At 42.9% G+C, this 61776-nt stretch overlaps 1 protein-coding gene across 1 annotated transcript; it reads left to right on the top strand.

The window, feature by feature from the left end:
* The first annotated feature begins 14334 nt into the window (after positions 1-14334).
* TRMT9B (tRNA methyltransferase 9B (putative)) lies at positions 14335-35326 on the top strand. Its single transcript, XM_007446086.1, has 4 exons — positions 14335-14542; positions 20860-21014; positions 28575-28748; positions 34293-35326. Exons 2-4 carry the CDS (start codon positions 20861-20863, stop codon positions 35324-35326), a joined length of 1362 nt encoding a protein of 453 aa, XP_007446148.1. The 5' UTR covers positions 14335-14542; position 20860.
* Positions 35327-61776: the final 26450 nt, after the last annotated feature.

Raw genomic sequence — 61776 nt, 5'->3', positions numbered from 1 at the left:
GGAAAGAGAAGAGTTCACTGCCCTGACCTGGTCTTCTTTGAGCTTTGCAATGTATTCCAATGTGTTAGATGTTTCATGCAGCTGTCAATATTAACACTGCTCCACAGATTAGGGTCTTAAAAATATCCAGCCAAGTTTAAAAAGTATTAGCTACAGAAAATTATAATTTCATTTGGACCTGGAAATAGGAATTGGCACCAAAGCTTTTTATTTGACTGTCAGTCACTTCACACTTTCCCAGGCTCAGTCTGGGTGGAGTGATAGGCTTGGGGACTGTGATAAAAAGACATTCGAGTCTGGGATAGACTGTCGATGCTTGAAAGTTATTTTGTGCTCTTGGGATGTTAAAGCACATTTCTATTTGAAGAATCAGAGTCTTAAAAGAGGAAGGGCACTTTAGAAATGATCTCTACTGCTTTATATCTAAGTTGAAGTCACATATACCAAGAAAAGCTAAGAGACTTGCCCAAGGTCACATGGCCAGTGACGACCTGGGCCTACGTCATCTCCCGATAACAGTATTTTTTCATCACATCAAAATGCCCCGAGTTCTCCTTTTGAAGTTTTATTTGTGAAGTTTAACATATTGATGTTTTGATTTTTAAACTGTGTATTTTATTGATTGAATAAATGTAAAGGAAGAACACACTCGTGTTTGTCTTCCCTACTCTCACACTACTTTGCTTCTGGTCCCCAGATGTGGAGGTTTCCCATACGTCTGACAGTTCTGCCACACCAGCCGAGTGTCCTACAATTTAACTCAATCCTGACATCATCCACCTGGAGATAGACTTGGACACCACAAGTCAAGGGCTCAGTCCCACAAGATTGCTACCCTCCTGCCACACACACACACACACACACACACACACACACACACACACACACACACACACACACACACACACACACACACACACACACACACACACACACACACACACACACACACACACACACACACACACACACACACACACACACACATACACACACACATCAGATGCCAATGGTAAGTCCAGGTTGTCACCTGTGCTCTGACTGGTTAACAAATCGGGAGTTCCCATGACCCCCTACTCAGATTAGATTAATTTGTTAGAGAAGCTCACAGAACTCAGGAAAATCTTTTACTTACTAGGTTACTGGCTTGTTTTTAAAAGATGTAACTCAGGAAGAGCCAGATGGAAGAGATGCACAGGGCAAGGTCTGGACCTTTCAAGGCCCCAAGCTTCTGCCCCCTTGGAGTCTGAGGTGTGACACCCTCCTGACATGTGGCTATGTTCTTGTCCACCAACATGGAAGCTCTCCAAATCCTATCCTTTTGGGTTTTTAATGAAGGAATGATTGATTAAATCCTTGGCCCTTGGTGTTTGAACTCTCTGGAGATCTGGGGGATAGGCCTGTAGGTCCAACCCTCCAATCACGTGGTTGGTCCCCCTGGCAACCAGCCCCTTCCTTAGGGGCTTTCCAAAGGTCACCTCTGTAACAGAAACTCAGGTGTGGTTGAAAGGGGCTGGTTATTTATTAATAACAGAAGACACTCATTTCGCCTTTATGCTCTTGGAGCTATTTCAGGAACTGAGAAAAAACTAAATATTATAACAAAAGATGCCCCTGTGGCTCTCATATAGGAAATGATAAGGGTTTTAGGAGCTCTATGCCAGGAACAGTGGAGGAAGACCAAATATATATTTATTATAAATTGCAATATCACACTAACTGACTACTTATGGATAACATGCGCTAATGAACAAGAAAAATATGGAGAAACCCCCACTGACTAAAATTATTAAACAAGAAAATGGGGGGGAAAGCACAAAATGGATATTGCTAAGAATTTCAGAAAGAGAGCTTTGCAAACTTCAGCTACATATTTTCCCCTTGGATATATTTGCACGCGGTTATAACTTTTATATATTGTAAGCACATTTTCATGACTAGAATTATTTTGGTTTTTTATGTTCAAATTAAATATTTCCTATTCATTTACCCAATCAAGATGATACAGGTGCCTGCTGTATGCCAGGCTGTGTTCACAGTCCTGGGTGTATAGGTCAGTGAACCAAAAACACCTGGTTCCATGGTGTTTACAAACCAGGCAATAAACAGGCAATAAACAACTATAGCAGGTTGTTGAAATGAAACAGTTTCTTGTTTTCATTTCTTGCACGGAAGTGCAGGAATACAGTAGTATTAGTCAACATCCCATCAGGAAAACAGAAACCCCACTAGTTATGTTAACAGAGGGAATTTAATATAAGGAGTTGGTTAAACAGGTATTAGAGGACTGAAAGTCATAGAGGGAACAAGTAACGTAGGAATTGTCATCCTGTGCTGGGGGATCCAAGAGAACAGAATGGGCTTTTCAGAACCTAGAAGCTTAGAGGAGGGGCCCCTGGAGCTGGGAACCAGCCCTCAGAAACTCAGAGAGGACCCATGGAGTTAGGACCCAGACTCTGGGAAGAGAGTGCTGGCTAGCTAGTGCTGTTACCTTGAGAGCTCAGACGGGGGGCCCTGAGGGGCTGGGAACAGATCTCTTGGCAGGAGTGCTGCCTGGCTTGGAGGTATCTCTCAGGGGTGGGCAAAGGGCTGGTGCTGGGAGAGTGGAATAGAACTGGGAACTGATTGCTCCCGGAAGCAAATGGTGCTGTGGGGTGCAGGACTGTTGCCAGGTTACACTGGCAGGAACAGGAAGCAACCAGAAAGGGGCTGGTCCCTCCTCCTTCCTCTCACCTACTGGACTCGCTTTGGTGTGGTGTGCTCTGTGTGCAGAGCCACTTGGCAAGAAATATTGTCTGCAGAGCCCCATGCCCACAACACAAGTTGTGGAGAAAGGGGGTGCAGGGACCACACTTCACGACAGGCAGGGTCCCAAAGACGTTAGGGGGCAGTTACTGTCATGGGCTGAAACTACTTGCTACGATACCCAAGCAGGACTTGCAGGAGAAAGGGCAGAAATCTGTTAAAATTTACCATTTTAACCATTTTTAAGTGCACAGAGCAGTGGCATTAAGTACGTTCACATTGTTGGGCAACCAACTTCAAGAATTATTTTCCTCTTCCTAAGCTGAAACTTCCCAAACAGTAACTCCCCCGCTCCTCCCTCAAATTCCCCAGCACCCCTCAACCTTGACCACCACTCCACTCTGTTTCTGTGAATTTGACTACTCTAGAAACCTCACATAAGTGGACCATCCAATATTTGTCCTTTTGTGTCTGGCTTACATCACTTGACATAATGTCTTCAAGGTTCATCCATGTTGTAGTGCGCATCAGACTTTCATTCCTTTTAAGGCTGGATAATATGAAATCTGGTTTTGTGACCCTTAGGCCAACATCCATGTTGAAGGACTTGAACACTGGGGAGATGACTGATTTAGAGAGATTGTTTCTGGCGTGCTGTGGATAATCCCTTTCCCTGCTAACACACACACACACACACACACACACACACACACACACACACACGGCATCTTGGGGGAAGAGAGGGAAATGTTTGTTCCATCCTCGAGTCAAGTGGCAGGGCCCCTAGGAAACGTGACAAGGGATGATGAAGCACCCTGGGGTAGCAGCTGGGAGCAATATTCTCCCCAGGCCTGAAGGGGAAAGGGAAAAAGACTAGTTACTTGGCAAGAACTTTGATCTCTGGAAAGAGCAGCCCAGCAGAAGTTGTGGCCATCAGGAGAGAAACAAGGCCACTGTTAAACCCAGGCCCTTGTGGGAGGGAGTTGGCATAATAAATAAGTTCTCCTCTGTCTCCTCCCAAATCCTGCTTCTGCCCTTCATTGGCCCAAATCAGATGGAAGCCTGAGGGTAAAGCAGAGCCTCCTGGAGATGGTGTTGCTAACAGAAGTGAGGTAGGCAAAGCAAGAAAATACAAATCCAGATTGAATGTTTACCCCATCTAATTCCGCTCTAGTTGCTCCCCCTCCATGATGAAAAGTGGCGCCAGACAATCAACCTGCTATCAGGCAAATAGCTGGTTCCCTTGGAGCTTTGTATCCCATCGTGGGCTCAGGGTTTACTACCTCTGCTGGTCGACTGAGCACTCGGTCACAGGGGTAGCAAGATCAGCCTGGAAAAAGGATCATATTATTGAGCACATATTTAGCCTCCAGCCTTGTAAACATGGCAGCCCAAGGAGTTCATGCACCCAAAGAGTCAAAGCTCTCGAGTAGTGGAGAAGGAGGTTGTGCTGGCCATCTTACATTCTTTTTTTTTTTTTTTAAGATGTTGGGGGTAGGAGTTTATTTATTTATTTTTGCTGTGTTGGGTCTTCGTTTCTGTGCGAGGGCTCTCTCTAGTCGCGGCAAGTGGGGGCCACTTTTCATCGCGGTGCGTGGGCCTCTCACTATCGCGGCCTCTCTTGTTGCAGAGCACAGGCTCCAGACGCGCAGGCTCAGTAGCTGTGGCTCACGGGCCTAGTTGCTCCGCGGCATGTGGGATCCTCCCAGACCAGGGCTCGAACCCGTGTCCCCTGCATTAGCAGGCAGATTCTCAACCACTGCGCCACCAGGGAAGCCCGGCCATCTTATATTCTTGAGTTAAAGATTCTCACACAGTGAGCCATTCTGAGAAGTCCATCCATACGATTCTTCCCCAAACTGTGTTTCTCTGTTACTAACATGCCAATCCGGCAGCCACTACATGGCGTAAAGCACGTCATCTTGCCAGACCTTAGCTGATCTTTGGCCAAGCAACGTACGGCATCTCAATTCTGGCTGGGCCACCAATTGAGTCCAGACTCTGAGGTACCTGATGGGCAAGCTCCTCGGAACCCCTCACTTTGGGCAGGTTGGCACAGTGAATCCAGAACCTCTGGTAAGGGCGCCCATATTGGTAAATCTGGTACAATCTAAAATTATATTTCCCTCTTTTTGGCAGTCTCCCTCAGAATCCACACGTGTGGACATTTACCCCAGCTCTTTGTTTTCTACCTTCAACGTCTGTAATTCTCCTGGTGTGTAAGCCTTCGGGGTTTGACTTCGTCTCCCTGGGCCATGCAGCAAAGTGACTGGGTACAGACCTGGGGACAGTGAGAGGTGGAGGGAATGTTGGTGTGGAGAGGGCCAACCTATGTCCCTCTTACAAGAAACCCTCTCTGGTGGGGGAACTGTAGGGCCTACAAGGAAATAAGGAGGTGCTGGATCCATTAATTCTCAGTCCTGTTTTCAGGGCCCAGTCTATCCCCCCAAGAAATGTCCTAACTTTCTCATAAAATACTTGGTGACTCTGTGAATGCAAGTAATTTGGCAACCCACAAGCTCTAACTTGGAGTTTAATTTTCAGCTGCTTTAGCCCTACAGCTTCAAGAGATAAGAGAATCAGGCTTAAGAATGAAGTAATTTGAGTTTGTTTTACTCTTTCTTAAGCTCTCTGAATGTCTTATCTCCCTTCTGGAATTCCTTATCTTCTTCTGTACTGTTCTCAGGGATGCAGAGTTGGTCCCCACAGCCTTGCCTCTTTAGGCGCCTCATTCCTATGACCACAGGTGATTAACTGATTTAGCCTTTTGCTACTGTAAGCCATTAGCTGCCAGATTCCCATTCTGAAACATTAATGGTGGTTTTCAGAATCTTTGTATCTCTCTGAACGGACTGGACTGTAACAACTACTGATATTTAAAAAAAAAATTAGTCGAGGGCTTCCCTGATGGCACAGTGGTTAAGAATCCACCTGCCAATGCAGGGGACACGGGTTCGAGCCCTGGTCCGGGAAGATCCCACACGTCATGGAACAACTAAGTCCATGCGCCACAACTACTGAGCCTGCGCTCTAGAGCCCATGAGTCACAAATACTGAAGCCCGTGTGCCACAACTACTGAAGTCCAAGCCCGCATGTCTAGAGCCCACACTCCACAACAAAGACAAGCCACCACAATGAGAAGCCCATGCACCGCAACGAAGAGTTGCCCCCGCTCGCTGCAACTAGAGAGGGCCCTGCACAGCAACAAAGACCCAACACAGCCAAAAACAAATAAATTAAATAAATTTTAAAAATAGTTGAAGTTTTTAATTGCAAGCAGCAGAAATTAATCCTAGACATCTTAAGTAGAGAAGAAAAATTTCTGGAATACACTGGGGACTGCACGAAATCAAGAGAGTCTAGGCTGGAAAATGGGCACAAACCAAGACCATCTGAAAAAGACATTGCCAAGTTCCCAATGGATCCTCCAGGGGAGGGTCTGTCCTTGCCTCCTCCAGCCTCTGGAGGATCCAGGAGTTCCTTGGCTTGTAAGCATAGCTCCGACTTCTAGCCTCCAGAATTGTGAGAAAGTAGGTTTCTGTTGTTTAAGCCACCCAGTCTGTGGTACTTTGTTATGACAGCCCTACCAAACTAATACACCATCCCACCAGGTGAGGGAAGTGGGAAAACCTCCCTGCTTCAGTGGCCATGGAGAAAGGCAAGGCCCTGCATCTCACCAGTACTGCACACTAGAGGCTGTCCCTAATCACAAATACAGCTGGATGTGAGGCAGTCCAAAGACACAAGGCAATGGCCACCAAAATGCTAGTACTAATGTGTTTCTGTATACTACAGAGTAGACACAAGGGAGCACAAGGCGGTGAATCCTAGCTGGGGTCAGGAAATATGACCCAAGCTGAACCTTCAAAGAGAACTGTATCTGGCAGGTGGGCTAGAGAAGAAAGGTAGTTCCAGGCAGAGGGAAGAGATGAGCAAAAAGCACGAAGACCTCAAATGTCTAAACCGTTCAGAGAATCGCAAGTCACAAAGGTGACACCAGGTAAGGAGCTTGTGCCTGAGTGTGAATCAGCTAAGTTGCTAAGCTGACGGCCTTTTTGGGGATCGGCACTGTAGGGCACAGGGCATGGAGCCGGGGGGGTGGGACATCACAAGGGACAATGCTGGGGGTGGGCTGGGGTCAGACTGTGGAGGGCTTTATGACCTGTTGAGATATTTGGACTTTCTCTTTAAGTCCGAAGAGGGGGAGCAAGACATGACTGTGACAGTGCTGCAGAGGGTGAACTTCAGGACACAGAGCTGTGAAGGCAGGGAGATTGGTGGCTTGGGAAACCACTGTATTAATCTGCTCTCCTAAACCCAGTTCTTTTTTTTTTTTTTTTTTTGGCTGCGCCACACGACTTACAGGATCTTAGTTCCCCAACCAAGGATTGAACCCGTGCCCCGGCAGAGAAAGTGCCGAGTTCTAACCACCGAACTGCCAGGGAGTTCCCTAAACCCAGTTGTCTATTCCAGTGTTGGTTTGTGACAGTGCTTTCATCAATCTGTAGTAAAATGATAAATTTTTCATAAAGCTGAATTTTATTTAATTTTAAAGGACTTCTTCAGTTCAGAGTTATGACCTCCCAACATCTGTGGGGATAAACTGTTTATTCATCGACGCAATCATGGTGTCAGTGAATAACAGGTTTTTAAAAAAATATAGGTGTGTGCTAGCCTCCAAGTGAAGGAGCAGCTGGTCCCTCTGGTTCTCCAAATGTCTCTTTGAGATTTTCCGGGTCCATGAAATCCACAAGAGTGTGAACTGCTGGATTACTAGGGGAGGGCTTAAGCTCAGGCTGAGGCAGTGGGGAAGGAGACGGGGAGACGCATAAGGGGAATAAGACGGAGGTGGAATCTATAGGACAACATACTTGACAGTCCAGATTTTACTGTACTTTGCACATGGACTCTCTTCCTGAACGTCAGATATACAATCAGATTTTTTTTCAATAATATCCCATGAGTGCCTCTTTTGGGTCAATTGTATTATAAACGTATTTTATAAAATACACCAATACACAATTCACTCTCACATTTCTCCCCTTAATTCCATTCTTAGAATAACCATCACACGATTTATAGTTTTACGGTTGACTACATGGGCTTCCCGCAAAAGCTCCTTCGTGAACAATCATTTGACAAGAAGATTCTAAAATGACCATGAGATTCCTTGTCCTGCAACCTGCCGAAAGCTTCTTCCCTCAGGGGGAAGGGGACGGGTATTGTGCTGCTTGTCTTCTGGCTTTGCCTTTCCTGATATCAGAACCATCTTCCCAGCTCCTGTTCCGGGAACCTATTGCCTCGACTTTAACACAGACTGAGAGCCGGTTTCATCAAATTGACATGAGCAGCAAATGCCAGGGCGGGGAGCTGGGGGTTATATTCCCATTCGACTTAAATCTCACATCTGACTTTCTTGTTCTTCTCTGGCATTCTCTAATCTACACAATCAAGATGAACTGTGATAGGGTCACAATGAATACGGCCCAGCCGGGCCGGCAGAGAAGCAGCCTTGGATAATAGATCTCATAATCAATATTGTGCTTCCTCATTTCCTACTTTTTTGTATTCTCCACCCGGAACAACCCCCCGCCCCTCACACAGACACACAGTCCTCGCCTAGATGTTGCCGCCTTCATTTCCTTTATTTAGATTCTGGAGATACTATTCTACTCTGACATGAAGTCAATTTAGACACACAGTCTTCGAACATTTTCAAGAAAACCAAGTATTCTTTGGGACAATTTGCTCTGTCCCCTAAAAGAAACCCCCTCATTTTTTCCACATTCTTTCCACATATATTTACTCCAGGGTAACCTTTCAGTCCCTGTTGGGATTACAGAGAGGGTCCTATTCTCCCAGTGCTACATATTTTGTTATTTGAAAGCCCTGAGTTTGTTCTGCTCATAGGATTTCAATTAGAAATGCCAGCTGCCCTGCTCCTACCATTTCTACTATAATCTCTGGTGTATCATTAAGTGGTTCTGTGTAGCACAGGCAATACTAATTAGAACAGCACCCTGGTTTACATGCCTCGTTATTTACAGGGAGTAACACTCAGAGTTAAAGGATCACCCCAAATTATATTTATTTTATTTTTATGGCTGCGACTGGTCTTAGCTGCAGCACGCAGGATCTTCATTGAGGCATGTGGGATCTTCTGTTGCAGTGTGTGGGCTTCTCTCTACTTGTGGCGTGTGGGTTTTTCTCTCTCTAGTTGAGGCGCACAAGCTCAGTAGTTGTGGCATGCGAGCTCAGTAGTTGCGGCATGCAGGCTTAGTTGCCTCGCGGCATGTGGAATCTTAGTTCCCCGACCAGCGATGGAACCCATGTCCCCTGCAATAGAAGGTGGATTCTTTACCACTGGACCACCAGGTAAGACCCCACCCCAAATTATCAACGCTGACACTGCTTGCTACCTTTGCTGCTCTATCAATAAATCATATGCTTGCTCCCTACGGTGTCATTCAACCGTCATTCGGTGTCACTCTCGTATTCACCTGTAGCTTCTGGAGAGTGAGCGCCACCCATCTCTGTTCTTCTCAGAGCTACCAAAAGCAGAAGTTGCCTGGTAGTTTCTCAGTCGGTATTTCTTGGATTAAGTCTAATTACTCTAGAACCCTAATAGCACATGGCTAACCTCTCCTCTAACATGTATTGGGGCTGACTATTGGTGATTCATGGTCTCCTAACCTCATTTTTTTTCTTGCTCTGCACAATCTCTTGATTTAATTCACTCCCTTTCTGTGGTGGGCTGGGTTTTAAATTATAAATGCTAACTGCCTCCGGGTGAAAAAGAGTTTTTAATAAACACCTTATTACCTCTTCACCAGACCAGCCCAACAACTTTAATTTTTCAATTTTGCAGAGATTTTTCCATGTAAATAGAAATGATCGTTAACTGGTTCCTTGCCTTTGCCTCTTGGGTCCATCCCCTGGACCAGGCTGGTGCTCAGGAGATTCTGTTTTTTAAGCTATTTGAGTCAGACCAAACTGTATTTGGTTGTGTCTGAACACTATATGCCTTCTCTCTTTGGGAATAAATGGTAAAAGTTAAAAAAAAATGTCACTGCCAAGTCCTAGGATAATGATGATTTTTAAATGATTTCTAGTCCAGCCTGCTCCCCTGAGCTTCATTATCCATCTTACTTGGTTGTCCTTCAGATACCACAAAAACAATACGTCCAAACCTGAACCCTCCCTCGGATGTATTCCCTCTGACAGTGAACTGCAGCACCATCTAAAGGGCCTTCTTTTTTATTCCTTTCTGCCTTTCTTCACATATTTTTACCACAGACACCGATTGAGTGCTGTGTAAATTGCGATACTCAACGAGGATGCAGTGATCATGAGATCCACTGTCCCTATCTGGAAAATGTTGCCATCAATTACAGAACATAAGGAATATATACAAACAGCCCAGGCCATACTATAAAATATAATGTGTTACTGATGACTATGGCAATTCCGTTACAACACCTTGTCCTTCTTATAGCCGCTTTCCTGTAGATGCAAACATCTTCAGTAACCTTCTCTGGCTGTATTCACATGCATTCCAAAGGAAGCGTCTGTCACAGTTTATATACGGTCGTTACCGAAGTTTCCTTTTGTTTGCCTTTCATTCTCACTCTCTCTCCCTCTACTTTAGGATGGAGGTGGCAGATCTTACAGGATCAGCCTTATCAGTATCACCGCTTCCTCTTCAGTGTGTTCTTTGCCTTAACTCTTCATCAGTCACCAAGTCCTATTAATGTGATGCTCTCTCCTTAGTATCTCTTGTACTTTCCCCCTCCTAAGTGTCCTTGATATCATTCTTTGTCTAAAGTATTTAACTAGGTTCTTTCTCTGTGAACCTGTCCAGGAAAATACTAGTCTACACTCTTGCCATAGATTTCTGGAAACCAGATCAGATTTTGTCATTTCTCTCATTGACATAATTCTATGGCTCGCCATTATGTCCAGGATAAAATCTAACTCCTTAGAAAGCTAAACTAGGTCCTATGTGGTCTGACTCCTACATACTCTTACAGCATCACCCGTCCTTCCTTCCTCCCTCCCTCCCTGTCGACTTGTTAAGTTCAGGGACACATGTGCACAGGTTTGAAGACAAAGGAAACTTGCCAGTGGAGATGGAGGGAATACAGAGAGCCTCAAAGTCCCTCTGTGATGGGGAAAGAATGTGCTCACAGGACAAAGGGTGACTTTAAGGAAAAAAGGAGGATGCTTTGCTCTGGGACAGCAAGGAAGGACAGGCTGATAAAGGATTTTGGTCAACCAGAGCCTTGGGCTGTGTGATCAGAGAATGTTGAACTGGATGGAACTTTCAACATAACTAAATCCCACCATCTGATTTTCCAGAAGTGGAAGCAGGGTTAGAGAGGCTATGACTGCCCTGAGGTTTCAAACTGCAGCAACAAATGGGCTAGAAGTCACATTAGGGTGACAGCGGTCACCTGGAGGGGCTTAAGTTTTTCTCTCCAATAAAACAGCACATGAATGCTGCAGTGATAGCCATTTCTCTCTGAGTTTACCTCCATCAGGTGCTCTGGTGTGACTTTCATTCACACTTCTGACTCTTCTAGGGCTGGGACCCACTTCGCTGTCAGCCAGGAGTGTCATTTCCACTTTCTCTGTCGTTATTCCCTAAAGCTGTGAGTAGCCATTGGGTTGCATGAATAATTGTGCATTTAAGCAGGTAGGTCTGCACAATTCTAGTGTTTCCATGTATTATCTTGCTTAATCCTCACTGCAAACCCAAAAGGTTGGAGGCATTATTATCCCATTTTACAGATAAGGAAAACAGATCATGACTAGGTTAAACTGTCTGCGTTCCCATCAGATAAATCCCATAAAGCATTTAGAACAGAGCCCAGCATGTGGTAAGCACTCAGAGTCTGTTAGCTGTTGTTGTTTTTAACATTATACTAGAGGTCATTTTATGTAGCAGGTGGGAGCACAGACTCTGGACAGATTCTCAGAGTAAAACCACCATTGACACTAAGGGTGTGATCTCAGGGAAATTGTTACTTAACCTCAGTTTTCATATCTGTAAAATAGACATAATAATAGTAAAGAAATTACAACCATGCGCAATGCATAGTAAGTACTAAGCATCATTACTTCTAGATGTCTGTTTCTTATTCTTTCCTAGTTTAAAACTGTGCCTAAAATAAACTATCCATACGCGTCAGATTAATATTAATTAAGATTAATACCGTCCAAGCCTGGGTGGCCAGACACCATGAGCAGAGTGGTGAAGACCTGACAGCTTTGTTTCCTTATGGGGTCTCTAGAATTCAGCAGCATTAGCCCTCCATTTTTACTTGGTTATTCATTCAACCAACATTTGTTGAATACCTACTAGGTACCAACAGAGGAAAGCCACCCTCTTGACTTGGAGGTGCTTCTAGTCTTTTCAAGGAGACAGATAGAGAAATCATTTCAATAAAATGTGCTGGAGTGGAGACTCCACCCCGACACCGAGAGAAAGAGATGACATCTGAGCTGGGTGCTGAAGGATGAAAGAGGGGGAGAGGGCAGGAATACATTCCAGGCAGGGGCAACGCTGGGCAGCCTGGAGGAGCCTGGCTTGGTGAGGAAGCAGGGAGGGAGGAAGGAGGAGGTGTTCTGTTAGGAAAGGTGTGGCAGGAGAAGCGGGACCTGTGAGATGGAGAAGCGTCTTGCATACGCTTCTAGAAAATCTGAACGTCACCCTACAGGCAATGGGAAGCTTGCAGGGCTTTTAAGGAAGGGAGCGATAGAATCAGATCCGACTTTTTTTTTTTCCCGGTACGCGGGCATCTCACTGTTGTGGCCTCTCCCGTTGCGGAGCACAGGCTCCGGATGCGCAGGCTGAGCGGCCATGGCTCACGGGCCCAGCCGCTCCGCGGCATGTGGGATCCTCCCGGACCGGGGCACAAACCCGTGTCCCCTGCATCAGCAGGCGGTCTCTCAACCACTGCGCCACCAGGGAAGCCCAGGAATGCATTTTTTAATACTAAATACTCCAGAGATGTATGGCTGATAAAGTAAAAGGACTCATTTGAATTCAACTTTTTAAAAGATAGATACTCTACCCTATTTTGTCTTGGCCCAGCAACTTCTTGGAAAAGATAACATGATTCGTTTTCAAGAGAGGAAAATTTGGATCATAATTTAGAAAACTTATAGAAAGTCAATTATCATTATAGGTGTTTGGGGGCTATGATTCGGGGATATAGAAGAAAAGTTCCCCACCCCTGCTTTCACCCGAGTAGCTCACACATGCCTGCTGCACTATCTGAAATTCTTTTCATTTGCTACACTTTGTGACTAAGGCTTGGAACACTCTGTCCTCAGTGGCATATCTGAGAGGGTGAATGCATTTGGGCACTAATGCCTGAAGGAAAGGTGCTTAGACAGCCAGGGTGGCTGGTGACAAAGCAGCCCTTAGGTCAGGGCAGGAAGGGTGAATCCCAGGGGACAGCCTTTAGCTTTGCCACTAGCATGGAGGCTCAGACGACAACATCATCTCCTTTATGATTAAGGCAGGCTCTAAAATTGCAAAAGGAAAGATGAGATCTTTTGGCTAGTAGTTCTTTCAAGACTCTTCCTAAATGTTCTTCCTAAAAAGCCAAGCTTCGTGGCTCTCAGTGGTACAGATCGTATACCTGCATATGACGTGTGAGAGATAACACATTAAAATGTATATGCATATTCTGAAGACCAGAGAGAAGCTTTCCAAAGCACACCCAAATCAGTGCTTCTTAAAGAGAGACCAAGAGTGGGGTGGATGGGGAGCTCGGGGGAGTTCGGGGATCATCCTGGGAATCACTGTGTGTAATAAAGGGGTACAGTTCGTGGCACTGAGGTGCACACACGAAGGATGTGAAGACCGAGGAAAATGGTTGAGAACTATGATCAAGATTAAAGTCCACGTGCCTCATTTACAGGTAAGGAATCAGGGCCCCAGGTGTTACAGGATGGGCTTTTCCTACCGCACCAGACATCTCTTCAGACCTCATTTTACATCCTAAGACCTCTCCATTACAAACTGCTTTCTGTCGTACAAGGTCCTTTTTTTTTTTTTTTTTTTTAAAGTAAATCAGAGTCTTTTGATGAGCTTCATGACAGACCTGCTCTATTATGAAAAAAGAAAAAAATAAATGTGAACAACGAAGAGTAACTAGGAATACTTGTCAAAGTGACACGGAAATAGCTGATAATATGAGCAAATATTGAACAGTTAAATTGTACTGGAATGACTTAATAACATTTAGTCATATCTCTTAAATAGTTACATTTAATTAAACCACTGGATTCAAAGTGCTTGTAACTTTTTGAGGAACAAGATGACTCTCAGTGCTTGTAACTTTTTAAGGAACAAGATGAAATCATCCAATTTAATTTTGGGAGTAAGTACTGTATGTTTTACAGAAAGATGAGGAATTGATTCAGAAACTACTCATAGTTCTGGCATGTTTCATATATTAACAGTTCTTTCTAATCCCTTCTTCTCTGGGTAATTTATGCATATGTCAAGAGGTCAACCTGGGCTGTAGCTGGTTCAATATTTTTATTATGTAAAATGAACTTTAGTATTTGTTTTTTTCCTAATAGGTCCTGTATTCCCTTCAAAGGCTCATACAGAGTGGTTTGTCGTGTGAAGGGCCTCGCTATTTGATTCCACTCCTACTACTTTGCATTTACATTACACATTGAGAAAATTATGAACAACAACTATCACTCTCTGAGGGTGGAAACTGCCATGAATCACAAAGACAAGAAGTAATTTTCTGTAATTACAAGATGACTCAGGTTAGTAGCTTTCAGCCATCACAGCAATTCACATAATATGAGCATATTCGGGAAACCTAATTAGTCCCAATTCCTTTAATTTAAAATTTATGACAATGTGATATAAGGTAAGCTGGAGTTTATTGTGTTTTATTAGAGAACAAAATGTGTTTCTAGGACTCGAGCATATTGTGGAATGATAGTTTTTATCATTCAAAAGTTTGCGGTATAATTTGTACTTGCAAATAATATGTAGGTGTTACATTTGAAGTATCATATATTAAAAGGTTTAAAAAAAACCTATGTGTTTTATAATGAAGTCTTTTTATAATGTAAGTAAAGTCTTTGAACTGTCCAGACCATTTTGTATTTTCACTTTAGAATTATAGTTTGAATCTATCTTTGAGATTTAAAGCAGTTCTATTCTTTTTTTAAATATTGCGTCTTCTGTGGCATTTATAACAAGAGAACAGCTTACAGTTATTTATATTTGTTTTTAGTTATAAAAATGTGACTATTGTGTGTCTAGGGTGTATCTCTGAAACAGGCCTCTGCAAGGGAAGGAAATAATGAAACACAAAACACAACCGGGAAAGCTCAGTCTTAGCCCTGCTTCCTGGGTGCCTCTTGACTCCTACCAGGGGACTAATGATTTATGACCGAATATCTGAGGACCAGTTTATCTGGAGTAAAGCACCGTTGTCTTGCATAGGGAGCTAAGGAAACAGCTCACTGATTCATTAGTTCTACAGTTAATTATTGAGTGAAGGCACTATGATATATATAAAAGAAAGATCAAATTTCAGTTCTGCCCTCCAGGAGCTTCTAATCTAGTTGGGAACATATACAAAGTTGAGAGTTCAAGATAGTATCAGGAGAAATGCTCTAAGAGTGATAGTGATAATAAATATGCAGTATATAGAAATACAGAGAGAAATTATGATTTTTATAGATAGCTATCCATAAAGTCTTTATGGAGGAGAAAGAGGCTGAGCTATACTTTGAAGGTAAGATTTTGGAAGGGAAGCATTTCAGATGAGAAAGAACAGCCTGCTGGCTTCAGCAAAGACCTGAACGACGAGCTATAAACAAGCCCCACTCAGGGAAAGGTGAGTAGAGGTCTTTGGGTAGAGCTGAGAATTTGAGCTGTGGCAGTTATAGGACGTGGCTGGAAAGCTAGACTGGGACCAGGTCATGGAGGTTTTTGAATGCCAGACGGAGGAGTGAAAGCTTCATCTCATAGAGGTCTCCTGAAGGGTTTTCAACAGAGAGGGGAGATTATCAAATGCACATTATAGGAAAATTATCCAGCATCGGCATGAACTAGAGATTCTAAACTGCTTTTCCTGGGTTCATGGAGGGGAATTACAAGTTACAGCCATCAGGCTAAGAATAGCACATATGCAACGTGGTCTTTGCAGTTGCCTTTTACTATAGGAGTGTATGGTGTCTCCACCAAGTGAATAGTGATTGAAAAGGAGTATTGCAACCTCCCAGCATTATGGATATATTAGAGGTGACAGGTGTGAGAAGTGGGAGGAAGGCAAGGGGGAAAGAGAGACCGACTAGAAAGCTGTAAGAACAGCTCAGATACTAGGTTGTGGCAGCACAGAAAAGAAAGACGGAGAGGTGGCAAAGATGGCAGCACTATGACAACAGCTCTGATCTTCTCTTGGTCTAGCATTGGTTCCAACAGGACATTGCGTCCCACTATGTTCTGTTGCCAGAGGACTCTAACAAGAGTCCTTTCATCTATGTGTGGCAAGTCCTCTTGGGACTCTGGTGGCCACAGCGCATCTCTTCCACTGTGACACCCCCTGACGTCCATGTCGTGATCGTGAAGATGCATTTAAGTCTGAAATAAAGTGCTTTGCCTGCAAACATCAAAACAAACGAGGAGGGATTTGTTGGGAGTATACTAAGTAGCTGATAGAACAGAAGAGCTGCAAACCAAACCTCAGGAAACGTAAGACTTAGGAGAAACTGGAGGATATTTCCTTTAGTGATCTGACTTCAACTACCTCTTGTCAGTTTCCCAGGGGAGAGAGAATGATTGTCCTAGATTAGGTCATGTGTCCACCCCTGTCCTATGTGACTGGCAGGCTCCAGCATCACTCCAAGTCCAAAGAGAGGTGCAGTTCCTCAAAGGAAGAGTGGGTAAGCAGAAAATTTTTAAAGTATTTAATCTCTGAAATGTCTGGGATTGTAAATAATGGTCATAAATGCTTGGGCTCAGGCTTGGGGAGAGATTAAGTATTCCCTCGAATCTTAGATCTCCAAAATTATTTTTCACTACTACCTTTGACGGATTCTCTTCTTTTTCAAACGAATGTCTTACTGTTAAATACACACACACACACACACACACACGTTGACAGAAACCGCTTCCAGCAATACCTTGATGCCTTCACACTTTCAGGCCCACAGATATTAGTGTCCTTTCTCCCTGCCTCTCTCCTTTCCTTCCTTGGCTCACAATCTTAAGTTTAAAAAAGTGGGATATAGAACCGTATTCTGTTTTCTCCCATCTACAGTAAAAAGTATTAGTATTTATAAAGAAAAAACAGGACAAACTCACATAGTAACAAGTTATCTTCTAACAGAATATGATTGATAGTTTTTACTTTTTCATTATCTAGATAGATAATCAACATCCTTTATGATGAGCTGTTTGTTCCCTTATTTTTGGCTTAAAACATGCACACTGTCCATCCACAAAGAGGAGTCACTCAGGGACCTGGGCTGTTGCTTCCAGGATCGCAGGGACACACACTGGCTCGTAGAGCTTCTGCCCAGAAGTGATTCACATCTTTTCTGATCACATGTAATGGTCAAAGCAAGTCCCATGGCTTTGCCTGAATCAAGCTGGGTAGACAAGTGTTATCCTAGTTACATGCCCAGAACAGGAAAACCAAACATCTGTGACCTGTTACTGACCACCCTGTTGCTAGAAGCAAGAATGCTGACGTTTCTCTCTTTGCTCCTCTCTCCATGGAAAACACACCAAGCCACTGACCTCTCCTATTAACTTCCTATCACGTTCTCTCCTCTTTTCTGCTTTCCAAGGAACCACTTTCCATTGCACTTAAAGTCCAAAATAGTTTTTCAAGCTTTTGGTGCATTACGTTCTATGACTTCTCTGTCCTTTTCAAATTACTTTCTCTTCTTTCATGACTCACCAACAAGGCATCAGCTCCAAGGCCTGGAATTTGTCAGCACACAGATTAAGAAGCCTGGCTAAACCAAACCCTACCTGCCTAGCTCCAGCTTGAACCCTATGTTACTACTTTAGTACTAGTCTTACTAGCTTAGTCATATTACCGGATTCACAAGGAATTTGCATATGTGTATACTGCAGGAAATTTAAATCCACAGACTGTTGAAAATGTCATATTAGATGGCCCCAACTCTACAAATCAATTTCATGGTCAGCTATATATTCTGCAGAATATAATCTTAAGTGTAAAATAAACAAAATGGATTTATATTGTTCACACACTTTATAATAGCTCTTTGAGGTTACTGTTTATAGTAGAAGGAGGGCAACTTGGGGGAAAGACTTAGAGAAAGGTCTCCATGGGGTGCTGTTTCAGATACTACAGATTCTGAGCTTGTAGTTGGATCCAGATGGAGGGGAATCAAGTTTATGTTGATTGCCACTTAACACTGGCAAGTGCAATAAAATATTAAAATTTATTTGTTTTACGGTTCTCAAGACTGTATTGCCTGATTGATTCCTTGAGGGGGGGAAAGTTTTAAACAGACTTAAGTCTACTGAGATTTTGATTAAAGAGAAAAGCGCTCAGTGTTTGGGTTTTTCTCATGTGTAGGCAGTTGTAGCCAGCCATATGTTTACTTTGTAAATTCTAGTTGAGGGTGCAATACAAGCTGTTTCAATTTGGGTGGAAGTTTTGTCAGACATCACAAATGAGATTTGTACTCTGTCAGGAGTTTGCCAGATTTTTTGCAGGGACTGTGGGCAGGTCCATGGTAATTAGGGATAACCTACTGCTAGTTTGTTTTAAGAGTAAATCCTGAAAAGCTCTTCCTCACAGTTGAGGGAATGATGGAATTAGAATATTATCATTTGGTGATAGTATTACTCAGCCATAAAAAAAGAAAGAAATTCTGCCATTTGCAGCAACATGGACGGGCCTAGAGAATATTATGCTTAGTGACATAAGTCAGAAAGAGAAAGATAAACACCGTATGATTTCACTTACATGTGGAATCTAAAAAATAAAACAAATGAATGGATGTAACAAAACAGAAACAGACTCACAGATATAGAGAGCAAACTAGTGGTTACCAGTGGGGGGAAGGGGAGGGGCAAAAGAGGGTTATGGAATTAAGAGATATAAGCTACTACGTATAAAATAGATAAGCGACAAGTTTACATTGTACAGCACAGGGAAATACAGTCATTACTTTGTAATAACTTTAAATGGAGTATAATTTATAAAAAATATTGAATCACTATGTTGTACATCTGAAGCTAATACAATATTTTAAATCAACTATACTTCGGTTAGAAAGAGGCATCAATGGATTGGATGCTAAAAGTGGTGAGTGAGATGATGAGAAATAGGATATTTACATGGTCTCAAAGTATCTCTCATATTTTTTTTTTCTCATATTTCTTAAATAGAAAGCCAGGGAGGGGTGGCGGAGGGGTAGGCACTTTACAGTGGAGTAACTAATCAGATGCCATCTTACCCAAGTGCTTCCTACTTCCTAGACTGGGAGTAGTGAGGGGGTGGGCGTATGGACGGAACACAGAGGCTGTGCAAGGACAATACCGTCTCTTATCATACTCCCATCTACAAGCTTGTGGGCGTAGGGTCCCCTGTCTTCCCACACTCCCCAGGTTACTCTCTTGTACCAAAGCCAATGTTACCCTCTGTACTCAGAGTCCATTCTGGTTGGTTGTTTGTTCATTTTTTGAAGGTCTGCTGTGTGCTAACTACTGAGGATTCAGCGTTAAGTAAGATAAGTCCTCGTTACCTAGGATCTTCCAGTCAGTGCTAGAGAAAAATATCTAACGGACTGTTACAGCCCTTCGTAATCTGTAGAGGATGCATGGGATGCAACAGGAGTACAAGGGGCTGGACTGAGCTAGCTGGTATGCACGAGTAGGGTCAAATGGGTTCTTCAGAGATTAAAAATACTTTCGTATTGATTGGTAAAAAGCCACATTCTGAGCCCTTCCCTGGGATACTACTCCTCACTCACATGCCACAATAATTAAAAGATCAAACCCCAAATAAGCAGAGGCCTCTAAGAGCTGCTCTTGTACTTTGCCCACTCCTTTCTGATTGCCCTTATCCTGCATAGAAGTCAGGGAAGTCTTCCTGGAGGAGGCGATGCCTATGCCAAGGATGAACAGGAGTTCGCCTGGTAACGCACAGCACCCATCCAGCCCCTGGATGACATGGGCTGTGTCATGCCTGAGAAGCCACGATCACTGAGTATTACAGGTGCATCTGATGCTGGGGAAGGGCGGTGAGAAATGGCTTCAAGAGGAAAATGGAGGCCGGATCAAAAAGAGCCTTGTATGCCCCCTGAAATACCTGAACTTGATCAGACAAGCTATAAAATGCCTTTGAAGAAGTCTAAGATAGGAAGCAACACAGTAAGACTTATGTTGTAGAAAAACAATTGTGGCATAATTGAAGGAAAGGGATTGAAGGGCAAACAAACAAACAAAAAAACTGTTTACAGCCTGTTGAAGCAATTCAGGCAAGAAATGAGGACCTTTCCTAAAACAGAATCAGTAGGATATAGAGAAATGGTTGGAATCCAAAAACTTAAAAAGGTAGAATCAATCGGGCTTTGTGATTGGATTGGAGTGCTGAGCGACGTGCTATGAAATTTTTAAATCTATTTAGCATCCGATAGAATGATTTTATCCAAAGTGAACCTTTCTCTGAAAGAATTGATCTTTCAAAGAAACATACTATAATTAGCTCATTCCCAAATGACTGTTTTCTGAAGATGTGCAGGTAAGAAGGATGCATTTGCTAGCCTTTTGACTACTCTGGTGAGGTTCCAATGAAGGCTGTGTTTTTCGCAGCTTGTAAGAAAGTATAAAAACAGGGACTTCCCTGGTGGTGCATTGGTTAAGGCTCCGTGCTTCCAGTGCAGGGGGTGTGGTTCTGATCCCTGGTCAGGGAACTAAGATCCCACATGCCGCGTGGCATGGCCAGAAAAAAAAAAGTATACAAGCAACACAATCTTGGCAGTTGTAAGTTCCCAATTTTAGGAAATCTGCATCCCCATCAGCCATCTCTGGTGCCTACTCTGAACTGCATTCCTTGGCGTGGCCCTGTTTTCCCCAGGATGGATCATGCAGCTGCCCAGCTGGAGAAGCAGCACGTGCACGATGTGTATGAGAACACCGCTCCTTACTTCAGCGACTTGCAGAGCAAAGCCTGGCCTCGTGTCCGCCAGTTCCTCCAGGACCAGAAGCCTGGCAGCCTCATCGCTGACATAGGTAACCCGGGGCGGTGCCACGTAATCTGAAATATATTCCATCATGCCTTTCCTTTTCAGATTCATTTTTCATTTCTGTTCTAACCAGAAGTCTGAAATTGTGTCCCTGGCATGTCAGCACCTGGAGTATTCACTTTATAGCAGAAATTCATATAGTCAAGCCAGAAAGTAGAAAAGCCCCTCAAATCTACATATAGACAGTGGCAATTTTTTCAGAGCCTTCGTGCACATCCTCCCACAAAAATCAACCTGACGTTGCTTGAATAAATCAGGATTGAAATGGCCGCTTATGAAATTGACCATTTTAAATTCAGAGTGGACTTCCCTGGTGGCGCAGTGGTTAAGAATCCGCCTGCCAGTGCAGGGGACACAGGTTCGAGCCCTGGTCCGGGAAGTCCCACATGCCACGGAGCAACTAAGCCCATGCACCACAGCTACTGAGCCTGCGCGCTACAGCCCGCAAGCCACAACTACTGAGCCCACGTGCCACAAGTACTGAAGCCCGTGCGCCTAGAGCCCGTGCTCTGCAACAAGAGAAGCCACCGCGATGAGAAGCCTGCGCACCGCAACGAAGAGTAGCCCCCACTCGCCGCAACTAGAGAAAGCCCTCACGCAGCAACGAAGACCCAACACAGCCAAAAATAAATTAATTAATTTAAAAAATACTTTAAAAAACACTGAATGATTTAAAAAAATAATAAACTTAGAGACATTCACATTCGTGAATACAGTGTTTTGGTGGCTTATGATGAGTAGGTCTCACGCTTTCTACAGAAGAGCCAGAATTGTGAGATTATAGAAGGGTCCTGTAACCTCTTATGAATCTCATGGATCCTTTCCCTTAACTATTCCTTAGGAGTCTTATTATTAGAGCATATCTTTAATTAGATCATATCTTCATAATCAAGCAAATAATGATTTGCTTGGAGGACTTTGGCTCAGTATCTTTTGGAATCTAGAAGTGGTAAATCACAGCCCAGGAGATCTAAGATTAAGTTTTAAGACATGGTAGGATTCCTATTTGAAGCATGCCCACTTAAAACTGCTTTCTAGCAATTACATGCATACGGCACCGTAAGAATCGTAAGTCTACAGTTACAAGTTCCGTCTAATTTGACATTCACTCTAAATTTTGGTAAGAGAAACAGATGTGCCCAGGGCTTTTGGCTTGTTAAAGATGGTGCGAGTGGTGAAGAATTTGGGGAAGGGGTACATGTCACGTAGAAGTGGAGAGTCTTTAAAAACATCTCTATCATGTCAACTTAAAAAAAAATCTGGTTTCATAAAATGCAGTGAGTTTGGAACTCTTACCACTCATAATATAAGCAAAGTACCAGAATCTTAAATCAATTGGGAGGAAAACGTTTGGGGACAACAGAATATATATGCTACTTTCTCATACCTTACACCAAAAATTCCAAATGGAGCAAAGATTTAAGTATAAGAAAATGAATTCATTAAAGGACTAGATGATGACTATATAATTAAAAAAATTCTCCAAAGCAAAAGGCCTCTCAATGTATGACACAAAAAAAGGGAGAAGTCATAAAATAAAATACAGTTGATTGTCATTATCCACAGTAGTTAGGTTCTATAAAGTTTCCGTGAACCCTGAATTAGTGAATACTGAGTTATTGCCCTAGGGGAAATACTGGATTAGGTTCCTAGGAACCTGTGGTCACAATATTTTTGTCAATTGATCAATACCTAACCTTGTTTCATGTGTGTTTCTGTTTAAAGCTATACACGCATGCACTGCCAGTACAGACTTGGGCACTGCAAATAAATTTTAGCAACTAGGTGAAGAGGCAGATACAGCGTCTGTGAGTAATGAGGATTAATTGCATTGGTATTTTTGACAACATAAAATTTAAAAGGTTCTACAAGGCAAATTTCTAGACAAATATATAAATGAAGTAAAAAACCAAAAACAAACTAGGTAAAAATATCTGCAATATATCTGATAGAAAAATAGACAATTTTCTTACTCCGTGGAGCCTTCTTCAACGTCAGTATGAAAAAGACCAACAACCCCCCTGCAAAATGACGAAACCATATGAACAAACAGTTCAAAAATGGGGGGAATACAAATTGCCTAAAATTTTTTTTTTTTTTTTTTTTGTGGTACGCGGGCCTCTCACTGTTGTGGCCTCTCCCGTGGCGGAGCACAGGCTCCGGACGCGCCGGCTCAGCGGCCATGGCTCAAGGGCCCAGCCGCTCCGTGGCATGTGGGACCTTCCCGGACCGGGGCACGAACCCATGTCCCCTGCATCGGCAGGCGGACTCTCGACCACTGCGCCACCAGGGGAGCCCCTAAAATATTTTTGATAGGTAATCCATTTAAATGGCTTAACAACAACAAAAATGTACAGTGAAAAATATTCTCTCATCCCAGTCTTCCAGCACCAAGTAACCCACATCAGAGGCACCATGCTCTTAGCTTCTTGTATAATCTTCTTGAGGTATTTCACATAAATATAAGCATATTTGTGCATATAAGTGTGTGCATGGGTGGATTTCCCTTTCTCAATTACACAAATTAGTATGTTATACAAACTGCTATACACCTAACTCGTTTCTTTTAATATATTGAGATCACTCCATGTTTGTTCTCATAGAGCTGCTAACTATTAAAAGCTGCATAGCCTTCTATTCTGATAACACCATACCAACAGATATGTATGTTGTTTGCTACATTTTGCTACTACAAATTATGGCACAAATAAAATTCTTTAAGTACTGCTGTGCAAATCAATAAATATATCTAGTAAATGTTATTTTACCCATTTCTATCTTTTGATTTTTGTACTATTTACACTTTTTACCACTCAATAAGTAAATAAGAATATTTTGATTATACAGTGAAAGACAAGTTTTAAAATAAAATTGAAATTAAGAAGAAATCAATGAAAAGGAGAGAAAGAAGCCCAAAGGGAGTAGTAGAAAAAAAAGGAAGTAGAACAATATGACTATCTCCAAAAGGAAATATTTTTTCTTTCTAGGTTTTCCACTTAGGTGAAATCATCAACAGTTTAATTTGACTGGTTATTAGATTAGCAATTTATAATTAATGACTAATAAAACTGCATAGGTAAAAAACATGCAGAGGTAATCGGGTTCCAGTTGCCCATACAGGAATTATCTAGCTGCTTTGCTATTTTAGTGGTGCGATTTTTTTATTGGCTAAATTTTATTAAGCACATCAGCCCACTCCCAGCTGATCTGCTGAGGTGTGTGATAATGGCTCCTGATGTAACCTAACTCTTCAGGGCAGGTATCAGGAATGAAGTGAGCAGGAACTGTAGTTTAAATATAAAGAGCGCTGATGATTCAAAGACAGCAGAAATGCAAAGTACCGTCAGGAAATCCTGTGATCTTTGCAATTAAGGCAATACCTTTTCCTGAAATGGGTTAGTAATTTAAGGCCATTAGAAGATGGTGCATGCCAGGGATAAACTGGGAGTTTGGAACTGACATATACACATTACTATATATAAAATAGATAAATAATAAGGCCCTGCTATATAGCACAGAGAACTCTACTCAATACTCTGTAATGGCCCATATGGGAAAAGAATCTAAGAAAAAAAGAGTGGATATATGTATATGTATAACTAACTCACTTTGCTGTGCAGCAGAAAGTAACACAACACTGTAAATCAACTATACTCCAAAATTTTTTTATTTTAATAAAATAAAATGGGCTTCCCTGGTGGCGCAGTGGTTGAGAGTCCGCCTGCCAATGTGGGGGACACGGGTTCGTGCCCGGGTCCGGGAAGATCCCACATGCCGCGGAGCGGCTGGGCTTGTGAGCCATGGCCGCTGAGCCTGTGCGTCCGGAACCTGTGCTCCGCGACGGCAGAGGCCACAGCAGTGAGAGGCCCGCGTACCGCAAAAAAATAAAAAAATAAAAATAAAATAAAAAAATAAAATAAAAAAATAAATAAAACTGAACCACATTTGGTTAACCAAACCATTTTATTATAACCTTATCCCTATATATATAAAACCCATATTTCTCTCAATTCAAGAAAGTATTAAACTAATCAATTATGAATAAAAATGGACTGTAACATTTAAAAAAAAAGATGATACATGGAAGGTGTTCTGTGGTTTGAGGGCTTTACTTGGATTAGTTTAGGAAGCAGAATAAAGACTAGAACTAGATTCTTTTTTGAGCAAGGTGACCTTTTTACGTGACATCAGAGACAACTATCCTAATAGTATTGAAATTTTTCTTTTTGTATACATAACTAAAATTAATTTTTCAATAATTAAAATTCTTTTTGCCTTTTAACTCTCAATTATTTATTCCCACATTCTATGGTCAGACTTCATTTGCTAAGTTATTCTCTAATTACCATTCCTTCTCTGAGTCAATAAACATTTAGAGCTCCTACTAAATGGCAGGCACCAGGCCTGCAGAATAAAACATATTGCCTCATCTCTGACTTCAAAAGATGTACATAAAAGGAGAAATAAATAGGCTATATTCTTCCTTTTCCCATAGAAAAAGAGAATTCTCTTTCAGATAAAGGTCTTAGCAAAAAACTCTTAATTTATAAAATGTAGTTCTTTCTGCAAACTTCAGAGGGAACATTCAGATTAATTATTTCTAGCAAATACTCGCCCACCATGGGCCAAAATATCTTGTTGAATTGAGGCAATTATCTGTTTTCTTCCTTAGTTGTAGTGAGGTGCAGAATACAAAATAGAGGGGAACAGAAGCATGCAGACACTTGCTATTGTATCTCTGCAGTACTACAGAAGGTAATCATTTAATGAGATTTTGTAAAGGAGCATGACTGTTGTGTACAGGAGCTGCAGTATCAAAAATGTTCTGATTTACTTCTTGCATGTTTAAGATAATGAGGTGACTAGGCTTGGCAGTATTCTTGATTTCCTCATTAGGATAAAATCTCCCCTCTCTAGCATCTCGGTGTCTGCACTTAGAAAATGGATAATTGCATCATATTCAGGAGTTCCATTACTATCCTTAAAAATGAATGCCACTAGAAATGAATACAGGGGACTTCCCTGGCAGTCCAGTGTTTAGGACTCGGTGCTTTCACTGCCGTGGCCCCGGGTTCAGTCCCTAGTCGGGGAACTAAGATCCCACAAGCCTCGCGGCATGGCTGCAAATTAAAAAAAAAGAGAGAAACAAATACAGGATATCAAAGGGAACAGGGGCACTGGAAACATTTCAGGAGATGATGAGATCTGAAAAGACCTCAGTTTCCTCATTGTTACCAGATGCTCTCTGAACATGTCCCTCTAGCTCCAGTGTTCTATGAACCCGTTTTTATTAGTATCTTTGAAGTAATTTTCCCTTTCATTTCTCTAAATGCATCCCCTGGGCCAGTTCAGAACAGCAAAAAAATTTACAAGATTATTTTTCTTAAAATATGAGCATCGTCTTTGAAATGTTCGGGATTTCAATTTTAAAATACTCTGTGAATTATATTTTCCCCATGATTGCCCTCAAATATTGGATCCTTTTTTGCAAAAGCATTCTTAGGAACAGTGGCTATGAGATCTAAAATATTTCCAAGACCTCAATCATTTACATTGAAATAATGAAGCTGGAAATCTTATTTTTTATTCACAAGCTCTCCACTGTCTCAGCTGGCATCAATGAATCTTAATTATGCCTTTAGTGTCTCATAATTTTGAATAGCACCTATTAAGGAGGACTTATCAAAGAGTGTTGAGATGTATTTCAAAAGCAGCAAACTAATCATCTTTGAATAGTGGTAGATATTTTTCAGGCAAAAAAATTTAGAGCTAATGCCAGCAGGTAGGGATATCAACTCTAATGACATCTTTAAATATTTCTGAAAAAAGAAATAGATGACATGTCTATGCTAGAATAAAATACTAGGTACTAGATCACAGAAGGCTTTGTTTCAAGATGATTATTCCTTTATGTTACTACCTTCTTCACCATAATATCTGTGAGATCTGACTGATCTAAATCTTTGGTCTGTGTAAATCTTGAATTACTTGGGTCTCTACCACCAGAAAGTGAATGTCAAAAATGGTCTATTTACGGGACTTCCCTGGTGGTCCGGTGGTTAAGACTCCGAGCTCCCAATGCAGGGGGCCTGGGTTCAATCCCTGGTCAGGGAACTAGATCCTGCATGCTGCAACTAAAGATCCCGTGTGCCACAACTAAGACCCGGTGCAGCCAAATAAACAAATAGATATATTTTTTAAAAATGGTCTATTGAAGAAAAAATAGTTCTTTGACAGAGTTGTATTCAGAGTTAATAGAGATCATTTAAAACCTAGCACTGATACCAGATTGGATAAAAAGATGCTGAAATCCTTTTTTCATTCAAATTCAAATTTTAAATTTTTGAAAGGCCTGTTTTATTGTGTAAGTTATTTTATCTATACCCATTGAAAAGTTGTTGACAGTAGTCTGTTTTATATAGCCAGCAAGTGATGAAGGTTTGGCAAGATAACACAAGAATAAATGCCCAGAACATGCAGACCTAAACATAATGAAATACGTATGTGAAGGTAACTTTTGTAAAGAGACTGGACCTTGTCACTAGGATCCTAGGGAACTATTATTCTCTGCTGGAGGCCAGCTGACATTTCTTTTTTTTTTTTTTTTTTTTTTTTTTTTTGCGGTACGCGGGCTTCTCACTGCTGTGGCCTCTCCCGTTGCGGAGCACAGGCTCCGGACACGCTGGCCCAGTGGCCATGGCTCACGGGCCCAGCCGCTCCGTGGCATGTGGGATCTTCCCGGACTGGGGCACGACCCCGTGTCCCCTGCATCGGCAGGCGGACTCTCAACCACTGCGCCACCAGGGAAGCCCCAGCTGACATTTCTTGATTGTGCTATCCTGTTAAGAAAGCCCTATGGACATGACCTTATTAAATATACAATAAATAATATTTCTTTTTCCCATTTTCATTTCCTCTTATCTCCTATATAAAAACATGTATGTGCTCTCTGAAGGCTTTTCTTTTTGTTTTTGTGTGTACCTTCAATCCATGTTGTGTTCTGTCTTGGTTAGTTAATACAGGCAGACCTCATTTTATTGCACTTCCCAGATTCTGTATTGTGTTTTGTACCAACTAAAGGTTTGTGGCAACCCTGCACTGAGCCAGTCTATTGGTGCTAGTTTTCCAACATCATTTGCTCACTTCGTGTGTCTCTGTGTCACATTTTGGTAATTCTCAAAACCCTCCACCAGCAAAAACATTATGACTTGCTCAAGGCTCAGATGATGGTTAACATTTTTTAGCAAAATACACTGTTTTAAAATTAAGGTATGTACATTGTTTTTGTAGACATAATGCCGTTGGACACTGAACAGACCACAGTATAGTGTAAATGTAACTTTTAAATGCACTGAGAAGCCAAAAGAGTCATGTGACTCGCTTCATTGTGACATTCGCTTTATTGCAATGGTCTGGAATGGAGCCCGCAGCATCTCCGAGGTTTGCCTGTATCAAGTTATTTCTATTCCCTGTGATAAGACAAAGTAACCGACAATGTTCCACTTTCCATTAAGGATAGAGTGTAACACAGGTTTTTCTCTTACAGGTTGTGGAACTGGAAAGTATCTTAAAGTGAACAGCCAGGTACATACCCTGGGCTGTGACTACTGTGCACCATTGGTAGAGATTGCCCGGAGTAGAGGATGTGAAGTCATGGTATGTGACAACCTTAATCTCCCCTTTAGGGATCAGGGCTTCGACGCCATCATCTCCATAGGAGGTAAGGCAGCCCCATCACACATTCACTCTTCACCATGAGAATAACGTTACCTGGTTGAGGCTGCTCTCACAACTCAACATCCATTCTTTGTAGAAAGATCTATGTAATTCATTTTATCTAATTTTTAAAAATATTGCAACTGAACTATTTAACTAAGTTCAAATGTCCTTATGGTGGTATATATGATTGTTTTTACTAGTTCAGCCCTCAAACTGTTGTTTTCTTCTTTTTGATGACTCATTCCAATTTCTTTCACTCACGAGTAAGAAAGTATTGGAGGAATTGTACTCATTGAAAATAGTACTTTGTTCTATTGAAATGAAGCCAGATTCTTTCAACGTGACGTAGATCTTTAGAAGTCATATTACTTTTTCCAGGCCACAGGTGTGCCCTTTATTAGCAGAATATTGTAGGACTAAGGCACTGAATGTCACTGGAAGGATGTGTCACCAACCTGCCACTCACTGTTCAAAAGTCGCTGGGGAAGATGGTCCCACCTGGTCCCAGATTGCATTGTTTTCATAGTGCCACTCTGCTCTCTTACTGCCAGAGATTGTTCATAAATCTAGGGAATACATTCCTCATATTCTCCCAAAAAGTGTGCCCATAAGATATACATGCCAAAAATGAAAAGAAACAGCAAAAATCCATGCTTGAAATATACACAGGTAAGGGTCATTTTACTCAATACATATAGTCCTGAAACTTAGTGTGTTAGTCATGTTTAAGTATGCTGGGGAATCATGTTATTTAAGGAAATCTTGTGGCAAATCCTTTCCCAAAGCGAAAACTCTTTTGCAGGGAAAATTATTTCCTCCAACACACTTTTAAAAAATTAATGTATTTGAATATAACAAGCTTTATCAAAGCAAGGTGACTCTATATAAAACTGACTGCAGATAAACATATGGAATAAGACGGTTTGCTCCATCCTGGACTAGATGAGAAATCGGTATTTCCACCATTAGCTGGGGCCTGTATCTTTGCATAGGGAGGGGATGCTGGCTTGGATGCCATAACCTTGGAACTAGTTAGGACTGGCAGGAGGTGGTTGCCATGGAAACCTGCTCTTTGACAGCCCTACTTCTTTGCGTTTGAAACTGTTAAGTCCATTTGGTTTTAAGCATTAAGAGAATGGATTCTTGTTGAACCAAGCAACACTACACAATGCTCTGAATCTTTAGTAGGAAGAATTTTTGGTTTGGTCATGCCACATAAAGAGCCAGAAATTGGAGGAGGTCAGAGAAGTGTATTTTTTTGCTCTTCTATTGTTTACTTTAGTTGTAGAGTCTATACAGCTGGCTACCTACAAAGAGGCTGTGCTGTTGAACCACTGTTGCAGGCGTGGGGTTACTGACTAACTTTCTTACTTTGGAGAAATGCTCCATGTTGTACATGATTAAGTCCTTCTTTTCTTTCAGTTTAAGTCTCCTGCTCACAGAGGAAATGGAGCACACCTGGTTGCCATCTTCCAATGAAAAATGCTTCCTTAGGTGGAAACCCAGCATGTGTTTTTATGAACTGTAACTATAAATTAACGTGGTGCAGTCAATTTCCAATTAGATTTTACATTTAGAACTATATTATGAGAACTTTCAATAAACCATCTCTCCTATGTCCATATATATTTACTCCCCTATTTAGAATTCTGTATGTTGGCATTTCTTGCTTAACATAAAGAAATATTGTTTTAAATATATAGTTTTCCATGTCACTTAATAATGAGACGGTAAGCATCATACCTAATTATACATTCCTTATGTTTTACTCACAGATTACAAAAAGAAATAGTCTTTCTGCTTACTTTTAGAATAGTATGACATGTGTCTGGAGAGCTGATCCACTTTGTTATACAGCAGAAACTAACACACCATTGTAAAGCAATCATACTCAAATAAAGATGTTAAAAAAAAAAAAGGATAGTATGACCAAAGTTTTATAAAAATTTGTTCATCTACTGAAATAGTGTCAACCAACTATTCATGCCAGTGGTTCTCAACTTGCGGTTACACTGCCCCCCATCCTCAGGCGATGCCTGTCAATGTCTGGAGACATTTTTGGTTGTCACAACTGGGTATGTGTATGTGCTGCTGTCATCTAGTTGCTGCCTCCCCAGCTCCCACAAGAAAGAATCATCTAGCTTGTTTACAAACACCAACAATGCTGAGGTTGAAAAATTCTGCTTCATGCTAAACCCACGGATTCTGAATGCTTCCAGTTAGATGAGACAAACACCCTTGAAAAATTAAATAACAATACATCATAAAATCCCAAGATATAACAGGACTTTAAAGATGATCTTGTGTAATTTCTGATTCTGGAGTCCAGTCATTGAATTCTACCTACCCACTTGTTCAGTTCAACACCCTATCCTACAGGACACATATACTGAGTACTACTTTTGCCTTTAAATTGTGATTATGATTTTTAAACAACAGGGGACATTTTTATCCTTTAAAATTCAACACAGTTTCCTGACATTGATAAAATTCATATAAATATATGTTTAGGTCTCATTTGGGTTACATTTACAATGTTTCTTAATAGAACATGTATGCATAGGCATGTATAATACATTTCATATGTAATGAAAACTTCATTTGTAAATTTTTTCTTTTTCAAAAGCATTTGGCTTAAAATTTACTTAGTATTATATGTTAAATATAAATATAAAATACAATATGAAAGATTCAGATATTTCCTGGGTGAAATTATGGTATTAAAATGGATTATCGCATAACAAATATTTCAGGAATGAAAAATATAAAGATGTTCTTCCTTAAAAACAAAACTTCTGGGGACTTCCCTGGTGGTCCAGTGGCTAAGACTCCGCGCTCCCACTGCAGGGGCCCCAGGTTTGATCCCTGGTCAGGGAACTAGATCCCACATGCCACAACTAAAGATCCTGCATGCGGCAACTAAGACCCAGCACAGCCAAATACATAAATAAATATTAAAAAAAAAAAACCCAACAACTTCTGAAGCCAAGAATCCTGAAAATCTGATAAAAAGAAATTACTGTATTAAAATAGTCCTGGTTTAATGGCGTTTTTTGTTTAATGGCCAAAACACAAGAATACAGTCGATTCTCATTATTCACCGTGGTTATGTTCTATAATGTCCCATGAACACTGAATTAACAAATACTGAACCATCGCTCCCAGGGGAAATATAGGATTAGGTTCTTGTAAGCCTCTGGTCACAATACTTTTGTCAACTAATCAACACATCATCTTATTTTATGTGCGTTTCTGTTTAAAGATGACATTTAATTTTGAACTCATGCCAGCAGCACTATAACACCCAAAAGGAGCTCATCTAACTCACATATTTTCTCTGTAAGACACATCGCAGCGTTACAGCTTACGAACCCTAGACAGCACTTCCAGCCGGTGCTGGGGCAGGGCTGTGAGGGATCGTCAACAGAGAGACCACCAACAAAACACCAAAATGCGAAAACACACGGCACGAAACAGACTGTGAAAAGGACACTTGTTGACAGCACCAGAGCTGAGACAGGAAGGCAGAGCATCTCCTTCGCTGGACCCCAGCTGGGAACGTGTGCCTTGGGAGGCTTAACTTTTTGGCTGTTCTATGCATGTCAAGGAATGACTACAAAACTGCTGAGCGTACTGAGTTCTGAAGTCACAAGACAATTTTAGCAAGTAGGCAAATTTGCAGATACAGAATCCACAGATGACGAGGATCACCTGCATTTAGAAAACACACCCATGGAAGTTCCAGAGTGAATGAGGTGCAAGTTATGGGGGACATTAACGGCCAGGAGTAGTCATAGATGTGAACGTTAGTACTGTCCTAAGTCTTACTCAGTCCTGACTTCTCTGCCCCCTTTTAGCTCATTGACAATGACACTACTTCGAGAAGTGTAAGCTTTTAAACTGACCATTATAAAGGGCCCTTTCTTTGGGGATAGGGATTGGGGAGAACAGCCTGACACCTAGTGAAGTAAAGCAATTGGTCAAAGATCGCAAGGCTGGTCACTGGTAGATCTAGGACAAAATACACTGGTGTCCTGTTCTTTAAATGCATTTGAACCTAATACCTCTTGCACTGCTGCATGGTACAGTAAGAGAAACAAGGGTTTGTGCACTGCTGATAGGAAAGCAAACCTGATTGGGAACAATACAAAGTGTGCCTCTTGTATAATCTTCCTTTGACACCTTTAGCCATATAATCATCTCATTTTAGGCATTTACTATCTCTCTGTGGCAGGTAAACTAAAGAGATTTATTTGCCTGAAACCATTACTAACCTCTGGATTATGCTGAGGTTACAGGAGCTGTTTAATCTTCTCTGTTCCCTCACTACTCATATCTGAGCAGTAGTGTCCAGACTTTCCTGAGTGCTAATTTCCTACCTGAGATGAGTGATAGGCATATGTGTGGAAAAATAATTTGATGTTTTCTCTTGACACAGTGTGATTAAACTCTAGAAGCTGACAGACCAGTGCTTCCTATATACTGTTTGATAAAAATATGCATAATAACCCACCTAAGACTAGATACAGGCAGTCCTGCTTGACTCTCACTTTAACTTTGCAGAGACTGCAAGTAAAATGATGACCTATAAGCTGCTTTTTCTTAAGTATACACAATTTCATATTATATTAACATTATTAAAAACTATAAGGAATCATTACTACATGTCAAAATTGCATCATACTAAGTGAAGTCAGTCAAAGACAAATATGTGATATCACTTATGTGTAGAATTTTTTTAAAAAATGATACAAATGAACTTATTTACAGAACAGAAACAGACTCACAGATTTAGAGAATGTACTTCTGGTTACCAGGGCGGGGAAGGGTGGGGAGAAGGAATAGTTAGGGAGTTCGGGATCGACATGTACACGCTGCCATGTTTTAAGATAGATGACCAGCAAGGACCTATTGTGTAGCACAGGGAACTCTGCTCAAAATTCTGTAATAGATAACCTAGATGGGAAAAAAATTTGAAAAAGAATAGATACGTGTATATGTATAATCACTTTGCTGTACACTCGAAACGAACACAATATTGTTGATCAACCATACTCCAACATAAAATTATTTTGAACTTTATTTTATTTATTTTATTTATTTATTTATTTACATCTTTATTGGAGTATAATTGCTTTACAATGGTGTGTTAGCTTCTGCTGTATAACAAAGTGAATCAGCTATACATATACGTATGTTCCCATATCTCTTCCCTCTTGCGTCTCCCTCCCTCCCACCCTCCCTATCCCACCCCTCCAGGTGGTCACAAAGCACCGAGCTGATCTCCCTGTGCTATGCGGCTGCTTCCCACTAGCTATCTACCTTACGTTTGGTAGTGTATTTATGTCCAATATAAAATTTTAAAAAAGAAAGCATACCTCTCTCTTTACCATTCTTCAACCCAGAAAACAGTTGTGATATAATTCTAATAAAAATCTTTATTTAGGAAAAAAGATGCATCACTTTTATATGGAAAATACTAGTCTATAAATGTGTAGGTTTACGTGTGTATATACACACTGAGATCTAGTTTCTTCTTTTTCAGTCATACATCATTTTTCTACAAAACAAAGAAGAATCAGAGCAATAAAAGAAATGGCCAGGGTCTTAGTTCCTGGAGGCCAGCTGATGATTTATGTTTGGGCCATGGAACAAAAGAACCGGCACTTTGAGAAGCAAGACGTGCTTGTTCCATGGAACAAAGCCTTGTGCTCCCAGCCCCTCTCGGAATCCAGCCAGCCTGGGAGAAAGAAGCAGTGCGGGCATCCAGAAAGAAGCCATCCCTACCAACCTCCCTGCTCTGCGTGTCGCTGTCCCGTTTGTTTTAAGGGGCGCCGTGATTCGAGGCGGTCCCATAGTGTGGACCGTGACTCTGCTCTAGCTGGCACCTGCTGTGCGAATATTTCCAAGGAAGGCGAGGAAGAAAACGGATTCTATAACACGCTGGGGAAATCTTTTCGTTCCTGGTTTTCCTCTAGATCTTTGGATGAATCAACTCTGAGGAAGCAAATTGAAAAAATGAGACCCTTGAAAAACACAGAAAGTTGGGCCAATAGCACGATATCCACCCAGCCTTCAAGACACTCAAGTTTCGACTTAGATCATCCAGAGCCATTTTCAACAGGAGAGCAAAATTTAGATGAGGAAGTGTTTGTGGAGACTTCTCAAAAACACCTGGAATGGCTGAGAGCGCCCGCCACACACAAACACCTAAATGGAGACCATCCAAGAGGCGTGAGGAGAAATGGAGATGGGAATTTTCTGGGTAGCACCAATACCAGGGAGAATTGTACGGATGCAGGTAACTTAGAAGAGGGTACCCCTTCTGCTAGTAAAATATGGAGGAGGATTTCTGCAGCTGAGTCCAAAGATTCCAACCCAGGTGACACCATTTCTGTCGAAGAACAACAGCCCGACATTTTGGATTCTGGTGCCTTTATGCGCTATTACCACGTGTTTCGAGAAGGCGAGCTCTGTGGCCTGCTGAAGGACAGTGTGTCGGAGCTCCATATTCTGAGCTCTGGGAATGATCATGGCAACTGGTGTATCATTGCAGAGAAGAAGGAAAGCTGTGACTGATCGGATCCTTTCAGACGTCTCCTCCGAAAGATGAACCCCATTCTTCTCACTGGGTTTGTGATATGGTCCCCTGAATGGGCTTCCAATTTCGTCATCTGGTCTGTATTGAATCCATTTATATTTTGGTCTATAGAGACTATGAATTCATCATCTTTTTAGTCTATAGACAAGCACAGTGCCTGGCATCTGAAGCATCTGACAAAGAGTATTTGTGGTTAAATGTTAATATAAGAGATCTGAAGAAGCAATATAACATGAACTTCAATACAGCTGAATTACTATAACAATACATGTATACTGTTTTTCAGTATTATATAGTGATTTCAAAAGATTCTGCTTTTAAGTGTACCTTTTAAAAACATCATTTGTATATAGGAAGGGGGTAATTCCTACTTCTCTGGTTATAATTTAGATCTGTGTGCAAGATAATAGGTAAACTCGTACCACTGCACAAATGTAATTTGAACCACGTGATAAATTATTCCGTTGCCAAGGCCTTGCTTCTATTTAAAGTCTTCAGAAAGGTGAGAGACAGTGGAGAGAGACAAGAAGGGTTCTGAGAACTTTTCTAGATGATAAGCAACCTTGCTTCAAGATAAGTAAATAATAAGGTTTTTGATGTTGCTCAGAGGTTTTAAAGGCACTGTCAGCACGTAGAGAGTGGAGTATGTGGGCACCGGGAAGTTGTTGCAAGTTACCCAGGTGGTATTCTTCCAACCTTATTAGAAGCAGGAATATCCAGTTACGGCAAGACCAAGATTGACTAATGAGTTTTCATCTGGAATGATGCTTTACTTATGCATTGAAGGGATACTTAGGAAATGAGAATCTGGTTGAAACAGTGCTTTTTATTGGTTCTCAAAACAAACAGATCATTAAGGTACAAGATATTTGGACTTGGTGGAGGACTGATTGTTGGATCTTTAAAAATAATATCTGGGCATTTATCTTATTGAAAGGGACTACATTTTAATAGTTATATTAGGGATTTAGGTAGAATCAAGTCCTATTAATTAAAGGTTCAATTTCTGCCACTTTATAGACAAACGAATAGCTGGGCACTGTCTGGTCACCACATCTGTTTACATTTAACCATTGGTCTGTTTAAATCCATGTCGTGGATCCTGAGACACAGATATAATTAGGAGAAGCAAAAGTAAGTTGACCCAAGAATACAGTTTCAGGCAGTTCCTTAATGAGAAGAGAATCAACACTTGACAAAAGGCTTTTTACTGTATGGGCCACTGTAAACCCAGAGGAAACACAATTCTTGTTTTGTTTTCCACTGAAATTACTAAAATAGTATAAGATTTCATTTGTGTTGGGCTTATTTTTCCCTTTGGTAATTGTGCTCTAACTTAAAATAATGATGCTACTTTCAAAGAAATTTAAAGGACTTAAAAAAATTTTTAATTTATTTATTTTCGGCTGCATTGGATCTTTGTTGCTGCACATGGGCTTTCTCTAGTTGCGGCGAGCAGGGGCTACTCTTCATTGTGGTGTGCGGGCTTCTCATTGCGGTGGCTTCTCTTGTTGAGGAGCATGGGCTGTAGGCTCGTGGGCTTCAGTAGTTGTAGCACGTGGGCTCAGTAGTTGTGGCTCACAGGCTCTAGAGCGCAGACTCAGTAGTTGTGGCACATGGCTTAGTTGCTCCATGGCATGTGGGATCTTCCCGGACCAGGGCTCAAACCCATGTCCCCTACATTGGCAGGCAGATTCTTAACCACTGCACCACCAGGGAAGTCCTAAAGGATTATTTTTAATGTGCATCGAAAAGTACTGGTGTTTATTACTCTCTCTTGGCTTCAAAATAAGATTGCATCATCACCTTTTCGTTTGATGAGGTCGTCGGGTGGAAATGAGATCAATGATTTATATTGTTCGGCACACAGTTTGCATTAGAGGGACGATGAAAACAGACATAAAAGTGGAATATAAATTAAAATTTAATTTAATGTCTTCCATTTCTTAAATGAGGACATTAAGTCATGAGTGTTAGTGGGTTTTTTTGGTGGAAAGAAATGTTTTCAGAGTCAGAGACATTCTTACAATTAAGGCTTGATGACCTTTTTATTATGAGTGGATTTTTCCTCTCCTTGAAGCCTGTTTTCACATGTATCTTTAATCCAGCCTTGCTGCTAGAAATCTGTTTCAAGTCAGGGCTTTCTGGTGGTAGTCCACCACTTACATGGAACTCAAGTTTATTAGATGGCACCAGAAAAGCTTTGAGCAAACCTATATGAGCAACTCCCTATACACACACACACACACACACACACACAGACACACATACCCCACTTTGTATAAAATGACTCTCTAGAATAGTTCTTGAGAGAGGAATATTTTCACATAATTTTGACAGGGCTGTAAATTAAAAAAACACTAATAATAGCAATCTTTTGCCCTTTATCTGCCAAGCACAAGAATTCTATTCATCCAGACATTATTTCATATGCAAATATTTGACTTTGTGGTTGATAATTTCTCTTTGGTATTCATGTGCAAAGCACTCTTGAATCTAACTTCTGCCTTTGGAGATATATACATACATATATAGGTATAAATCTCCATGGATATATATGGATATGGTATATCCATATACTTCATATATACATGATATATATGCCCTTGAAGACCCAACCTAATGTAAATATCTTGATCATTTAAAATAAATTTTGTTCATATTAGGACTGTCCTTAAAAGGAAATACAAATAAGTGAGTTTAAACATACACAGGTTATTTGTGAGTATTCAGTCGGCCTTAACTTGCTCTATTATAGATTTTGCTCATCTATCTGAAGTACATACTTTGAAAACTTAGACTCCATTACTAATACTGGATCAAAGAGTGTCCTTCCTGTTCATTCCCCTTTACCTGTTGGCATCACTGCCGAGTCCCACTATCTGAAGTGGAGGGGAGCATGTGCAGGGGATTCTTGGAAGGGCCTTAAAAACCTCTGCTGGCTTATTGACGCCTCACTGGCCTACTTGAGGAATTCCATGAACAGTCAAACGATTTGGGGGAAAGTGCATTAACATGGACAAAGGATGCAACTAGGCGAGTGGCCCATTCAAACTATTATGTTTAAAATTGTCACCCAAGTGATTAAATGACACCAGCAAGTCATTGTAACTAACAAACCATCTAACACATGTCTTGGATCATCAATTTCGTTTGTTCTTCCCTTCTCACCACACATCCCTATATACAAGATGGTGTGTGATTTCTGTTTTTAGTTTGCCTTTCTGTGTCCTTCCAAATTCTAGATGTCAGTACTTCCTCTGGGTTTTAACTGACCATCAATTGAACTGGCAAAAATTGGCAGTAATCCAGAGAGAAAATAATCCAGATTTAAATCAGCTAGGAATGTTAATGTACTTGTATATTAATGGCCATCAAAAGAATAAGCACTGGTGGATTTTTTAAAAATAAAAGTAAATGGGGGTCTTCCCTGGTGTCGCAGTGTTTGAGAGTCCGCCTGCCGATGCAGGGGACGCGGGTTCGTGCCCCGGTCCGGGAGGATCCCGCATGCCGCAGAGCCGCCAGGCCTGTGGGCCATGGCCGCTGGGCCTGAGCGTCCAGAGCCTGTGCTCCGCAGAAAAAAAAAAAAAAAAAGTAAATGGGTTTGGATGAGGATAGAGGGTCTAACCCAATAGTTGTTGATCTCGGTAGGGGAGGATATTCCTTAAAAATGAGTTGTGAGGGCTTCCCTGGTGGCGCAGTGGTTGAGAGTCCGCCTGCCGATGCAGGGGACATGGGTTCGTGCCCTGGTCCAGGAAGATCCCATATGCTGCAGAGCGGCTGGGCCCGTGAGCCATGGCCACTGAACCTGTGCGTCCAGAGCCTGTGCTCCACAATGGGAGAGGCCACAGCAGTGAGAGGCCCGCGTACCGAAAAAAAAAAAAGAGTTGTGAGCGCTCAGTTTGGGAGGGAGGGGGAAATGGGATATAACCACTGGCCAGGCAGCTGCAGTCTGGGAAGAACAAATTAGGGCAAGCCTGAGCATGTCTCTCGTATTGTGTAGGAAATATGAAATAATAACAGCAGCTAACTTCTTAAATATCTAACATGTATTATTTTATCTGTAATCCTCACCATTGCTAAGTATACTTATTGCTCCCACTTTGCAGATTAGGAAAACTGAGTCAGAAAGAAATCAATTAAATTGCCCAATGCCACACTCATCTAGTAAAGGGCAGGGCTGAGTTTCAAACCAGGCAGCTGCCTCCCAGCCTGTGTTCTTACCCACAACACTGTAAACCCCCAGTCATGGTGCAAGGCAGATTATGAGAACATTTCAAGGGAAGTGTGATTAGCCACTTTCCAAATAAGCTTTAGTAAGGTTAAGCAAAGATTTCACAGTTAGACAGTAATTGGACAGGAATCCCTTATATATTTTCCCCTATCTTTTCTATTAACTTTTTTCATTTGTAATTCTCTTTCCATTTGATTTTAACTAAAAAAAATAGTAACAAAATGCTCTATGATCACTTTTATCCAACTCTTCGATCCTCTAAAAATTGGTATTATTGTTTTCCCATTTTATAGGTGAGAAAATAGAGGGCTATTCAGATATTTCATTCCTTCCGTTTGTTCACTGAACCCTGTTATGTGCCAAATACATAGGATAATACGGCAAAGAATATCAGGTGTATCGAGGATACACAGAATATTAGAATTAACTGAGCAGAAAGTGCCAAACTGGAGCAGTTTTTTCATATTCCTCGTGCACCTACTACCGCATTCTATTGGTTTGCTTGAGAAAAGCAATTTACAAAAACCCTTCTTAGAGAATCTCAATGCATATGAGCATATTTAAGGCCTCCCCTAAAGTAAACTGGGATTTGATTTAACTGAGCTTGCCCTCAACATGGTAACATCCTCTAGCACAAGCATTCTGTGGAATACATTTCAGAAAATAACGCACCCGACAGAGTAAAATGCAGACTCTTTAGGATGGCCTGCACATCCCCCGCTTCATAAATTCTCTCAAGTATTTTTCAGCCTCATCTCTTGCAAATGCAAACATTTTTTTTCTGTTTTGCAATCTGCTGTTTTAAACAACACTTTCATTAGGATTTACATAATGACAAGTAATTATCACATCCCCTGGATATAAACTTGAATTTTAAATGCCAACTGTAATCCTTCTCCAAAGAAAAATGCATGAAACAGACTTCATTCTGTCAATTCAAAGGGCATCTGAGATAAGTGTCATCACACACCCATCCAACAGACGGAAAAACCATGGACATGGAAGGGAATTACAGAAGCATCAGCAGACCTCAAACCAGAACACTCAACTCCCCTCATCCCAATCTTACCTCAAATTTATGATTATTGGTTTGATATTATAGACTCCATATCTGCAACCTCGAATATCTACAAAACTGGAGTGGGAATATTTTAAAAGAACTCTTACCAACTAAGGATTGAAATGATAATGCAAATAGAAAGCATTTGGCATGGTATGGGGAATGCAAACATGGAAGCCTAAGAGAGCTAATCAAAGAGCTCACTGTGAACTGCCCTATTTTTTATTCACCATGGTCCTCCAGTATGTGATGCATTCGTAGGAATGTGAATCATTTCAGTTATAACCCACATTCTGTTCCCCTCTAGAAGCAGGTCTTTCCCAATTGATTATGCCTTGTCATCACTCTACCTGGGTGGGAGCAGAGCTATAATGTAATCTATATGGCCAATCTGACAGACCGCTTGTGAGAGTTGATTGTCAAATTGGATCTCTCATGGGGCAAATCAATATATATTTTGTCTCTCCTTCAACTAGAACTGGCAAAAATATAATTTTACCCAACCCAACTGATTATTAATTAATCTACATGTAAAAATATATTTTCTCCACACAAAACATTTATTCTTCTCTGGATATTACCTCCATAAAGAAAAGACAGAGGGTCACTGTTGTTAATCTGTGGCCAGTGTAACTGAATGTTGAATTCCATGAAAAATTTACATTTATATTTATGCTCGCCCAGAAGGGAATTTGGCTGAATGACGGGCGTTTCTCTAATGCAATCATACCACTTCCATTAGATTTTCTATTAATGTATGTAGATGGACACCATTAGTAAAGGTTTGCTTTTCTATTCTACTTATTTACACAGAACCCTGGCAATACTTAAGGCTCACTAATGTGGACCCCAGTGGAAGTTCTCAGATGCTTTGAATATGTATGTAAAAACTGTCCCATTTTCTTTAGATGTTCTCTTAAATATGTATTATGTAAATATATATGTATGTATATTCCTAGACATCTAGTGTTTGCTGTCACTAGTGACCTTCTTATGCACTTGTAAAAACGTCAAATTAGCAATTACAGTGGAAACGTATTTCATTGAATACATTTTGTTTTGGGGAAATATGAAGAGAATTGCCCTATATTATTGTGCCTCCTCTGGTGTTGACGTGTATTTGTATCAAAAGTGCAAAAATCCTTTTTGTCTACAATATAGTTCGTTACTTTAGCTTTTCCCACATGAAGCTAGCATAGTTCTAAAAGGACAAGTTGATGTAAAATATCGTGACGGTTGTACTAAGTTGGAGGTATTTTATTTGCATTAACCAATAATGTTTAGGATCTTTTGTAGTATTATTAAAAATAGTGTAATTTGTATTCCTATGAAACGTATAAGATAGTTTAAGTTATGTCTAAGTGTACTTTTAAAAATGTTACTAGATGAACAAAGTTCTGTCTTTCATCTCCACTCTTGAGTGTGACGGACAGGTATTACCCTCCTTCCTTTCACACAGGCACCTCTCCTTAGACACAACAGAACTGGGCGAATTTGGATTTGGATTCTGTTAGCTTTGTCTAAAAGAAACGAAGCTAGCCATTTAATAACAGAGTGTCATTAAGGAGTTAATAAAGGGATATTATTGACTAAAGCAAAAAGACATCTTTTAAGATGAATAAAGATGTATTAGACTATCTGAGAGTGGGCGTGTGTGAAAATACAGTACTAATATTGAAAGAGCATCATTTTTTATGTTATTGGAATGCAAGCACTTTTATTCCTTTTCCTGACCTGCTCCGTCTGCAGGCTGTCAGCTCATTATCAGAGTTGGGGGTGTGACGTAAAAGGGGACTGAGGCCGGCACTGCTGTGGCTCCCACGCAGCTCAGCGGGGCTGCGTTTGAGCAGCAGATGGTGCCCTGGCATGTGCAGCCCTGACCACCTCCCATCCCTTCAGCATCTCCCCGAGCAATGGAAGAAGCTACCGGCATCTCCCCAAGCATCCGTGTGCTGACAAAAACCGATGACGTGGGCTTGGTCCTTGGAGTTCACTGATCAAGGGTTAAAATGAAAACCACCAGTGACCAATTATCTAGCCATCAGTTACTAGCCCGAGCATGGCTGCTTGGGAGACAAAAATGAAAAGTACCAACGACAAATGAAATACACTCTGTGCCCATCTTTTGGCAAGAATCAACGAAGCCTCCATCATGCACTATGCACTCTTTGGCAGAAATCTCTCCGTTTAAAAACATCACTAGTTCTTGTCTTTAGAAACCATCACTTCTTCCATCTTTGTGCTCATCTTGCATTTTTGAAACATCTAAGTGTAAATTCAGCTTTAAAAGCTCTATGCGTAACGGGTTTGTTAGCAGTTTTTAGAGTTTTCTCGACAGTTGGAATCAGAAGGAAATCACCAGCTTCAGTGCCTGCTTTTTACTGTATGCGTCACTCCCCGCCCAGTCCTCAGGGGCAGGGCACAGAAGACAGTCCCCATGACGAAGGTGTACCTGTAAGCAGTCTCAGGGGGTGGGAAACTGCCAGATGCTTGAGCTGCCAGGGACCTAAGCTGTCACTGACTTCAAGGAGGGACTTGCCCCAGCCAAGAACCAGACCTGCCCTTCCCACCACACCACACTGTATTCCTTCGGGGGGTTTCGGCCCTTTGCATCCATCCAGGTCTTTGTCACACTGCAGCCCCCAGCTCAGGTCCCATCTTCAGGGAAATCACCCCGATCCCACTGCTACACGTTGATTTCATCTTCACCATCCTATAGCCCTGTGCATTTAGGATAACTGACAGCACTACTTTTCCATATTCACCCTTAGCAATGAAAAAGCCTTCCTGCATCATCCATGATTTTGTCCCTTATGTCTCTCCAATTAAAAACAAAAAACAAAAAACGGCAAGTTGACTAACACCTTTCCAGCTCCAGTCACTTTTCTACCTAGTGTCTTTCTTCTCTGTGTCACCCCCAACCCTGACTTCCAGAAACCAACCCTCATTTGCCATTTTAAATGGCCCGCCTAAACGGACATAATAACGGAGCTCTCCCACCCACCGGCGACTCCAAGCCTGGCTTCTGAACGCGAGAGAGGAAGAGTCCAGCTCTGGCTGCTGGGATTCCACTCCTGGGATCAGCTGCCTACGGAGGGCTGTGTCCCAACTTCACTGACTCCCCGCATTTTGAGTCTGCTCCCAAGATAACTCCTCATAGCTCCCGTAGTTCTAAGTCCTCTCATCTTTCTCTAAGACTCCCAGGTGGGAAGAGTTAAGTGTTCACTTATTTGTGAGATTTTTATTTGAGGACTGATGATAACTGATGCTGTGGGCTTGGTCCTCGGAGTTCACTGATCAAGGGTTAAAACCACCAGTGACCAATATTTAACCGTCAGTTACTAGTTTTTTCTTTCTCTTGAAGAGAAAGAGGCCACAGTATTTGGCTAAGTATACAATGAAGGGCATGAGAGTTGGAGATACAAAGGGAAACCCCTTCCTTCCCACAAGTCGCTCCTGAAAAATCAGGGCAGCCAGACCTTCGTGTTCAGGGCTCCCTTGCTCCAGAGGACAACAGGACCATGAACTTAACCTGATCCATGCCTTTGAGAGGCCGGGGCCCCCAAAGGGTTGATCAATGGAGATGCCGCATTAAGGGGAAGGCTGGAGCAGCCCCACTAGCAGGGAGCCAGTTGGGGCCCCCAATACTGCCCCAGGGGTGGAAGGAACCTGCCTGGGGGAGCCCCACATGTACCATGAGCCTGAGCACTGGCCCCATGTTTGGGAAACTTGGCAAAGATTCCTGTGCCCAGGCTTCGGGCTTGGCATAAAGTGGGTGGAGCTGTGACTTTCAAGGGGCACAGTGGGGCCATTTCCACAGGCCTTCTTCTTGCCCTGTAATGAGAGACCACCATCCCTGTGCCCCGGACAAGGCAGTGGGCTGCTTGTGTGCATCTTCATCAGAGGCACCTGAAAGATCCTCATCAAAAGAAATGCAGTTGGGGCTTCCCTGGCGGCGCAGTGGTTGAGAGTCCGCCTGCCGATGCAGGGGACACGGGTTCATGCCCCAGTCCAGGAGGATCCCGCATGCCATGGAGCAGCTGGACCCGTGAGCCATGGCCGCTGAACCTGCGCATCCGGAGCCTGTGCTCCGCAGCGGGAGAGGCCACAGCAGTGAGAGGCCCGTGTACCACAAAAAAAAAAAAAAAGAAAAAAAAGAAATGCAGTTGGATCCCTAAAGTTCCATGAAACGAGTTGAAGTCCATGTGAAGTTGATCGTTAGGGTGTCCCCATCCAGTCCCACACCCCTCTGTTTTATTAACGGGGGACCTCAGTGTGTGAGCTGAAGTGACCTGCACACCCCATGCAGGAAGCGCTCCCTGCTCTGGGGGGAGGCACAGCACAGCCATCCTGAAGAAAGTCACCCATTTCACCTTGTGAGGCCTCAGCCCTCAGAAGTGGGTGTCTATGGAGAACCTGCCTGGTTTTCACTACGGTGATACGTCGGTACAGGCAGACCTCGCTTGGTTGCACTTCACAGATATTGCATTTTTCACAAATTGAAGGCCTGTGGCAGCCCTGCGTTGAGCAAGTCTATCCCAGCCATTTTTGCTCACTTTGTATCTGTGTCACATTTTGATAATTCTCACAGTATTTCAAACTTTTTCATTATTACTGTGTTTGCTGTGATGATCTGTGATCAGTGATCTTTGATGTTACTGTTGCAAAAAGATTAGGATTCACTGAAGGCTCAGAGGGTGGTTAGCATTTTTTAGAAATATTTGTAAATTAAATTATGTACAATTTTTTAGACATAGTACTATTGCACACTTAATAGACTACAATATACTGTAAACGTAACTTTTATATGCACTGGGAAACCAAAAAATCTGTGTGACATCTTTTATTGTGATATTCACTTTATTACCATGGTCTGGAACGGAACCCACAATATCTCCGAGGTCTGCCTGTAACTGATTCAAAGTGAGTGGAGTAACCACCCCAAGAAGGGTACTGAAAACATAGCAACAGACAGTGCTATTTTCTCCATCATTTTAAAGATGGTGCTTTTAAAACTCTACATTTCTTTATATTTTGTGTTGGACAATTTTTAAACAATTCCTTTCGGCAAGGAGCTATCTAGGGACTGCTGGAGATCTTACGGGGATAAGAGACAGTCCCTGGTCCTGGAGAACTGAAAGCTAGCAGGAGAGATAAGATGTGCACAGTTCTCTCTTTCTGGAATATTCTTCCACCCCCCCACTTGGCCTGACTTAACTGCAGGTCCACCTCAACTTAAATATGCCTTTCTGAGGTCGGCCCATGCTAACCCAGACCAGATACTAAGTCATGTTCCTTCTGTACGTTCCCAGAGCCGTGTGCAGCCTTCCTCTTGAAACTGGTCACACACATTACTTCCTTAGCATGTTCTTTCTCTAGCAGAGTATCCGTGCGGCGAGGGCGGGGACTCTGTCTCCCCTTCCACTGCAGAAACTTACAGGCCTGGCAGAGTGCTGGCCCCAACAGGAGTGCCCAGGAAGACGGTTCACTGTTGCCAGGCTCAGGGCAGGACGGGCTCCCAGAGGAAGATGCAGAGAACCACGGGGCCCCGGGGTAGAGGAGGGTTGTCTAAGGGAGGTGACACAAGGCTGGACCTTAGAGGGTGGCACATCGACAGGTGAGAGGGTAGGGATTTGGACAATGGCGAAGAGGGCGAAAACAACTGACGAAGATGATGATAACAGTGATGGTGCCCTTTATCACCCAGACACTTTGTGCCAAGTTTCATTAATTGTCACACCGACCTGAGGGGAGGCGTTGCTGGGCCCCATGAGTAGAGGTGGGCACTGGGGCCTAAGAGGTCGGGCCACCTGCCAGAGTCAGGGTCCTCCGCTTTGCACTTGGGCTTGTCTGTGCAAACGCCCTGGTTCTACCCACTCGGCGGGGAGGCAGCTCCTGCCAGAGGGAGAAAAAGGCAGGGAAGACGACAAAGCAGGTGGCAGCTTTGATTCTCATAAGCCTTGAACACCTCACTAGGGGGCTGGGCTTCAACCTAGAATGCTAGAGAGGCTGGAGGATTTTCGAGCCGACACTTGGCCAGAATACTGTGGAGCAGCGCACAGGTGTGGAGGGAGGGGCTGAGGTGGAGGGTCCACGGCGGGGCAGAGGCGCAGGGCGGGGCTGGGCCAGTAGGTCTGGAAATGAAAATAAGACACGTGCAGAGCTCAGGGAGAATGAGCGAGAATCTGATTAGAGAGCCAGGGAGAAGAAAAGGAGGAAATGGCTCCCATATCCCCCCTGGCTGCCCGGGAGGCTGGGAACAGAGCCCAGCCAGGAGCTGGGAGGAGAGGCCCTGCAGCGAAGGTGGAACTAGGGCGCCCTCTTCTGGACAGTAAAAGCCGGCTGTGCGCCGTGCTGTCAGCCCCGGCCCAGCACCACCTAGAGGTCTTTCCAGAACCGGCTGATGCTGAGGCATCACTAACTTCCAAACACTCGGTAACTAAGAAGCTGGTAACCAGGTAGTAATTCAGACAAGTCTGTGCAGAGACGAGTGGCTGTCCAAGCCAGCTGCTGCATCTTCTAATGCATACTCCCTCACACTTAGAAGCTGTTCAGTGATACCAAAGAATCACACTGGACAGAAAGTAGAAGAGAACATAATCTGTGGAAGAAAAATAAAGGCAGGTCTCCCGGGGAATGTTAAAATACGTGCAGAGTTGACAGAGGACTGAAATCGTGATCCTTAGCTGCTAAGGCGACACTGGAATACTTAAGGCTATCAACTGTTGAAATGTGGAAGGTTTGAACAACTTAAGAACATTGCACTTTAGAATTTGCAATTTGGCAAAGAAAACAGGAGGAGAAGGAAACTGGGCTGCACGGGTGGGAGGCGACTCAGTGGGAGGCCTCTGGGGCTTCCTTGCTAGACACGTCTCAGCACCCAGCTCCCTAATTTCCACATCCATCCCGTGACAGACATGTGTCCTGGGCCACTGAAAACGCCAGTGAAGCGTCTGCTCTGGCCTGAGAGTCATGAGAAGAAAACTGTCAGCGACCTTCCAGCACCTACTGCTCGGACCCCATTCCCCTCCAGTCTCATCTCTTACTCTGCTCCCCTGTGTCTGCAGCTCTGGCCTTACTGCCTCCTTGCTATTCCTCAAACATTTCAGGACTCAGGGACTCAGCACTTGCTGTTCCCTCTACTGGGTCCCTGAAGTGAAAGCGATGTTCCCCTCACTTCTTTCCAGCTTTGGCTCGGATATCATGTTCTCAAAGTGGTCTTCCCGATCAACCCATTTAAAATTCCGCACACATACACACTCCCTATTCCCCCTCCATGCTTCTTTTTTTCCCCAAAGCCCTCACCATCTTTAAATATTACATTTTACTTGTATATGTTATCTGCTCCCCACTCCCCAAGATGCAGGGCTCCAAGAGGACAGGGATTTTGTTCTGTGGTTTTGGTTTTTGTCCGCTGCTCTATCTCCCACACCAAGAACAGTGCTGGGCACAAGGCAATCACTCGATAACTATTTGATGGGTTCCAATGAATCAGGTCTTGGCCCGGCAATACCCAGCGTTCACCCCCATGGAGACGACGTGACTGACCTTGGGCCAGCTGGGCTGGGGCGGGGGGTACACCTGGCGGGGGGGTTCTCTGCAGCCTTTAATTACCTACATCTGACTGCTCCTGCTTTCTCCTTTCCCAGGCTGGGGGAGGTCTGTGTGGAAGCGAGAAAAAAAGACACACTTTGCGTTTCACCTACGCAGGACTTTAGAGTTGGAAAACCGAGAATTGGGTGCCTCGATTTTTGGATTTTGAAGGGATGCCCTTTCTCAACAGCTGAGGGTGATCCCCCGCCCCACCCCCGCCAACCCCGGCTGGCTGCCTGGGAGACGGTGTTCAGGACACAAGTGGAAAACTATAGTGAGCACGGCGAGCTTGGACCAGGGGAAGATAAGAGAGCAAATGGCTTCCTTTCTCTGAGGTGTTAAGCCTCCCCTCCGAGGTTCTATCTCTCGCTGCTGTTAAGACCGACGGGCTTAACCAAATGGCCTGACCCATCCTAAGCCTCAATTTTCTCACCTGTACAATTTCTTCACCTATAAACTCAGGTTAATGGTAACAGTCCTGGGCAAACTGGATAAGATACAACCTGTGTTTGCGTTTCAAAGCATCAGGAAAGGGAATAGCTGTCAAGGAAGGCTGCGAGCACAGGGTCAAATGTAACATCCTCTCCAAATGGGTGCCCCAAACATCTTGTTTTAAAGGACAAACAGGACAAGAATAACTGGTGAGTAATGATGCTGAGACATCTGTCCTGTTCTTTCTAATTGTAAAAAGAAAAACATTAGAGTTTTGTATTGAAGAGTAAAAAAAGAAACGAAATTGAAACAGAGGAAAAGCATTTGTAGCATCAAATTCCAAACTCCTAGTTTATACAAGGGCATTTTCCCAGTAACATATCCAACTAGAAATTGCCCGATGGCGTCAGGGCCAGGTCAGGGCCAGGCTTAGGCAAACCTGGGCAGCGTCCCCACTGGTTTTCACTGTCCCCCCACCCCCAGCACTCTGTGCCCACTCTGGTTCCTCCGTGCCCCCAGCAGGCATTGGTGGTCCCATGCTATTCCCAGGAGCCCAGGGACTCCAAGTGTCCTACAGGCCGTACATCCCTGGGAACCGTCTCAAGCCCAGAGCAGTCAATTTCCAGAACTCGGCTCTCTCCTCTCCAACCAGCGATCTCATTCGCTCGCGCCCAGCTTTCTAATCCACATTCATTCAACGGCTAAACGAAACTCCCAAAGCTCCCTGCTCCGGGGAACTCAGGCCGCCTCTACTGCCTCATCCACTGCAGCGCCACGCGGCCGTCAGAGTCGCCCAAAATGCACACCTGCTTTAAAAACCTTTCCTGGGCTCTCCTGTGCTTACAGAAGTGGTTCTCAGCCTGGCTGCAGATGAAAAACGCACATGCCAGTGAACACAATCTACTCCAAACCCACTAATTCAGACCCTCTGTTTCTAACTCAACTCGGATGGGCAGTCACAGTTGGGAACCTGGCTCCTGAAGTCCCAGCTCCTCTTCCGGCCACAAGCCGTCCTAAGCCAGGGCCTGTCTCCCGCCTCCTTGCTCACCGTCATCTGCACGAACAGCCCGGGGATGCTCCCCAAATACACCTGGCCACTTCATGCCCAGGCGGTTTTGCACATCCCTCTGTGGGTCTAGGACCTCATGACTCAAAGTGCGGTCCCCAGACCAGCAGCATCCACCTCACCCGGGAACCCAGAGCCGCAGCATAAGGAATCTGCATTTTAGCAACATCCCCAGCTGATCTGTAGGAACATTAAAGTCTGAGAGACACTCTGGATCCTTTCCCAGCTCACATCTCTGCAGAATTCACATCATGCTTCCATCTCTCACTCGAGTAACTCTTCTGCGAAGCCTCTCCGCCCTCATCCTCTTCCCTCCCAGCCCTCTCCCCCAAGGAACTAACCCTCCCCGCTTCATGATACCACGTCTGTAGCACCCAAGCACCGAAACCAACGTACTTCCCTGGGCCCGTGTTAAGTGATGTTAGGACCAAACAAAAGTACCTAGCTGCTCGCTTCAGGAAATACAAGCTCCTAGAAGAAAACAATGAACCAGCTAGACAGCTGACTTACCAAGACTCATAGCTTGTGCATCAAGAGTGGCCCCAGGTCCTAACTTCACCGTGCCCGCCGATCCAGAGAAAGCTAGGAAGACGGAACTCGGCCCAATCCTGACCCCACCATGCAAGACGCACCTGAAACTCACCCAGCCCAGGCCCTGAAACCATACAAATACCCTGTCCTCATCTCCTTTTTCGAGACACTACCAAGACAATCAAGGTTATGTTCTCCCTCATCGTGGTAGACCTAATAAACTTAGCTTTGCTGAATCAACAAGTTTGTCCAGTGGCCTTTTAGACAGTTGACAGGCAACACACCAATCACAGACTATGGCAGTTATTTATCTGTATGGTGGATATGACCCCATTCCCACGGCATTGCCCCTTCCTGCGTTCTCTCTCTCTCTCTCTCTCTCTCTCTCTCTCCCTCTCTCTCTCTCTCTCACACACACACACCCCCCACAGACTCACACAACATCAAAACAACACAACCAGATGACTGAAAAGCTGAGCTGGAAACAAGAAGAGAGAGGAAAACAGAGTGAAAGGAAGGATGGGCCAAGGAGCAGCTGAGAAGAGAGACGGGGCCAAAGAGGGGAAGTTTCCCATCAGGCAGGAAATAACCAGTCCTGGGCTAAGCCTAGCAGAACTCCTGCTCACCCCTCCTCCCTGGAGGAGCTCAGGACAACTGAATTGAATACGGCAGAGGAGCCAGTTTCAAATCCAGACAGCCCAGTGGAATTTTAGGATGGAATATACAACTTGAACCTGAAACTAAAGACTCCTCTGTATCTTCTGTATATTCTAAGAGATTTATTATATGTACGAAGTTGTGAGTTATATGAACTGAGTACTGAATACATGTATAATATGTACTTAATCACTCAATTGCATGTGTGTATACAGATATATAGAAATATACATATATATACATTTACTGTATACATATATATATATATATACACACATTTACTATATATATATCTACACACATACACACACAGTTACTCTATGTATGTATATACAGTAAATGTGGTACCTATATATCAGCTTGGGTACCTTTGTGTAAGAATGCTTCTATTCCTTCAATGTTATGTGACCTCTCTCTCTCTCCTTCCCTCTCTGTCTGTAGTTCTTTGAGAGCTATCAAGACAGAGAAAACATAGGTTAAAATTAAATAACAGAGACAAAAGAATCTTTTGAGCTTATGTTGAAAGGGTAGGAGCAAGAATAATTACAAAGTCATGACCTTGGTAGGAAAAAACGTACTTGGATTTATCCAGAACTTTCTAATCCAAATATGAAAATATTCTCAGGTAATTTTTCAGCACTGATGAATTAATTATCTATTGCTACATAACAAATTATCCCCAAGTTCAGTAACTTAAGACAACAAACATTTATTTTGTCACTCAGCTGAGTGACACAGCTGAGTGGTTCTGAGCTCGTGGTTGTGGGTCTCTTACAACGTTGTGGTCAAGATGCTGGCAGGGTCAGCAGTCATCCAAAGGCTTGACTGGGGCTGGGAAGCCACTGTCCATGAGCTTCACTCGAAGGGCTGTTGGTAGAACATCTCAGTGTCACGTGGACCTCTACAAGACCCTTCACAGTTTTCCCCAGAGTAGGCCATCCAAGAGGAAGAACAAGCAGGAAGAGCCCGTGACTTTATGAGCTGGTCTCTGAAGCCTCACACTGTCACCTCCTCTTGAGTCAGTCATATACACACTACTGTATATAAAAGACAACTAATAGGGACCTATTGTAGAGCACACGGAACTCCACTCAGTACTCTGTAACGGCCTATATGGGAAAAGAATCTAAAAGAGTGGATATGTGTATACATATAAATGATTCACTCTGCTGTGCCCCTGAAACTAACACAACATTGTAAATCAACTAAACTCCAATTTAAAAAAAAGGAGTAAGTCCAGCCCACACTCAAGTACATAGTAATGAGGCTCCCCCTTTTGAAAGGAATGTTAAATAATTTGTGGACATTATTTATTTATTTATTTATGCTTGTTTATTTATTTATTTAATTTATTTATTTTGCGGTACGTGGGCCTCTCACTGTTGTGGCCTCTCCCGTTGCGGAGCACAGGCTCCGGACACGCAGGCTCAGTGGCCATGGCTCACAGGCCCAGCTGCTCCGTGGCATGTGGGATCTTCCCGGACCGGGGCACAAACCCATGTCCCCTGCATCGGCAGGCGGACTCTCAACCACTGCACCACCAGGGAAGCCCTATTTGTTTATTTATTTATTTTTGGCTGCATTGGGTCTTCATTGCTGAGCGCGGGCATTCTCTAGTTGTGGCGAGTGGAGGCTACTCTTCTTTGCAGTGTGCGGGCTTCTCACTGAGGTGGCTTCTCTTGTTGCGGAGCACAGGCTCTAGCTAGGCGCGCGGGCTTCAGTAGTTGTGACTCGTGGCCCTAGAGCGCAGGCTCAGTAGTTGTGGTGCACAGGCTTAGTTGCTTTGTGTACATAGTTTAAACCATCACATTCCTCCCACATGCAAAATACTCTCATCCCTCCCAACACCTCCCAAAAGTCTCAACCCTGTATAACATCAGCTTAAAGTCCAGGATGTCACCATTTATTTATTAAAATATATACTTTACTACTGAACTCAACAATTGTTTACTTTTTTTAAGATTTTTTGATGTGGACCATTTTTAAAGTCTTTATTGAATTTGTTACAATATTGCTTCTGTTTTCTGTTTTGGTTTTTTGGCCCCGAGGCATGTGGGATCTTAGCTCCCCAACCAGGAATAGAACCTGCACCCCCTGCACTGGAAGGCGAAGTCCCAGCCACTGGACCGCCAGGGAAGTCCCCAGGATGTCATCATTTAAACCAGGTCTCAGAACAGGTGAGTCTCCTTAGGTGAAGTCTTTAAGTACTGATCTTCATGTAGAGTTCAGACTTTAGTTATGAACTAAAGATATTATCTGAAGCATCTATTAGTTATCTGTCACTCTGTAACAAGGTACCCCAAAGCTTATTGGTTTAAAGCAGCATTTATCATCTCCATTTCTGTGGCTCAGGAATTCAGAGATAGTTTTGCTGGTAGGTCTGACTCAGTGCCTCTCAGGAGGCTTCAGTAAAGGTATCAGCTGGGGCTGTGTCATCTGGAGGCTTGATGAGGCTGGAGGACTTGCTTCTAAGATCAATCACCGACATGGCTGTTGGCCGGAGGCCTCAGTTTCTCACCATGTGGACCTTTCCACAGACCACTTAAATGTCCTCATGACATGAGAGTTAGCTTTCCCCGGAGTAAGTGATCCAAGAGCAAGCAAGCAAGATGGAAGCCAGGATGTCTTTTATGACCTAGTCTCTGAGTTGACAAATCATCACTTCTGCTGGGTTCTTTTGGTCACACAGAACAACCCTGACATGATATGGAAGGGGACTACACAAGCGGACTACACTTATGAATCTAGGAGGCAAGTCTCATTAGGGGCCATCCTGGAGACAGGGCAGCACGCATGCTAATGAATTAATGTTAGAAGCTGAACCCAGGAACAATGTCAGAGGCCATAGAGTCTTGTAATGTTTCTGCCACTCTTCGTATGATCTTCATACAGCAACAAAACTTACGGGTACCATGAAAATGGGGGTCTTATATAATAACTGTTTCTACCAGATGAATGATTATTGAATGGTGATGACTGACCAAGAGGAGTTGTGTGAAAAGTCCACAGACACAGGTGTTGCAGACACATGTTTATCTGCAAAGAGGGTACTTTAAAGTCACATGAACCTGGCAATTGTGGTCTTGGAAAAAAGTCACTGGCTTTCTCTCTTCCTTGGTTTGTCTTCTCAGCTCCAAAAAGAGCAAATAATAGCTTCTTCGGTGACATTTTATAGGGATTCAAAATTACATGTGTACGGCAAACAGCAATTATTAAATTAAATTAAAAAATAACTATTGTAAAGATTACTTCATATTTCATGATATTGTGTGGGAACCATCTGAGTTGACAGATGTCTTTCAGTTTTTGGAAAGAAATCTATAAATTCATAAATCTCTCCCATTTTATATCTCATATAACCACATTTCAGAAAACTAATAAAGAAAAAAATCATCCATTACCCTGCAACTCTAACACAACCTCACCACCATATTTCCTTCCAGCCTCCTTTTCTATGCACTTTTCCCGTAATTGAAGTCAAGAGTGTACATAGGGGCTTCCCTGGTAGCACAGTGGTTAAGAATCCACCTGCCAATGCAGGGGCCATGGGTTCGAGCCCTGGTCCAGGAAGATCCCACATGCTGTGGAGCAACTAAGCTCGTGAGCCACAACTACTGAAGCCCGCGTGCCAACAGCCCGTGCTCCGCAACAAGAGAAGCCACTGCAATGAGAAGACTGCGCACCGTGACGAAGAGTAGCCCCCACTCGCCGCAACTAGAGAAAAGGTCCGCGCGCAGCAACGAAGACCCAACACAGCCAAAAATAAATAAATTAAATAAATTTTTAAAAAAGTGTACATAAAAGTCTGCTTTTTGTCTCTTTCACTTTATGTCTTAATACAGAAACTTCATATAGAGTTTGACAAAGAAGCTATTCAAAATGTGTCATACTCGGGGCAGTGAGCTGAGGGTGGGAGTGGGAGGTGAAAGCTGGGGGAAGGAGGGAGGCATCACGGGTCAGTAAATGCTCAAGAAGGCTGTGTCATGATCAGCTGAGGTTCTGAGAAGCAGAAGTCTTGGAGGTTATAAAAGGCCAACGAGGAGAAACAGTAGGAGGTGCTGAGAGATTCTGGAAGTTGTGGTCTAGAGGTGAAGTTAGTTACCTAACCAATCTTTGGTCCAATTTCTCCTCTATAAATCACAGATGTTATGTGCACCTACCTTTATAGGGTTGCTGGTGGGGGGTTAGTCAAATTAATATATGTAAAGGGCCCAGAATATAGGAAAGATGTTATTACTAAAATGATAAGATTCCATGAGTCAGGATCTAGGGTTTCCCAAAAACTGTTTAGCAACCTAAGAATTCTTAACAGACCTCTTGGGCATACAATTTATGCCCTAAAATAAGCTAACTCATGACTAATTTCTATTGTTTAATATAGGACAGTCCGTCTGGACATCAGGTCAGTGTAGGACTGATCATTAATCAAAACCATTGATAACAAATGCCAATGACGACAGGAAGCAGGAGGGCAACCCAAGGACAGGATGCTGGGAGGAGCATGAAACCTGGAGGGTGGAACCCCACCTCCAGGGGGCAGCAGCTACTGGCCTCATTGCAATGTGGGAGTGTAGACTAGGTTGCCAGGTGACAGCAAGTGAACATTTTCATCATTCATCAGAATTACTGTGCTATCCCACAAAGCAAGGTGATGCTACAAGGATGTTTTTGGAAAGTTACACACACAAACCAACAGTGGTTAGGTAACAGGGTTCCCAGCACAGGGAGAAGAGCTACACTTTCTGTCTTAACCCCAACTGTTGGGGGTTATTTGATTTATATATTAAAATACAGTTAATTTATAAATTTTTAAAAAAGCACACAGACAGGGCTTCCCTGGTGGCGCAGTGCTTGAGAGTCCGCCTGCCGATGCAGGAGACGCGGGTTCGTGCCCCATTTCGGGAAGATCCCACGTGCCGCGGAGCGGCTGGGCCCGTGAGCCATGGCCACTGAGCCTGCGCGTCCGGAGCCTGTGCTCCGCAAATGGGAGAGGCCACAACAGTGAGAGGCCCGCATAACGCAAGAAAAAAAAAAAAAAGAAAAAGAAAAAAGCACACAGACATACAAAATGTTTCAAGCAGTCCTACACTAGAGCCAAGAAACCCATTAACTTTATTCAGCCCAGCAGTTCTCATACTGTTTGACCTGGAAGCTTTGTGTGCCTCATAAAATGTATTAACACCCTAGAAAGCACACTTTGGGAAAGGCTGCTCAGCCTTCAAAAAGAAGACCCAAGCAAACCAATCAACAAAAACACATAGGATGTTGTTACGGTGCCATATGCCCGGAGCACCCCAGAGCTGTTCCTCCAATGGTGCTGGCAGACCTCTGCCACCTGCCATCCTTGTATCATCAGCTGGGACACAGCAGTTACTTCTGAGGGCCTGACCCTCTATCTCTTCTCACCGCTCAGCTCACAGCGAACAGGTCTGAGCATCACATTAGCGCTTAACAATGTGAGTTTCCCCCTGAATCCTTGGAAAAGTTGTTTTTTTTTCTTTTACTATTTCTCCAACAATCACCTGACTACAGAAGCTTTATGAGTATGTGAAAGATAGAGAACTAGCTCCTCCAATGAGGCTTGAATACACTTGGTACTGTTGGAACCCTGCCAATGGTGTTATGATGAATTATAATGACAGCAGCATATTTCTCACTTGCTTCTCTTTTATCTTCTTTATCAGCTTGTGAACATGGAGAGCAGGCTGTGGTAGCCTTAGATTCCTTGTCTGTAAAATGAGCATAATAATATTCATCTTACAGAGTTTTGTCAGCAAGAATTTTTTAAAGATCAAATAAAAAGGCAAATGTGTGTAAATTGTGTGTAAAACAATACCGGAGATGTAGCAGTACCCAGTCACTGACAACTACTGATATTCTTTCTATATTTCCTCTTGGAGGATGGAAGGAACCATGGATCTGACATGTGTACAATCACTGAAGTAAGTCACAGAATTGTAGTGCTTGCAGTTGGTTGAAATTTTTTAAAAGGTTGGAAGGATTTTAGGAATGATCTTTTACAGATGATAAAGAGAGAAACTGAGGCTGAGAAAAATCAAGCAACTTGACCATGTTTTTCACATGCGTGTAAATTACCACCCCCCAACACTTGGATCTCACACTAAGAACACAAAACCTCACTGAAAAGTTCAAAACAACATTCAGGACTCATCTGAGGTGAAGACGCCCATAAATCTTCACTTCACATGGTCCCAGGGATTCTGTAATTTACAGACATTTGAATGGTTAATAACACACTAGAACTTTCTGTATATCAATACTAAGTGACCTGCTGCAGTTCCCAGTATGTTACTTCGGTCCCTGTTTGCCTGTGTTTCACAGTCCACAGGTTCTCTTAGGCAGGCATTGCAGGAATTAGGCAGCAAAACATCAGCCCATTCCATCACTAGATGGTGCTGCACCCACTCGTGGCGGATCTGGAGAAGCCAGCAGAGGGAGGGACAGCCCAAGCTTGAGGAGAAAACAAGAGAAGTTTAACGTCCGGGTTCTATTTTAAATGTTCATACTGGGCCATGAAAGCAGATGAGTTAAGTTTGCCATTATCCTGCATACTTCAATCTAATTAAATTTAATAAAAATAGAGCACAGCTGGAGAAGTGGCTGCCAGCCCAGCCTCTCTGGGCTCTATTGTGGGCGGAGGGAGGATCCTGACAGAAACCAATCTCCAAACTCTAGATCCGCCCCCAACTGAACAGGAAGTGAACGCACTCTGGACCTTCTTTCTAAGAAACCGGTGACCATCTGTAATGTTATTTTAGAGACAATGGGAACTGAATGATAAGACCTAGTGAAAGAGAACCATTTTGAAAGAAGTTAAATACAAGAGCACTTAATGTTGGGATAATAAAGGGAAATGGAAGAGGACAAACAGCACATAGAAAATAAAATCAGAAAGAAGAAAAATGAATGTTTCAGAGCAAAAAAGTGTGGTGAGTTGGAAAGTGAGGCTTTTATAAGAACTCCGAGTTGCAACATTTCAGAGCTGGAAGTAGCCTTATAAGGAAGCAGAATTGGGCCGGAGAACTAAATAATTTGCCACGAACTACGCAGATAATTCGTAGCAGACAACCACTGGACCCACATTTGCGCTAACCCAGAGCTCTTTCCACAGTAACACGTGGCCCTCTGCACGTCTAACTGAAAACCTTTCACAAAATCCAAGGAAAACCACGTAGAAACACCCTCCCTTCTGTCTCCACGGGCGGTGTGCACACACATCCACCATTCCAGCAATACAGGAAATTGATGGAAGCCATCCGAAACTTCAACAGCGGGCACAGCTGCCACAGATAACGTATCACACGAAAGGCTGGAAATCCGTGCTGTGCACATTCACACAGGAAGCCCAACTCAAGCTGTTTTGACCCTATTTAGTAATCAGTTACATGCTCACAAAAGAATGCCAGAGCAAAAACAGAAGGGAAAGAAAAACCACACACACACACACACACACACACACACACACACACACACACACACACACACACACCTTTTTCTTACGAAGAAGAATCAGTCCAAGAGAGGCCCAGCTGGTTTATAGTTTTGCAGGAAATCTGGTAACTATTCTGTGATGCCATTGTCTCCGCCAGCCCAGGGTGATGGCACAGCAAGGCAGGCACTGGGGTCATTCAAATACAGGTCTGAGTATTTGGACCTAAACATTTTGGACCTAAACAAGTATTTGGACCAAGTATTTTGGACCTAAACATTTCTGATAATTTTTAGATGTACTGGGGTTTGACAGGACGTGTTGGGCAGACCTGTGGTTCTGCCACCCACTTCAGGGCTGTGTGATCTCGGGCAAGGTACCTAACTACTCTGAGCCTTTCTTCTACCAAAATGGGACTGAATACCTACGACCTCACAGGATAGGTCTGAGGAAGAAGTGAGAGCCGACTTCCTACAGCACAAAGGAGCATCCGTAGATATTCACCTCCTTCCTTCAGTATTTTTTTCTAATTCACTTCATTGGTCTGGACTTGGCCTCAATTAAAGAGAAACATGAGAAGAAAATGGTTCATTCTTTGGAGCCACTGCTGAGTTCTTTTAACCCTAATCTAGGCCAGGGGTTCTCCAAACATTTTGGCCTCAGAATCCTCTGAACTTTTTTTTTTTTAACACTGACACTCACAAAAGGGGATTCTGAGGAGCTTTTTTTAAAATGTAGGTTATCAGTATTTACCATATTAGACATTAATACTGAGAAATTTTTTAAATATTTATTTATCAAAAAAATAATAATGCATTACATGCTAACAAAAATTATGACAGTTTTCCCAAACAAAAAGTTTAGTGAGAAGGGTGATGTCATTTACAAATCTCTTTAATGTCTGGCTTATAGAAAACAGCTGGATTCTCATATCTGCTCTGCTCCTACATTCAGTCTGTTGTAATGTCTTGTTCTAGCTGAGGTTTATGAAGAAAAATCAGCCCCCGTGTGTGAGAGGAGTTTAACAGGTTTTTTTAAAAAAAAGATAATTGTACATATTCTTTGATACTGCAACTAAATGTAGTAAATTGCTCATTTCTTTAAAGTTAATTTTCAGTGTGGAATCTGCAACCTTGTCAATTAACTTTTAAAACTCTTACATGAAATCCATTCATCTATTTTGCTCTTTGTACAGTTCATTTTCTCATGCATGATTCTGTAACACTTGGAAAATGCTGACTCATTGAACTCTATAGATCCTTCCAAATGTTGACCTATTTTATCATACAACATCAAAAAATCCCACTATTCATATATCACCACCAAACTCAACAGAAAAGTGTCTATAAGGAAGCTCTCAAGCTTCCTGTGATGGACACAAGTTTTCCATAATTCTAATTTTCTCTTGAAAGTTAAAATTTTATTGCTGGCAACTGACAGTGACATTGTTTCACTTGCCAAGCTCACTTAATTCATTTTTGGCAGAATATGTGTGAAATGCCCAAGTCTAAATAACTACAGTTTGTCTTTCATTCTCTAAAGTAAAAATGATGTTCCATGACAAAAAAAAGAGCCAATTTAGCTCACGATTCAATTGCCAAGTGTTTTTCCTCAAGGAAACCAACATATTTCACTATTCAGCAGAAATGTTCTATGTGTATTTCCCATTTCACACAGAATATGAAATAGACATGAGGTCGAGATTTCATAAAATGAGTAACTTTCACTTATTTACTGAGGACATTCTTCAATGAAACTGGAATCTGTTTTGCTGTGAGTGTGTGGTGACAGTTTGGTGCCTCTGCTTTGCTTCATGCCCTACCCTCTTTTGCTTCTGTGCCATCAGTGGAAATGTCACCACAGTGAAAAAGTCAACATCTTAATAAGGTTATGAAAATAGTTTTGATGTTACAGACTCTCTGAAAGGGTCTCAGAAACCCCTGCCCCCGGGGCTCCGCAGACCACACCTTGAGAACCTCTGCTCTAGCCTCCTTCCCACACCTTGATGTTCGTCCTTCCTCGGCTCTCCAGCGCTCCCACCTTCAGTGAGCTCTGGCTGCTCTGAGCTCCCCTCTGGCAGCACTCAGTGGGATGTCCTATTTCTCCAAGTTCTCTGGTTTACAACTGACTATATCCTCTCTCTCCTTCAACAACAGCAACAAAAACGACTGCATAGCTATTACGTGCCGAACACTGTTCTCAGAACTGAAAACACAGTCATCAAAAGACAAGCAAAGTCCTTGCCCTCATTATCCTTATATTTTCGAGGGCGAAGAAGAGACAATAAACTTGCAAATAAATTACGTACAAGATAGTTTCCAAGTCCCGCGATAACCACGGACTGATGCTGACGGAGAGAGACAGGTGAGGCCGAATGAGATGGCCCCAGAATGAGAGGTGTCACGTTTGTGCACCCAGTGTGACTAATGGTAATTAATGGGTACAAACGGGGATGGGTGACGTTTCCAGTAAACTAGCTGGCGTAGAGCTGGAATACCTCATGGGAAGCTGGGAAGAGGAGGAGGGGAGAAGGCATGGTTCTTCGTGTTTCAGAGGAGGGCTACCGTGGCCCTTGCTGGGGCAGGGGGGATGGCAGCAACCATTTCCCCCTCCAGGGGGAAAGCAAGGCACTGGGGGAGATGAGCTAAAAAGAGTGGCTGGGACTTGGACAGGAAGCCACTCTGCCCTCCGAGGGCCGGTGTGGGGCTGCTGAAGTACTGTACTAGGTGCCACCTGGTCTGCCTGGAGGCTGGTGGGAGGGGACAAGGAGGGAACGGAATTACCTGTAATAGCTACGACCTTCCAATACCCTGGCTGCCACACCCAACTTACACTGACATCCAGGAGCTGGCTGTCACTTCTGCTCCCAAGTATTACAGAGCCACTTCTAGGATACACTAACATTTCCATCCAAACCAGTACACACCTAAATTAGGGCAAGAATAAACAAATAAAAATAAAAAACAAAGAAATCACACCTAACTCGAAAGAATGACTTGGAGGTTCCACTAAGAGAAGCACTTTGCCCTGGAGGAAATCATGCCACGCCCTTGAGAAGGTCTCTCTAGAATTAATTCTTGCCTGGCTTTCCTCTTGCCTGGCTTTCCTCTTGCCTTTACCCCAGCAAGACCATGCCAGTGGTTCAGGCTGAAGGAACGTGTCCTCTGCGGGGGGTGGGGGGGGGTGCAGCTCTCCGGAAGTTTCTGGTGTTTTCTCTCATTGAAGCTTTTCTGCTCAGTCCTGGGAGTGGTCTCTCCTCTGGAGCTCAGCTTTTCATGCCTCCTTCCCCTGCGATCCCCCTCCTTTGACTTCATGTTCCTCCCTCCAAGACCCACAATTTTGTTTCACAAGTTTCACACTTTTCCCATGAATTACTGTAACCGCAACAAAGGTATATTTTTCTCT

Source organism: Lipotes vexillifer, unplaced genomic scaffold (genome assembly GCF_000442215.2).
Source record: "Lipotes vexillifer unplaced genomic scaffold, Lipotes_vexillifer_v1.1 scaffold462, whole genome shotgun sequence".
In the NCBI taxonomy this organism is placed as follows: domain Eukaryota; kingdom Metazoa; phylum Chordata; class Mammalia; order Artiodactyla; family Lipotidae; genus Lipotes; species Lipotes vexillifer.
This window is presented reverse-complemented; position numbering and strand designations above follow the sequence as displayed.

Bases quoted from the DNA above. Each gene is read 5' to 3' on its own strand.
- TRMT9B (XM_007446086.1), top strand. From the start codon at position 20,861: ATGGATCATGCAGCTGCCCAGCTGGAGAAGCAGCACGTGCACGATGTG. The intron at 21,015-28,574 runs GTAACCCGGGGC...TTTCTCTTACAG, and splicing joins CAGCCTCATCGCTGACATAG to GTTGTGGAACTGGAAAGTAT. The intron at 28,749-34,292 runs GTAAGGCAGCCC...CTTCTTTTTCAG, and splicing joins CGCCATCATCTCCATAGGAG to TCATACATCATTTTTCTACA.